Consider the following 67,064-nt stretch of genomic DNA (forward strand, 5'->3'; position numbering starts at 1 on the left):
CAGCTTCTATTCCGTGCCATCTGTTCAAAATACCCCAACCACTCTGTGTCTTTTAGCGTTTCTAGAAAACGTCTCCTCATTTGTAGTGATCCAAATTAATTCTCAGTCAGCAGGTGTAGAGGTAGGGAGCAGACGGGCTGAGGACAGCTCGCAGGCACCCAGGGGGTGAATTACAGAGAGGTGACGAACCACTTCAGCCGTCAGAAGAACCTTAAAGTGGCATCGGAGGAAGGCGAGAGACGGGGAGGGGCTTTAGGGACGGGGTCGGGGGGGATTCCAGAGCTCCGGGTGCAGGCAGCTGAAGGAACAGCCCCCGGGGGTAGTGACGGGAATCAGGGGATGGTCAAGGGGCTGGAATTGGAGGGAGTGACAGATATAGGGAGGAGGTGTAGGGGCTGGAGGGGGTGACAGAGATAGGGAGTGGGTGTAGGGGCTGGAGGGGGTGACACAGATAGGGAGGGGGGTGTAGGGGCTGGAGGGGGTGACAGAGATAGGGAGGGGGTGTAGGAGCTGGAGGGGGTGACAGAGATAGGGAGGGGGTGTAGGGGCTGGAGGGGGTGACAGAGATAGGGAGGGGGTGTAGGGGCTGGGGGGGGTGACAGAGATAGGGAGGGGGTGTAGGGGCTGGAGGGGGTGACAGAGATAGGGAGGTGGTGTAGGGGCTGGAGGGGGTGACAGAGATAGGGAGGGGGTGACAGACGTGGGGAGGGGTATCAAAACTGCATAGTCGGAGGATCGGTAATGATTGAAACCAAGGTGCTGCAGTGACCCTGTGCTGGTGAGTGGCGCCTAGTGAAATGCAGTGCCTAGAGTTACCCATTGGCTGAGTTGTGTAGAATTTGTGCTCGTGAGGATAAAGGAGACTGAAACTGGTCATTGTTCGTGGAGGCTACACTTTATTTCGTGATCTTCATTTGTAATAACACACGCGCACACACGCGCACACTCTCACACACGCACACGCACACACATATATATATAATATATATATTTATAGAAGCAATTGCCAGATTTGCCTGTACAAGGGTTTGACATGGACATATGCCTCTATTGGAACAGTGATCGGAAAGCTTGCTACTAATAACTGCTGATTAATGAGGCCGCATCTAAAAAATACCAAATACATTCAGTAGCAAATAGTATGGACATCTGAGGCTTCATTGGCAAAAGTGCAAGTTACTTTGAATTTTAAACACAATTTTTTTTAGAAAATAGGAAACTAATTTCATTCTATTTCAAGCTATCTGTGCACACATCCCCACACACACACACACAGAGACACACTCACACACACACACACACACACACAGAGACACACACACACTCACACACACACAGAGACACACACTCACACACACACAGAGACACACACACAGTTAGAGAGACAGAGACACACACACACACACACAGACACACACACACAGATACATACACACACAGACACACACACAGTTAGAGAGACAGAGACACACACACCCAGACACACAGATAGACAGACACAGAGAGAGAGAGAGAGAGAGAGAGACACACACGCGCACACACACACACACAAATTCATGGAAGGCTGGAGAATGCTTGGTCTCTGAAGGGGTGCAGATTCACTCTGGTTTCACCCAAATACACACTGCTTTCCAGTCAGCTCCCTGTCTAACAGGGCCTGCTCATTCTAAAGATCAACTTTGCTCAAACACTGCGTCATCGTCTTAAAGCTGTATCAGTGCCAGGAATCCTTCAAAAGGCAGTTTCAGAATATCACAGCAGCTAGCACAGGCCCTTTCAAATATCGCACTATTACATATTAAAAGTGACAATCTTCATACTGCATTTATCACATCACATACCCCAGAATGGGGAAATCCCCGGGAGGGAGTTACAGGCTGGAATCTGATCGAGAGGATTCGGGGGGGGGGGTTTATATACAGAATAACAGATACCCCCGGGAGGGAGTTACAGACTGGAATCTGATCAAGGGGGTTCGGGGGTGTTTATATACAGAATAACAGATACCCCCCGGGGAGGGAATTACAGACTGGAATCTGATCAAGGGGTTCAGGGGGGTTTATATACAGAATAACAGATACCCCCCCGGGAGGGAATTACAGACTGGAATCCCATCGAGGGGGTTCGGGGAGGGTTTATATACAGAATAACAGATACCCCCCCGGGGAGGGAGTTACAGACTGGAATCTGATCGATGGGGGTTCGGGGGGTTTATATACAGAATAACAGATACCCCCCCCCCCCCCCGGGGAGGGAGTTACAGACTGGAATCCATCGAGGGGGTTCGGGGGGGCTTTATATACAGAATAACAGATACCCCCCGGGGAGGGAGTTACTGACTGGAATCTGATCAAGGGGTTCAGGGGGGTTTATATACAGAATAACAGTTACCCCCCCGGGAGGGAGTTACAGACTGGAATCCCATCGAGGGGGTTCGGGGGGGGTTTATATACAGAATAACAGATACCGCCCCGGGGAGGGAGTTACAGACTGGAATCCCATCGAGGGGGTTCGGGGGGGCTTTATATACAGAATAACAGATACTCCCCCAGGGAGGGAGTTACAGACTGGAATCTGATCGAGGGGGTTCGGGGGGGGGTGTTATGTACAGAATAACTGATACCCCCCGGGGAGGCAGTTACAGACTGAAATCTGATCGAGGGGGTTCGGGGGTGGTTTATATACAGAATAACACATACCCGGGAGGGAGTTACAGACTGGAATCTGATCGAGGGGTTCGGGGGGGGTTTATATACAGAATAACAGATACCCCCAGGGAGGGAGTTACAGATTGGAATCTATTCGAGGGGGTTCGGGGTGGTTTATACACAGAATAACAGATACCCCCGGGGAGGGAGTTACAGACTGGAATCTGATCGAGAGGTTTCGGGGGGTGTTTATACACAGAATAACAGATACCCCCGGGGAGGCAGTTACAGACTGGAATCTATTTGAGGGGTTCGGTGTTGTTTATATACAGAATAACAGATACCCCTGCGGGGAGGGAGTTACAGACTGGAATCCCATCGAGGGGGTTCGGGGGGGGTTTATATACAGAATAACAGATACCGCCCCGGGGAGGGAGTTACAGACTGGAATGTGATCAAGGGGGTTCGGGGTGGTTTATATACAGAATAACAGATACCCCCCGGGAGGGAGTTACAGACTGGAATCTGATCGAGAGGATTCGGGGGGGGGGGGTTTATATACAGAATAACAGATACCCCCCGGGAGGGAGTTACAGACTGGAATCTGATCGAGGGGGTTCGGGGGGGGGTGTTATATACAGAATAACAGATACCCCAGGAGGGAGTTACAGACTGGAATCTGATCGAGGGGGTTCGGGGGTGTTTATATACAGAATAACAGATACCCCCAGGGAGGGAGTTACAGATTGGAATCTATTCGAGGGGGTTCGGGGTGGTTTATACACAGAATAACAGATACCCCCGGGGAGGGAGTTACAGACTGGAATCTGATCGAGAGGGTTCGGGGGGTGTTTATACACAGAATAACAGATACCCCCGGGGAGGCAGTTACAGACTGGAATCTATTTGAGGGGTTCGGTGTTGTTTATATACAGAATAACAGATACCCCCGCGGGGAGGGAGTTACAGACTGGAATCTGATCGAGGGGGTTTGGTGGGGGTTTATATACAGAATAACAGATACCCCCGCGGGGAGGGAGTTACAGACTGGAATCTGATCGAGGGGGTTTGGTGGGGGTTTATATACAGAATAACAGATACCCCCCGGGAGGGAGTTACAGACTGGAATGTGATCAAGGGGGTTCGGGGTGGTTTATATACAGAATAACAGATACCCCCCCGGGAGGGAGTTACAGACTGAATCTGATCGAGAGGATTCGGGGGGGGGGGTTATATACAGAATAACAGATACCCCCCGGGAGGGAGTTACAGACTGGAATCTGATCGAGGGGGTTCGGGGGGGGGTGTTATATACAGAATAACAGATACCCCAGGAGGGAGTTACAGACTGGAATCTGATCGAGGGGTTCGGGGGTGTTTATATACAGAATAACAGATACCCCCCGGGGAGGGAGTTACAGACTGGAATCTGATCGAGGGGGTTCGGGGGGGTTTATATACAGAATAACAGATACCCCCCCGGGAGGGAGTTACAGACTGGAATCTGATCTGATTACACTCTATTAGACGTACTCTATGTAAAACACACCCAAACCCATTAATATGTTTCAACATGTAACTGAGAGCCAGAGATATTGTCCGTGAACATCAGGATGGGGACAGGGTGTGGAACTGATGGAATATCATGGCTAGTGAGTGAGTAAAAATGCTGAATCTTAATTTGTACGAACCGCACCAGTATTTCAGTCTTCCCAACATGATATTGGGATGAAAGGTAACGGCGGAGGGGGGGCGGGGTGGGTGCAGGATGGTGTAGGAGCAATTAAAATCTGATCAGCCATGATCTTATAGAAGGAGAGAGCAGGTTGATGGGGCTGAATGGCCTCCTGGGGCTCGCTACGAACTGCGGCCACACTGGGATATGTCCGAAGGAATTCCTCAGTCGGATTTGGAGATGGTCCTGGTCGTTCCCAGTTTTCCAGGCGCGCTTGACAAAGGGCTCGGAGTTGAATCCTTGGCCAATTCCCGCTGACTCTCCAGCACAGTAAGGCCGAGAGGAACCAGGCAGGAACAAACCCTGGCAACAGTGGGATTTCACATCGGAAAGGTTCCTCTTCCTGATGGATTGAGGGGCTGGGTGGGGCCGTTCCCCTCAGTCACAGAGTGGGTTCGATCTGACTGAGGTCTTTAAATGAACATTCCCAACTCCATGGCGACAAAATATTCCGATGGGGAATTCAGGAGAAAGGTCATTCCAGGGAGTCGTGGGGGCAGGGAATGTGGGACTCGCTCCCGTAAGGAGGGGGGGGAATGTGGGACTCGCTCCTGTAAGGAGGGGGGGAATGTGGGACTCGGTCCCATAAGGAGGGGGGGAATGTGGGACTCGCTCCTGTAAGGAGGCGGGGGGAATGTGGGACTCGGTCCCATAAGGAGGGGGGGAATGTGGGACTCGCTCCTGTAAGGAGGCGGGGGAATGTGGGACTCGGTCCCATAAGGAGGGGGGGAATGTGGGACTCGCTCCTTTAAGTAGGGGGGGAATGTGGGACTCGCTCCGAAAGGCGGGGGGGAATGTGGACTTGCTCCCGAAGGAGAGTGGGGGAGTGGGAAATGTGGGACTGGCTCCCATAAGGAGAGGGGGGGTAATGTGGGACTCACTCCCATAAGGAGAGGGTGGGGGCGGGGGGAAATGAGGGACTCGCTCACATTCTGGGAGTGGAGCAGGAACTCTAGCAGGGAGTAGATGGTCTGAACGGCCTGTTTCAGCACTGCCTCTGTTGCAGAGAGGAGTGAGACAGCTTCAGGAAGAGAGGGGCTAACTGACAGCCGTCCTGTAAACAGCTCAATTCCCCACCTCAGCTGGTCTGACCTGGGGCAGGGGGCGCTGGAGAGGACAGACAGAAGTATTCACCCTGAGATACACCCTCAGTGTGCTCCACCTCACTCCCCCTCACAGCGGGCTTTGAGCATTAAACGCAGGAACGGAATGAGGCCATTCAGCACCCCCCCCCTTCAGTCTGCTCCCCCATTCAATTTGATCATGGCTCATCTGATCATCCTCAGTGTCCTGCCTCTCCACCCCCTCAATTACCAGCCCCCACCCCCAGTTCCTGATTAAAAGCCCCTCTCTCTCTCTCTCAGCCTTGCATATACTCGATGCCCCAGACTCGGGAGCCCCCTGCAGTAAAGAAGTCCACAGATTCCCTCCCGCTCGGAGAGAGCTCATTCCTCCTCATCGCTGTCCTGATTTCTCTGAGATGCTGCCCCTCCCCTCTACACTCTGCCATGAGGGCAAGCTAATGTTCTACATCTACCCTAAGGATCTCGGGCATCTCAGCAAGGCCACTGAATCCCTCCAGTGTGGGAAGCAGGCCATTCGGCCCATTGAGGCTTCACCAACCCTCCAGAGAGCATTGCACCCAGACCCAGCTCCCCCGTCCCTGTATCCCAGTGATTCCCGCTGCTCACCCAGCCAGCCTACTCACACCGTGGAAAGCAATCGTCTCAGTCTCTCAGACTCACACCAGGCCCATTTCGCGGCCTCTCCATGGACTGATGCCCTCAGTAATATCCATACGCAGTCGACCTGTCAAACACTCCCGGGACAGGGGACAGCACAGGGTTAGAGAAAGACTGAAGCTCCCTCTACACTGTCCCCCCCCCCCCCATCAAACACTCCCAGGACAGGGACAGCATGGGGTTTGATACAGAGTAAAGCTCCCTCTACACTGTCCCCCCCCCCCATCAAACACTCCCAGGACAGGGACAGCATGGGGTTTGATACAGAGTAAAGCTCCCTCTACACTGTCCCCCATCAAACACCCCAGGGACAGGGACAGCACAGGGTTAGATACAGAGTAAAGCTCTCTCTACACTGTCCCCCCATCAGACACTCCCAGGACAGGGACAGCACGGGATTAGATACAGGGTAGAGCTCCCTCTACACTGCCCAGATCACAGTAACCCAGTGGAAGGAAGCCGGTAACACGCCACAGAGATACGCACTGGGGGAAACGCAAGGGCCCGAGCTCTTACTGCTCGGCGTTGCAAATGTGAAAGAAAAGTTTGACGCCCCACAAAGCATCACCCTGACCACAAGACAGAGACACACAATGACAGCAGATTGTGGGGGGACCCCAGTAACCGGGGGGGGGGGGGGTAGGAGGGTCATCGCAAAAATCCGACGCTGCCGAGCTGGGATGGTCCCCTCTGGCCCTTGGCACTGAGTGGTCACCAGGCCAGGCCATGCCCACTGTTTGCGCTGGTCACTGTTATCGCCGTGGGGTGGGGGCGCCCAGAGATGGCGGGGGTTGGGGGGGGGGGGGGGTTGCGGTGGTGGGGAGGAACCACAGCTCAGCAGGGGCACCGTAATCCACCACCCAACTCCCACAACAGCTGTTACACTGACCAACGTATCAACAAGGGAGCCTTCCCTATCCCGTCAACTTCCTCTCCGCCCAATCACACAGCCACTTCGCAGATCCACTGTCTCACCCCGCAACAGCACCCCCCCCCCCCACCCCCCGCCGACATCAAACACCCCCACGACAGGGACAGCACGGGGTTAGATACAGAGTAAAGCTCCCTCTACACTGTCCCCCATCAAACACTCCCAGGGACAGGGTCAGCACGGGGTTAGATACAGAGTAAAGCTTCCTCTACACTGTTCCCAATCAAATACTCCCAGGGACAGGGGTCAGCACGGGGTTAGATACAGAGTAAAGCTCCCTCTACACTGTCCCCCATCAAATACTCCCAGGGACAGGGTCAGCACGGGGTTAGATACAGAGTAAAGCTCCCTCTACACTGTTTCCCAATCAAATACTCCCACGGACAGGGTCAGCACGGGGTTAGATACAGAGTAAAGCTCCCTCTACACTGTCCCCCATCAAATACTCCCAGGAACAGGGACAGCACGGGGTTAGATACAGAGTAAAGCTCCCTCTACACTGTCCCCCATCAAATACTCCCAGGAACAGGGACAGCACGGGGTTAGATACAGAGTAAAACTCCCTCTACACTGTCCCCCATCAAATACTCCCAGGGACAGGGTCAGCACGGGGTTAGATACAGAGTAAATCTCCCTCTACACTGTCCCGCATCTGACACTCCCAGGACAGGGACAGCATGGGGTTAGACACAGAGTAAAGCTCCCTCTACACTGTCCCGCATCTGACACTCCCAGGACAGGGACAGCATGGGGTTAGACACAGAGTAAAGCTCCCTCTACACTGTCCCGCATCTGACACTCCCAGGACAGGGACAGCATGGGGTTAGACACAGAGTAAAGCTCCCTCTACACTGTCCCGCATCTGACACTCCCAGGACAGGGACAGCATGGGGTTAGACACAGAGTAAAGCTCCCTCTACACTCTCTCTGTCTCAGGGCAGGGTGTGAGGTAAGTGCTCCCCACTCCCTCCCCTCACTACCTCACTCTAAGCTACAAAAATAAACTCTGAAACAACATTTTTATATACACGGTACGTAGAAAAATAACAACAGAGGTGCCTTTGTCCGATTTTCTCGGTCCCCTTGAGGATCCTCCTCTCTATTTTAGCACATCCTGCACATTCTAGGCTTGGCCTTTCTTTTGTCTATTTCATGTTGCTGTCCTTAGAAAAATAAGTCTCATTATTTTCGCTCTGCATTTGTCCAAACACTATTCGAAAGGTTGAAATAAAATGTCTAATTTGCTGTGAACTCCCATCTCTCTCTGTCTCTCGAGCCCAGCCCGGATTCAGTTTGTGTTTGGCTGGGGAGGGGCTCTGGTGCCGGGGTGGGGGGGGGGGGGGGGGCAGGATAGGGTGGGGTTTGGGGTCTCAATCTCATCGGTTCCTGTACAATTGCACGGCGAGGCAAGGGAGGGGCTCGCTTCCTTTTTATATGATATATATATATATATATATCTCCTGCTCGAAGGCGCTACACAAATGCAGGCGTGCTGCTGCCAAACGCCTTCAGCCCCGGCCCCTCGAAATTGTTGGTGGGAACGTTCCCCACCCCGGGCCATACGGAAAGTGCCAGCATTCCACACCACCCCCACCCCACTCAGAAACAACAGAACCCCACTGTGATGCCTCTGGTAGTCAAACTGCCCATCGCTTGAGCCAGATTTCCACGGGACCTCAAACTGGCCGGAAGCAGAGTGGAATGACCGGTATTTCTTGCCCAGGGACTGATGGGGCAGGCAGTGTATATGTATTTTGTTTAAATGCAGTGACCAGTTTGATGCACAGCAAGCTCCCACATTCCCACAAGAGGGAGGGCACGAGGCTGGTGACTGTGAATTAACCCTCAGTAACCTACAGCCTGCAAGAGCAGAGATGGAGGGGGGGAAGGTGGGAGAGAGAGGAAAGACGGAGAGAAAATGAATTTGTGTATTGTCAGCGTGAGTGAGTAAGTGTGTGTGTGTGTGTATGTGTGTGTGAGTGAGTGAGTACGTGTGTGTATGAGTGAGTGTGTGTATGAGTGAGTGAGTGTGTGCATGAGAGTGTGTGCATGAGTGTGTGTGTGTATGAGAGTGTGTGTGTGTGTGTGTATGTGTATGAGAGAATGTGTGTGTGAGCGTGTATGTGTGTGAGTTTGTGTGAGAGAGTGTGCATGTGTGTATGAGAGTTTGTGTGTGTATGAGAGTGTGTGTATGAGTGAGCGTGTATGTGTGGGGGGGTGTGTGTGTGTATGACTGTATGTGTGTGTGTGTGTGTGTGTGTGAGTGAGTGAGTGTGTGCATGTGAGAGTGTGCATGTGTGTGAGAGTGTGTGTTTGCGTATGAGTGAGTGTGTGTGTATGAGAGTGTGAGGGAGGGAGGGTGTGTGTATGAGAGTGTGAGGGAGGGAGGGAGTGTGAGGGAGGGAGGGAGTGTGAGGGAGGGAGGGAGTGTGAGGGAGGGGGAGGGAGGGAGGGAGGGAGTGTGAGGGAGGGGGAGGGAGGGAGGGAGTGTGAGGGAGGGAGGGGGAGGGAGGGAGGGAGTGTGAGGGAGGGGGGGAGAGGGAGGGAGGGAGTGTGAGGGAGGGAGGGGGAGGGAGGGAGAGGGAGGGAGGGAGAGGGAGGGAGGGAGAGGGAGGGAGGGAGAGGGAGGGAGGGAGGGAGAGGGAGGGAGGGAGGGAGTGTGAGGGAGGGAGGGGGAGGGAGGGAGGGGGAGGGAGGGAGAGGGAGTGAGTGTGAGGGAGGGAGAGGGAGGGAGAGGGAGGGAGGGAGGGAGAGGGAGTGAGAGGGAGGGAGTGAGAGAGAGGGAGTGTGAGGGAGGGAGGGAGTGTGAGGGAGGGAGGGAGAGGGAGGGAGGGAGTGTGAGTGAGGGAGGGAGTGTGAGGGAGGGAGTGTGAGGGAGGGAGGGAGTGTGAGGGAGGGAGGGAGGGAGGGAGGGAGTGTGAGGGAGAGAGTGTGAGGGAGGGAGGGAGTGTGAGGGAGGGAGTGTGAGGGAGGGAGTGTGAGGGAGCGAGTGTGAGGGTGTGAGGGAGGGAGGGAGTGTGTGGGAGGGAGTGAGTGTGAGGGAGGGAGTGAGTGTGAGGGAGGGAGTGTGAGGGAGTGAGGGAGGGAGGGAGGGAGGGAGTGAGGGAGGGAGGGAGTGTGAGGGTGGGAGGGAGGGAGGGAGTGGGAGGGAGGGAGTGGGAGGGAGGGAGTGTGAGGGAGGGAGTGTGAGGGAGGGAGGGAGTGTGAGGGAGCGAGTGTGAGGGAGTGTGAGGGAGGGAGGTAGTGTGAGGGAGGGAGTGTGAGGGAGTGTGAGGGAGGGAGGTAGTGTGAGGGAGGGAGTGTGAGGGAGGGAGGTAGTGTGAGGGAGGGAGTGTGAGGGAGGGAGTGTGAGGGAGTGTGAGGGAGGGAGGGAGTGTGAGGGAGGGAGTGTGAGGGAGGGAGGGAGTGTGAGGGAGGGAGTGTGAGGGAGGGAGTGTGAGGGAGGGAGTGTGAGGAAAGGAGGGAGTGTGAGGGAGGGAGGGAGTGTGAGGGAGTGTGAGGGAGGGAGTGTGAGGGAGGGAGGGAGTGTGAGGGAGTGTGAGGGAGGAAGGGAGTGTGAGGGAGGGAGTGTGAGGGAGTGTGAGGGAGTGTGAGGGAGGGAGGGAGTGTGAGGGAGGGAGTGTGAGGAAAGGAGGGAGTGTGAGGGATGGAGGGAGGGAGTGTGAGGAAAGGAGGGAGTGTGAGGGAGAGGGAGGGAGTGTGAGGGAGGGAGTGTGAGGGAGGGAGTGTGAGGGAGGGAGTGTGAGGGAGGGAGGGAGTGTGAGGGAGGGAGGGAGTGTGAGGGAGGGAGGGAGGGAGTGAGTGTGAGGGAGGGAGTGTGAGGGAGGGAGGGAGGGAGTGAGTGTGAGGGAGTGAGTGTGAGGGAGGGAGGGAGTGAGTGTGAGGGAGTGTGAGGGAGGGAGGGAGTGTGAGGGAGGGTGGTAGTGTTAGGGAGGGAGTGTGAGGGAGGGAGTGTGACGGTGTGTGAGGGAGGGAGGGAGTGTGAGGGAGGGAGTGTGAGGGAGTGTGAGGGAGGGAGGGAGTGTGAGGGAGGGAGTGTGAGGGAGGGAGGGAGTGTGAGGGAGGGAGTGTGAGGGAGTGTGAGGAAAGGAGGGAGTGTGAGGCATGGAGGGAGGGAGTGTGAGGGAGGGAGGGAGTGTGAGGGGGAGGGAGAGAGTGTGAGGGAGAGGGAGGGAGTGTGAGGGAGGGAGGGAGTGTGAGGGAGGGAGTGTGAGGGAGTGTGAGGGATGGAGGGAGGGAGTGTGAGGGAGGGAGGGAGGGAGTGACTGTGAGGGAGTGAGTGTGAGGGAGGGAGGGAGTGAGTGTGAGGGAGTGTGAGGGAGGGAGGGAGTGTGAGGGAGCGAGTGTGAGGGAGTGTGAGAGAGTGAGGGAGTGTGAGGGAGGGTGGTAGTGTTAGGGAGGGAGTGTGAGGGAGGGAGGGAGTGTGAGGGAGGGAGTGTGAGGGAGTGTGAGGGAGGGAGGGAGTGTGAGGGAGGGAGTGTGAGGGAGGGAGGGAGTGTGAGGGAGGGAGTGTGAGGGAGTGTGAGGAAAGGAGGGAGTGTGAGGCATGGAGGGAGGGAGTGTGAGGGAGGGAGGGAGTGTGAGGGAGGGAGTGTGAGGGAGAGGGAGGGAGTGTGAGGGAGGGAGGGAGTGTGAGGGAGGGAGTGTGAGGGAGTGTGAGGGATGGAGGGAGGGAGTGTGAGGGAGGGAGGGAGTGTGAGGGAGGGAGGGATTGTGAGGGAGAGGGAGGGAGTGTGAGGGAGGGTGAGGGAGAGAGGGGGTGTGAGGGAGGGAGTGGGTGTGAGGGAGGGAGTGGGTGTGAGGGAGGGAGTGAGTGGGAGTGTGAGGGAGGGAGGGAGTGAGTGGGACTGTGAGGGAGTGTGAGGGAGGGAGGGAGTGTGAGTGAGGGAGTGTGAGGGAGGGAGGGAGTGTGAGGGAGGGAGGGAATGTGAGGGAGTGTGAGGGAGGGAGGGAGTGTGAGGGAGTGTGAGGGAGGGAGGGAGTATGAGGGAGGGAGGGAGTGTGAGGGAGTGTGAGGGAGGGATACTGGGGCCTGCTGATAGCTGATTGTAGCTGACGAAGGAAATTATGAGTCACCCAATGGCAAAGAGGAGATTTGAGTCCAACGGGCTGTATGCACAGACCTGGCCGGACAGAGAGAGAGAGTGTGTCAGCGAGAGAGAGAGAGAGAGAGAGAGAGAGAGTGTGTGTGTGTGTGTGAGAGAGAGAGTGTGTGAGTCAGTGGGAGAGAGAGAGTGTGTGTCAGTGAGAGAGAGAGAGAGTCAGTGAGAGAGAGTGTCAGTGAGAGAGAGAGTGTGTCAGTGAGAGAGAGAGAGAGAGTCAGTGAGAGAGAGTGTCAGTGAGAGAGAGAGTGTGTCAGTGAGAGAGAGAGAGAGAGAGAGTGTGTGTCAGTGAGAGAGCGAGAGAGTGTGTCAGTGAGAGAGAGAGAGTGTGTCAGTGAGAGAGAGAGCGTCAGTGAGAGAGCGAGAGATTGTGTCAGTGAGAGAGTGTGTCAGTGAGAGAGCGAGAGATTGTGTCAGTGAGAGAGTGTGTCAGTGAGAGAGCGAGAGATTGTGTCAGTGAGAGAGAGAGAGTGTGTCAGTGAGAGAGAGAGTGTCAGTGAGAGAGAGTGAGAGTGTGTGTGTCAGTGAGAGTGTGTGTGTCAGTGAGAGTGTGTGTGTCAGTGAGAGAGCAAGAGAGTGTGTCAGTGAGAGAGAGAGAGATTGTGTCAGTGAGAGAGAGAGAGAGTGTGTGTGTCAGTGAGAGAGAGAGAGAGAGAGAGTGTGTGTGTGAGAGAGAGAGAGTGTGTGTGTGAGAGAGAGTGTGTGTGTGTGAGAGAGAGAGAGCATCAGTCAGAGAGAGAGAGCGTGTCAGTGAGAGTGAGAGAGAGAGAGAGAGAGAGTGTCAGTGAGAGAGAGAGAGACAGAGTGTGTAGTGAGAGAGAGAGAGAGAGAGAGAGAGACAGCGTGTCAGTCAGAGAGAGAGAGCGTGTCAGAGAGAGAGCGTGTCAGTGTGTGAGAGAGAGAGAGTGTCAGTGAGAGAGAGAGAGTGTGTGTGTCAGTGAGAGAGCGAGAGAGTGTGTCAGTGAGAGAGCGAGAGAGTGTGTCAGTGAGAGAGAGAGTGTGTGTGTCAGTGAGAGAGAGAGAGAGAGAGAGCGTGTGTCAGTGAGAGAGAGAGCGTGTGTGTGTGAGAGAGAGAGCGTGTCAGTGAGAGAGAGAGAGCGTCAGTGAGAGAGAGAGAGCGTCAGTGAGAGAGAGAGAGTGTGTGTCAGTGAGTGAGAGAGTGTGTGTGTGTGAGAGAGAGAGTGTGTGTGTGTCAGTGAGGGAGTGTGTCAGTGAGAGAGTGTGTCAGTGAGAGAGAGAGAGAGAGAGAGTGTGTGTCAGTGACAGAGAGAGAGAGTGTGTCAGTGAGAGAGTGTGTCAGTGAGAGAGAGAGTGTGTCAGTGAGAGAGTGTCAGTGAGAGAGTGTGTGTCAGTGAGAATGTGTTAGTGAGAGAGAGACAGTGTGTGTGTCAGTGAGAGAGAGTGAGTGTGTCAGTGAGAGAGAGTGAGTGTGTCAGTGAGAGAGAGAGAGCGTGTCAGTGAGAGAGAGAGCGTGTCAGTCAGAGAGAGAGAGCGCGTGTCAGTGAGAGTGAGAGAGAGAGAGCGTGTCAGTGAGAGAGAGCGTGTCAGTGAGAGAGAGTGTGTGGGTGTCAGTGAGAGAGAGTGTGTGTGTCAGTGAGAGAGAGTGTGTCAGTAAGAGAGAGAGTGTCAGTGAGAGAGAGAGTGTGTCAATGAGAGAGTGAGAGAGAGAGACAGAGAGAGACAGCGTGTCAGTCGGAGAGAGAGAGCGTGTCAGAGAGAAAGAGCGTGTCAGAGAGAGAGAGAGCGTGTCAGAGAGAGAGAGAGCGTGTCAGTGAGAGTGAGAGTGTGTGTCACTGAGAGAGAGAGTGTCAGTGAGAGAGAGAGAGTGTCAGTGAGAGAGAGAGAGAGAGAGAGAGTGTCTGTGTGTCAGTGAGAGTGTGTTTGTCAGTGAGAGAGAGTGTGTGTGTCAGTGAGAGAGAGAGAGAGCGCGTGTCAGTGAGAGAGAGCGCGTGTCAGTGAGAGAGAGAGCGTGTCAGTGAGAGTGAGAGAGAGTCAGTGAGAGAGAGCATGTCAGTGAGAGAGAGAGAGAGCGTGTCAGTGAGAGAGAGAGCGTGTCAGTGAGAGAGAGAGGGAGTGTGTCAGTGAGAGAGAGAGTGTCAGTGAGAGAGCGTGTCAGAGAGAGAGAGAGCGTGTCAGAGAGAGAGAGAGAGAGAGCGTGTCAGTGAGAGAGAGAGAGAGCGTGTCAGTGAGAGAGAGCGTGTCAGTGAGAGAGAGAGAGAGCGTGTCAGTGAGAGAGAGAGCGTGTCAGTGAAAGAGAGAGCGTGTCAGTGAGAGAGAGAGAGAGAGAGAGTGTCAGTGAGAGAGAGAGAGAGAGAGAGTGTCAGTGAGAGAGAGAGTGTGTGTCAGTGAGAGGGAGAGAGAGCGTGTCAGTGAGAGAGAGAGCATGTCAGTGAGAGAGAGAGAGTGTCAGAGAGAGAGAGAGAGCGTGTCAGAGAGAGAGAGCGTGTCAGTGAGAGTGAGAGAGAGTCAGTGAGAGAGAGCGTGTCAGTGAGAGAGAGAGAGACAGAGTGTCAGTGAGAGAGAGAGAGAGCGTGTCAGTGAGAGAGAGAGAGTGTGTCAGTGAGAGAGAGAGAGAGTGTGTCAGTGAGAGAGAGAGAAAGAGAGAGAGAGAGCGTGTCAGTGAGAGAGTGAGCGTGTCAGTGAGAGAGAGAGAGTGTGTCAGTGAGAGAGAGAGAGAGAGCGCGTGTCAGTGAGAGAGTGAGCGTGTCAGTGAGAGAGAGAGAGAGAGTGTGTCAGTGAGAGAGAGAGAGAGCGTGTCAGTGAGAGAGTGAGCGTGTCAGTGAGAGAGAGAGCGTGTGTCAGTGAGAGAGAGAGCAGGAGGGGGAAATAATGGACAGAAATAGGGAGGAAGAGGAGGGAGAGAGAGAGAGTGGATGGGGGAATAAAGAAGGGAATGGATGAGGGTCTGCAGGATGTGACAGAGATAGGGAGGGGGTGTAGGGGGTGTAGGGGGTGACAGAGACTGGGAGGGGTGTCGGGGGTGAGAGAGACAGGGAGGGGTGTAGGGGGTGAAGGGGGTGACAGAGACTGGGAGGGGTGTCGGGGGTGAGAGAGACAGGGAGGGGTGTAGGGGGTGAAGGGGGTGACAGAGATAGGGAGGTGGTGTAGGGGGTGACAGAGACTGGGAGGGAGTGTGGGGGGTAACAGAGACTGGGAGAGGGCGTCGGGGGTGAGAGAGACTGGGAGGGGTGTAGGGGGTGAAGGGGGTGACAGAGATAGGGAGGTGGTGTAGGGGGTGACAGAGACAGGGAGGGGGTGTCGGGGTTGACAGGGAGGGGGTGTAGGGGTGACAGAGATTGGGAGGGGGTGATAGAGACAGGCAGGTTGTGTAGGGGTTGACAGAGACTGGGAGGGGGTTTAGGGGGTGACAGAGACTGGGAGGGGGTGTCGGGGGTGAGAGAGACACGGAGGGGTGTAGGGGGTGAAGGGGGTGACAGAGATAGGGAGGTGGTGTAGAGGGTGACAGAGACTGGGAGGGGGTGTAGGCGATGACAGAGACTGGGAGTGGGTGACAGAGACTGGGTGGGGGTGTACGGTGTGACAGAGACTAGGAGGGAGTGTAGGGGGTGACAGAGACAGGGAGGGGGGTGACAGAGACTGGGAGGAGGTATGGGGGTGACAGAGACTGGGAGGGGGTTTAGGGGGTGACAGAGACTGGGAGGGAGTGTCAGGGTTGACAGAGACTGGGAGGGGCTGTGGGGGGTAACAGAGACTGTGAGGGGGTGTTGGTGGTGAGAGAGACTGGGAGGGGTGTAGGGGGTGAGAGAGACAGGGAGGGGGCGTAGGGGGTGCGAGAGACAGGGAGGGGGTGTCGCGGTTGACAGGGAGGGGGTGTAGGGGTGACAGAGACTGGGAGGGGGTTTAGGGGGTGACAGAGACAGGGAGGGGGTGTCAGGGTTGACAGGGAGGGGGTGTAGGGGTGACAGAGATTGGGAGGGGGTGTGGGGTGTGACAGAGACTGGGAGGGGGTGTAGGGGGTGACAGTGACTGGGAGGGAGTGTAGGGGATGACAGAGACTGGGAGGGGGTGTAGGGGGTGACAGAGACTGGGAGTGGGTGACAGAGACTGGGTGGGGGTGTACGGTGTGACAGAGACTAGGAGGGGGTGTAGGGGGTGACAGAGACAGGAAGGGGATGACAGAGATAGGGAGGTGGTGTAGGGGGTGACAGAGACAGGCAGGGGGTGTCGGGGTTGACAGGGAGGGGGTGTAGGGGTGACAGAGATTGGGAGGGGGTGTCAGGGTTGACAGAGACTGGGAGGGGGTGTGGGGTGTGACAGAGACTGGGAGGGGGTGTAGGGGATGACAGAGACTGGGAGTGGGTGACAGAGACTGGGTGGGGGTGTACGGTGTGACAGAGACTAGGAGGTGGTCTAGGGGGTGACAGAGACTGGGAGGGGGTTTAGGGGGTGACAGAGACTGGGAGGGGGTGACAGAGACTGGGTGGGGGTGTACGGTGTGACAGAGACTAGGAGGGGGTGTAGGGGGTGACAGAACAGGGAGGGGGTGACAGAGACTGGGAGGGGGTGTGGGGGGTAACAGAGACTGGGAGTGGGTGTGGGGGGTAACAGAGACTGGGAGTGGGTGACAGAGACTGTGAGGGGCTGTCGGGGGTGAGAGAGACTGGGAGGGGGTGCAGGGGGTGAGAGAGACAGGGAGGGGGTGTAGGGGGTGAGAGAGACAGGGAGGGTGTGTCCGGGTTGACAGGGAGGGGGTGTATGGGGTGACAGAGACTGGGAGGGGGGTGTCAGGGTTGACAGAGACTGGGAGGTGGTGTAGTGGGTGACAGAGACTGGGAGGGGTTGTCGTTGGTGAGAGAGACAGGGAGGGGTGTAGGGGGTGACAGAGATAGGGAGGTGGTGTAGGGAGTGACAGAGACAGGGAGGGGGTGTCGGTGTTGACAGGGAGGGGGTGTCGGGGTTGACAGGGAGGGGGTGTAGGGGTGACAGAGACTGGGAGGGGATGTGGGGGGTGACAGAGACTGGGAGGGGGTGTAGGGGGTGACAGAGACTGGGAGTGGGTGACAGAGACTGCGAGGAGGTGTAGGGAGTGACAGAGACTGGGAGAGGGTGTCGGGGGTGAGAGAGACAGGGAGGGGTGTAGGGGGTGTAGGGGGTGACAGAGACTGGGTGGGGGTGTGGGGAGTGACAGAGACAGGGGTGGTGTAGGGGGTGAGAGAGACTGGGAGGGGATGTAGGGGGTGACAGAGACTGGGAGGGGGTGTAGGGGGTGAGAGAGACAGGGAGGGGGTGTAGGGGGTGACAGAGACTGGGAGGGGGTGTAGGGGGTGACAGAGACAGGGAGGGTGTGACAGAGACTGGGAGGAGGTGTAGGGAGTGACAGAGACTGGGAGGGGGTGTCGGGGGTGAGAGAGACAGGGAGGGGTGTAGGGGGTGACAGAGACTGGGTGGGGGTGTCAGGGTTGACAGAACTGGGAGGGGGTGTAGGGGGTGAGAGAGACTGGGAGGGGGTGTAGTGGGTGACAGAGACTGGGAGGGGGTGTAGGGGGTGACAGAGACAGGGAGGGGCTGACAGAGACTGACAGGAGGTGTAAGGGGTGACAGAGACTGGGAGGGGGTGTCGGGGGTGAGAGAGACAGGGAGGGAGTGTGGGGGGTGAGAGAGACTGGGAGGGGGTGTCGGGGGTGACATAGACTGGGAGAGGTGTAGGGGGTGACAGAGACTGGGAGGGGGTGTCGTTGGTGAGAGAGACGCGGAGGGGTGTAGGGGGTTAAAGGGGTGACAGAGATAGGGAGGTGGTGTAGGGGGTGACAGAGACAGGGAGGGGGTGTCAGGGTTGACAGAGACTGGGAGGCGGTGTGGGGGGTGACAGAGACTGGGAGGGGGTGTGGGGGGTGACAGAGACTGGGAGGGGGTGTAGGGTATGACAGAGACAGGGAGGGGGTGTGCGGGGTGACAGAGACTGGGAGGGGGTGTAGGGTATGACAGAGACAGGGAGGGGGTGTAGGGGGTGACAGAGACTGGGAGAGGGTGTAGGGGGTGACAGAGACAGGGAGGGGGTGTAGGGGGTGACAGAGACAGGGAGAGGGTGTAGGGGGTGAGAGAGACAGGGAGGGGTGTAGGGGGTGAAGGGGGGGACAGATAGGGAGGGGGTGTAGGGGGTGACCGAGACAGGGAGGGGATGTGGGGGGTCACAGAGACTGGGAAGGGGTGTAGGGGGTGACAGAGACTGGGAGGAGGTGTAGGGGGTGACAGAGATTGGGAGGCGGTGTAGTGGGTGACAGAGACTGGGATGGGGTGTCAGTGGTGAGAGAGACAGGGAGGCGTGTAGGGGGTGAAGGGGGTGACAGAGATAGTGAGGTGGTGTAGGGGGTGACAGAGACAGGGAGGGGGTGTCGGGGTTGACAGAGACTGGGAGGCGGTGTGGGTGGTGACAGAGACAGGGACGGGGTGACAGAGACTGGGAGGGGGTGTGGGGGGTGACAGAGACAGGGAGGGGGTGTAGGGGGTGACATAGACTGGGAGAGGTGTAGGGGTTGACATAGACTGGGAGGGGGTGTAGGGGTGACAGAGACTGGGAGGGGGTGTAGGGGGTGACAGAGACAGGGAGGGGTGTAGGGGTTGACATAGACTGGGAGGGGGTGTAGGGGGTGACATAGACTGGGAGGGGGTGTAGGGGTGACAGAGACTGGGAGGGGGTGTAGGGGTGACATAGACTGGGAGGGGGTGTAGGGGTTGACAGAGACTGGGAGGGGGTGTAGGGGTGACAGAGACTGGGAGGGGGTGTAGGGGTTGACAGAGACTGGGAGGGGGTGTAGGGGTTGACAGAGACTGGGAGGAGGTGTAGGGGTTGACAGAGACTGGGAGGGGGTGTAGGGGTTGACAGAGACTGGGAGGAGGTGTAGGGGTTGACAGAGACTGGGAGGGGGTGTAGGGGTTGACAGAGACTGGGAGGGGGTGTAGGGGTTGACAGAGACTGGGAGGAGGTGTAGGGGTTGACAGAGACTGGGAGGGGGTGTAGGGGTTGACAGAGACTGGGAGGGGGTGCAGACTGGAGTGTGTTACAGATTTGTTGTGCTATTTCTTTTGAAATTATTTCCTATCTCTGTTACCCTCCTACCGCCCCCTCCCCCTGTGGGGCCACTGAATCCCAGCACACCCCCCCCGCACAAGTTATGGGAAGCAGGTTCCATCCTCATGGTCCCCTGGTGCGCCCTGTGTGGGCCTGTCACAGTCTCATTCTCCCCCCGATCCAACACCCTCCCACTCTGCTGTTCTCCAATGTGGCCAGCCTGAGGGGTTCGTGCTTTGTTCTCAAACTGTGTGTGTGTGTGGGAGTGTGAGTGTGTGGGAGTGTGAGTGTGTGAGTGTGTGAGTGTGTGAGTGTGTGAGTGTGTGTGTGTGAGTGTGTGAGTGTGTGAGTGTGTGAGTGTGTGTGTGTGTGTGTGGGAGTGTGAGTGTGTGTGTGTGTGTGTGGGTGTGTGTGAATGTGTATGTGTGTGTGTGTGTGTGTATGTATGTGTGTGAGTGTGTGTGAGTGTGTCTGTCTGTGTGTGTGTGTGTGTATGTATGTGTGTGAGTGTGTGTGAGTGTGTCTGTCTGTGTGTGTGTCTGTGTGTGTGTGTGTGTGTGTGTGAATGTGTATGTGTGAATGTGTATGTGTGAATGTGTGAGTGTGTGAGTGTGCATGTGCGTGTGCGAGTGTGTGTGTGCGGTGCAGAAAGGGACTCCTGTCACAGCCGTGTTGCTAGGAAGGGAATGGGATTATCCGGGTTAACAGGGTCCGGTGCCGGGAATTGTCGAAGCCGGCATTCGGCTACAATGTGGCTGCGACAGCAGCGAGTCAGGTCACTGGGGCTGAATGGCCTCCTCCTGTTGGTCCCTGTTGAGTATCCCCAAGAGGCTGAGAGGAGGGAGGCTGTGTGTCCAGTGAGGGCCCACTGCCAGTGCCCACTGCCCTCCCAGTGCCCTGGGCCATCGACACTCCGGAAACATCAAACTTTGTGGAGTTTGGGGGGGCGGTTGAGGGGTGTTGGGGGGGTGGGGGGTGTTGGGGGGTGAGGGCTCAGGGTCATGGGCTCAATCTTTGGCTTCAGTGAGAGTTGCGCTGACTGGGGAGGTGGGACGTCTCATCATTCAACCCCCCACAACTGCCCAGGGCCAAGACTCACATTGACTGAGGCCAGCCAACATTTGGCGGCCATGTTTGTTGTGGCGGGGGGGAGCGTAAGTACGTGATCCTGGACAGAGTAATTGATTGCTATCTTACCCAATGCCCCCAAAGTGAGGCCTGCTGAATCCACCCCGAGGCCTGCTGAATCCACCCCGAGGCCTATTTAATTTACATTGCGGCCTATTGAAACAGAGCATATCTCAGAGGCCCTAACAAACTACTGTCTCCCTCCCTTTCTCTCACTCCCTCCCCCTCTCCCTCCCTGCTTCCCTTCTTCTCTCCCTCTGTCCCCCTTATAACCAGGAGCTTCTCTTGTTTGTTGATATTTGGTGAATGTGACATCTCGACATTGCGGGAATGCGCGGTGGACAGTTACAAATTCCCAGCTCCCCCCTCCTCACCACCTCTTTCCGCCCCAGCTCCCCTTCCCCCCCCCCCCGCACCCCTCACCACCCCCCCCCCCCCCGCCCCCCGCCAACGCGCCCGGGACCAGGGGAAATGGCTATTGGTGTGTCCACTAACCACAGGAATGGGATGATGGGGGAGTCGGCTTTCTGTCGAGCGGGAAAGAGGCCGGATTCATGCTTGGCCGTTCCTGAAATAGTCAACTTGACCCCAGCCCAGTCTTCACCCCCAACTCACAGCGACCCGGCCTGTCTCCAAACCCCCACACTCCGCCCCCTCCCCTGCCATGTCATTGGGTACAGACATTACAGAGGAAGATCCAACTCTTGGGTCACGATGACCCGTGGGGAAGGGGGTTGGGGTTGGAAGGGGTGTTAGTTGCGGGGGCGTTGGGGGGTTTTCCCTCAGTACAAGGAGGAGCCCTTCTGCCCAGCGACCAGCTCCCGCCCCCCTGCCTCATCGCGGCCCCCGCTCTCTGCAGTGCCCAGGGGGGTGGCGTCGCCAAGACAGGGGGTGGGATAAACAAACATCCTCTGGAGGAGGGGCAAATGCTGGGCCTTCTCGTCCCTGATGACCATGTTGAGGGCGAGAGGGAGGGGAGAGACGTGGGCAATAGGGTAGGAGTAGGTGCCGGTCAGCAGCTGGTGGCCGTACATCAGTGGGTAGGGGTCCTGGTAGAACGCCACCTTACTCAGTCCCCCATCGCCCGGCTTCACCCGCTCTGGGCCTGGGGCCTTGCTGTGTGGGCAGCAGTTCCCATTGGTTAGCAGGGGGATGGGGTACTCCTGGACTGGGTACTCCAGGCCGGTGCCGGCTCGTCTGCATTCCTCAGGCTCCAGAGTGTGGAAGTCGTGGCTTGCTTCCTGTGGCAGCAAGGTGTCCGCTCCGCGCCCGCTGGTGCCCGGGGAGCCATCCCCGTCCTCTCGGGGCTGGGTGCCGTTGTAAACCCCCCCAGGGTCAACAGTCTCTGCCGCCCTGGTCTCGTCGACTTGCGGCACCAGGCTGGTGATGGTGTCCCCCTGCGACACGTCGCTCTCCCGCCCCGTCCCCGGGACCCAGGCGGGCTCCCTCTCAGCGGCTCCCCCTTGAGGCTGCGCTGCTCGGTTCCCTTCCCCTTGTGCAGCGTGTGCTACCGTCTCTTCCGTAGGTGGGAGGCAGCCAATGGCAGCGTCGAGATCCACACCGAACGCCGACAGTCTCGCTCCGGGGTCCGGCCTCGACCCTGCTTGCTCCTCGTCCCCCTCCTGTGCCCCCTCCTCCTCCGTGGGCCGCCTCCCAGGGGCAGAAGGGGGCATCTTGGGGAAGCAGCTGCTCGTGGCCGTCTTCCTGCTGTTTCCTCGAGGAGCGGGCTCCCGGCCCTGGGAATGCGGGGTCCGCACCCCCTCACTCAGGGGTCTCTCTCCTCCGTCCCGTGGGTCACTGGGGCCCTGAGGAGGGCGCGGAGCGGGGTGCCCCCCGGGTGGAGGGGGCGAGGAGGGGGGAGGGGGAGGGGCGGGAGGATGTCGGTAACGTAGCCTCCTGTGCCACCCGGCCCTGTGCGACCTGCGGAAGGAGCCAGCAACCCGCTGCTTGGGCTTGTAGGAGTAGTAGGGCCTCCAGAGGTTATCTTCCAGGTCGCTGTCTTCTTCCTCGGAGTCCTGGCCGAGGGAGTAACCGTCGCTCCTCCTCCGCCTCCTCCTCCTCCTCCTCTTCCTCCTCCTCACCCGGGGCTGGTGCTCTCCCTCCGAGGCCTCCTCGCAGCTCGGCCCCCTCTTGCCCCCGGGGGGCGCCCTTTGGCCCGCCTCATCCCGGATCAGGTCGGACTCTGCGATCCGACGCTTGACCAGGGCCTCCTCCCCGATGCGGACCGTGATGCGGCAGAGTGGCGCTGATCGGCCCTCGCTGGCGGCGCCCGGGCAAGCTGGCTTGGCCACGTAGGTCATGGTCCTCCCCTCGGCGGCACCCCCCGGAGGCCGTTTGGCCTTCGGCCCCCGCTGCTCCTTCTGACCCTGGGGGGCACTGGAGGAGGAGGGCAGCGCTTCCCGTTGGCACGGCGCACTCCAGCCACTCACCGGCCTCTCCCTGGTAATGGTGCTGGGCTCCCGGTGCCCAGGGGGTGTGGGTGTGGGTGGGGGTGGGGGTGGGAGTGGGGGGTGCTTGCCATTGTAGGCGATGACGGTGGACTGCCCCCAGCGGGTGGCGTCGGTTCGTGGTGCCACAATCACTGATGAGGAGGAGGGGGGCGGGGGCTGGGGGCCGCCGTACGTGATGACCGAGTGCCCCGGCACCACGCCCTCAGGTCCCAGGAGGGGCTGAGGCCACTGCTGGTGGGGGCGGGGTGGGGGCGGCTCCCCCGGGCCCAGGGCGGTACTGCCCTCAGGGCGGAGGGATGACGGGAGCCCGGGGGTGCTGGCGGCCGGGGCTGCCACGGGGACGGTCGGGGGGGCTGTTCCTGCGGGGGCGGTCGAGGGAGGCAGCTCCCCGGGGACGGTGGGAAGGGCAGTCTCCACGGTGACTGTGGGATGGGGGGCCACCACGGCGGCAGTGGGAGGGAAGGTCTCCACGGCGGCGGTGGGAGGGAAGGTCTCTACAGTGATGGTGGGCTGGGAGGTTTCCACGGCGACAGTAGGATGGGGGGTCTCCACGGGGACAGTAGGATGGGGGGTCTCCACGGCGACAGTAGGATGGGGGGTCTCCACGGCGACAGTAGGATGGGGGGTGCCCACAGCGACAATAGGATGTGGGGTCTCCATGGGGACAGTAGGATGGGGGGTCTCCACGGGGGCAGTAGGATGGGGGGTCTCCACGGGGGCATTGTCCGAGGGGTTGGCGCGGCTGTAGGTCTTATATGGCCTCTTGTGGTTTCTCATGGGCAGGAGGCGGTAGAGCTTGAAGGCGTTGAGTTTGGGTTTGTAGCCACCATTGGCTGTCTTCTGGCTGATGGTCAGGCCTGGGTCAACACCATGGAAGGATTTCTGGTGGGTCTTGAGGTTGTAGTAGGTGACGAAGGCCTCCCAGCAGAAGATGCACTGGTACCTTCTCTCGCCGGTGTGCCACACCTCGTGTTTGGTGCGGTACTCAGCCAGGGCGAAGACCTTGTCACAGAAGTGGCATGGGTACTTGCGGTGCCAGGAATGGACGTTGGCGTGACGCTTGAGGCTGGACAGAGTGACGTAGGAGCGTTCGCACACCGCACAGAAGTACAGGATGTGGCCATCCACCACCTTCACCATGTGGTCCTCCACCTCGCTGCCCAGGGCCACGTCCCGCCGACGGCTCTTCCTGCTGGCCCCCTGGGCCTGAGGGGCGCTCCCGGCCTCCCGCCCCATTCCTGGCCTGCCCCCTCCTTGCCGGCACGCCGTCTGGTGGCTCTGTAGTCTCTTGAGGTGGACAAAGGGCCTGAGGCAGTGTTGGCAACTCAGCTCCGCTCCACCGGGGGCTCGGGGCTCGGTGTCACTGAGGGGCGCGGAGGAGCAGGACGAGGGCGTCGGAGTGATGGCGGCGTTGGGGCCTTCCGGCTGGAGGGGCCTGGGTGAGTCGGCGGTGAGCTGGCGCGAGGCCTCCTGCTCCACGTTGAAGCCTAGGCCTCTGATGGCAACAGTGTTGAGAGTCAGGAGCCTCTGGGCAGTGCCGTCAGCCGGGAACAGGCCGTCCCGAGAGGCCGAGGAGCTGTCCTCTCCCTCACCGGTGGCGGCCTGCCCGCTCTGCCCCGAGGGAGCCTGGGGAGGGAAGGAGGGAGCGGGAGGGATCCTGTCGCTGTCTCCACCCAGTCGGACAGAGGAGTCTGTCAGATCGATGGGGAAGGTAGGCCCAGGCAAGGCCTCGGGGCCTAGGAAAGGCTCCCTCGGGCCTAGCCCCAGTGCGCTGTCACCCTCCTGGTAGGTTGCGGCGTTGCCTCGGTGCTTCCTCACGGTCTGCCACCGAGGGAGGGGGGCGGAAGAGGGCGGCGAGAGCGAGGAAGAGGAAGAGTCCGGTGCGGGCTGGGGTGGGCGCTGCAGGAGGTCTTTCAGGAAGTGGATGCCCAGCCGGTGACCCGCGCTCGCCAGGGCGTCGGCCTCGTCCAGCCTCTCGATGACCACCTGGGAGCTGTAGATGAAGTTGAGGATCTTGGCGAAGACTTCGGCTCTCATTTCCCGCAGCTCGAGGACGGACTCCATGGCCCAGAGGCTGGGGCCGGTCAAGCGCTCGCGGAAGTAGCAGCTGAAGGCGGCCAGGATGTTCTTGTGGGCCTTAAACTTGCTGTCCTGTACCACAATGGTCACGTCGCAGAAGCTGCCCCGCATCCTCTGCTCGTTCAGCTCACGCAGAAGCAGCTTACAGTGAGCTCTGTCGACCACCTCGAAACTGCACGCCATGTTGCCTGCAAAACACGGGGAGAGTGAGAGAGAGAGGGAGCATCAGCGAGAGCACAGCATTCATACAGGGTCCCGGCCTGAAACGTCAACTTTCCTGTTCCCCTCTGATGCTGCCCGGCCTCCTGTCCCCCCCCAGCCCCGCGCCGTGTGTTATCTCTGGCCCCGGCCCCGCGCCGTGTCCCCCCCAGCCCCGCGTCCTGTCCCCCCCCCCCACCCCCGCGCCGTGTCACCCCCCAGCTCCGCGCCGTGTGTTATCTCTGGCCCCGGCCTCGCACCGTGTCCCCCCCAGCCCCGCGCCGTGCCCCCCCCAGCCCCGCGCCGTGCCCCCCCCAGCCCCGCGTCCTTTCCCCCCCAGCCCCGTGCTGTGTGTTATCTCTGGCCCCAGCATTGGCAGCTCTTCCAATCTCTGAGTGAGCACAGACCCTGGAGCTCTGGACTGCCAACACTGGTTGCATTCGGGAGAGCCATGCCGAGGCCAGCATCTTGCGCAGTTCATGGCAGGGCCCCTGGGAGTTACACCATACTGCCAGTACAGAACCATTCTGAGGAAGGGTCACTGGGCCCTGAAACATTAACTCCAATTTCTCTCAGGCCTGCTGAGCTTTCCCACCAACTTCCGCTTTTTGTTCTCATGGCCTTGGGGATCCAAGTTTGAACGCTGCCGGGGAATTAATTAATCTGGAATTCAGAGTCTAATAGTGACCGTGAATCCATCGTCAATTGTCGGAAAACCCACCTGGTTCCCTAATGCCCTTTAGGGAAGGAAACTGCCATCCTGACCTGGTCTGGCCTACATGTGACTCCAGACCCTCAGCAATGTGGTTGAGTGTTTACTGCCCTCTGTGCAATTAGGGATGGACAATAACTGCTGGGCCTAGCCATCCCAAGAATGAATAAAAGAAAAACCCATCCAGATGCCATTTTAAATGCTGTAACTGTACCAGCCTCCACCCCTTCCTCTGGCAGCTCGTTCCATACACGCACCACCCTCTAAGTGAAAAAGTTACCCCTCAGGTCCCTTTTAAATCTTTCCCCTCTCACCTTAAACCTATGCCCCTCTAGTTTTGGACTCCCCCCACCCTGGGGAAAAGACCCTGCCTATCCACCCTATCCATGCCCCTCATGGTTTTATAAACCTCTATAAGGACCACCCCAGCCTCCAGGGAAAATAGCCCCAGCCTGTCCATTTGGACAGGTACATTGATAGGAAAGGTTGAGAGGGATTGGGGCCAAATGGGACCGTTCAGTTAAAGGAACCAGGTCGGCATGGGACGAGTTCAGCCAAAGGGTCAGTTTCTGCGCTGTGCGACTCCATGACTCCATGTCTGAGAGAGGGAGGGAGAGTGTGTGAAAGAGAGTTGGGGGAGAAAGAGAGATTTTTAAGCCTCCATCTCCCTCCCCACAACCCTCAAGTCCCCTTCCTCCAATCACAAAGCAACCGTCATAGGCTCTATCCAAATGCAGGCATGTGACTGGTGCAGGATGAAGGTATTGGGCGTTTTGAGCGTGCTCCCCCCTTCAGTAGGATCCTACCTGATCATCCAACTCCGTCCCTATTCCCACATCCTCCCCCATTCCCTTCTCAGCTCTTTAAGCCCTATAAACAATATCTAACTCCTTCCTGAAAACACTGGATGTGTTTTCCAGGGCTGCTTTCAGGACAGGTCTCACTTCTGTCTGGGTGAGGACCATATCTCCTCACATCAGTTGTAAAGTCTAGCCCATGTCCTCAGAGTCTGGCCCCTAGCGTTGAACGCTACAGTCATCCTTCCTGCATTTCCCTGGTCTGGTCCTGTTCGAATGGCATTCGTTTCTGAGAGACTGTCTCCTCATCCTGCTGGTCTCCAGTCTATACGGCCCTGACTGATCCCAGTTTCACTTTCACACATCCCAGGAATCAGCCTGGTAAACCCTCACTGCACTGCTAACATCACATCACCAGCACATCCTTCCTCAGGGCCCTGCCTGGGCTGGGCGGCAGGTCTAAGGTTGAGGGAGCAAGGGCTTTTCTCATTGAAGCGAAGAAGGATGAGGGGTGACTTGATAGAGGCGTACAATATGCTGAGAGGCATAGATAGAGTGGATAGTCAGAGATTTTTTCCCCAAGTTGGAAATGACTATTACGAGGAGGCATAATTTTAAGGTGATTGGAGGAAGGTATAGGGGAGATGTCAGAGGTAGGTTCTTCACACAGAGAGAGGTGGGCGTGTGGAATGCACGGCCAGCAGTGGGAGTGGAGTCACATACCTTAGAGACTGATAAGCGACTCTTGGATAGGGACATGGAGGATAGTAAAATGTAGGGCATGCAGAGTAGGTTGATCTTAGTCGGATAATAGGTCAGCACAACATTGTGGGCCGAAGGGCCTGGCCTGTGTGGTACTGTTCTATGTTCTATGTAAAAGGAGGCCGAACTTGCATGTGGTATTCTAGGTCTCACCAAGGTCCTGTATAACCGCATCAACACATCCCCGCTCCTGTACCCGAAACCTCTCAGAGTGAAGGCCAACATCCCATGTACCTTCTTAACCGCCTGCCGCACCTTCAGCAACACCCAGGTGCCACCCTTTCACAATCTACCCCCAATTCAGAGAATAGCCTGCTGCCTGCACCATAGAACAGAGAGACCTGAGGGTGAAGCTACACGATTCTTATAGACAAGGGGGTTAGGAAGGCATTCGGCACACTCGCTTTCATTGCTCAGACCCTTTGAGTATCGGAGTTGGGGGCGTCATGTTGAGGCCTCTTCTGGAGCACTACAGAGTGACAGTACTGGTCTCCCCCGTCACAGAAAGGGTATCATTGAGCTGGAGAGGGCTCAGAAGAGGTTTACGAGAATCTCACTGAGAATGGAACGTTGAGTTATAGGGAGAGGCTGGCTAGGCCGGGGATATCTTCCCTGGAGAGTCGGAGGCTAAGGGCAGACCTTACAGAGGTTTATAAAATCAGGAGGGGCATGGGTAGAGCAAATAGCAAAGGACATTTCCCCCAGGGTGGGGGAGTCCAAAACTAGAGGGGCATAGGTTTAAGGTGAGAGGGGAAAGATTTAAAAGGGACCTGAGGGGTAACTTTTTCATATAGGTTGTGAAGTTAGGTAGGGTGAACGTGGGATGGGAGGCAGGAAGTTAGAATTTGGTGTTTGTAAAATGCTTGGGGAAGGAGGGGGGGAAGCGTTGCGTAGTCCCTTTAAAAGATTATGCGCTTTTTCTGTGCTTCAAGGTTTAAAATGAACATCTGCGAGTAGCAGAACTGACAACAGCCAAATGGAAACATATATACTGAAAGGCCGTGCAGTTAGCAGGCCAAGCTACAGCCGTTACCGTGACCACAGGTTTTGGAATTAATTTGAACCAGGCATTTGAATACCAAAAACCTGTCAAGTTGAAGTCTGATGGTTTTGACAACTCAGGACAAATACTGTTGTAAGAAATATTGATGTGTCATCACGGGTATAAAATAAGAGGGGCAGTTGGACAAGGACCCCAGAGCTAACGGCCATCCACCAGAGCTAGCAGCCCTCAGTTCTCAAACAGAATCGCTGGCTCTCACAGCCTCCTCTATATCTTAGAGAAAGCACCATCTAAATAACAACCATACTAAGGGCACGATGAGTTAATATTCCTGACAGAAGAGTTGTCGGAAAAGGCATGGCTAATTCTGGAATACAAACAACCTGGCTGCAATTCCGAGAGACCGAGTGTTTTTTATATCATATATTTATTGCAACAGCACACCGCTAGAATCTTGCTTTATTCAGCAATAGTTAATAGTTGAAAAGGGGTTTGTTTGGTTTTTTAATAGTTAATTTTTCACTGTTAGAGTTAGATAAATAAATAGTTATTTGTTGATGGGAAAGTGAGTGTCAGGGATTTACTTTACTTAATTACCAGATATTGCTGAAAGGCAGGTTTCACCACTTTTCGCCCTCATTTTACAGTTTATAGGGTGAGGTGTTGCTCTTTGAGTGTTTCAGTTTTAATTCTCAGAAAGGGGGTCAATTTCCGCTTTGTAACAGATTTGGAGCTCGTCCTGGGACCTGGACAGATTTGAACTGATTTAGGGTATGACAAGTCCCAGCAGATTTAAACAGGCTTGGGGACTAGAGGGCTGGATCTTTAAATAAAACTTAAGTGAGAAGTGGGAACCCCGCTTAATTTTTGTGTTTTTTTTGCTGGCTTATTCAAAAGCGGGGAAATGGTCCCAAACATTCTGGGGGTCCAAGATGCTTCCTAAATCGGCCAAGAAAGTTTAGAAATAACACGGTGTAGAGCTGGACGAACGCAGCGGGCCAAGCAGCATCAGAGGAGCAGGAAGGCTGACGTTTCAGGTCTGGACCCTTCTTTTTCTGATGCTGCTTGGCCTGCTGTGTTCATCCAGCTCTAAATCTTGTTACCTCAGATTCTCCAGCATCTGCGGTTCCCGCTATCTTAGAAAGAAGTGATCATTGTAGCATTAGCAAACAGGCTAACATTGCGTTTAGCTAGAGACAGTAAGAAAGCTGAAATTGTAACAGAGCTAGCCAAGCATTTAGGGATATATGTAAATGTGTTAAAACATCAAAATTTGATGAAAAAGATGCAGAAGCCATCTTTCATTTCCTTTGAGAAATCGGAGAACCAGGCTAACTGGACCAAAGGTAACAGGGTGTGGGGCTGGAGGGACACAGCAGGCCAGGCAGCAGAGGGGCAGGAAAGCTGATGCTACGGATCAGGACCCTTCTTCAGAAATGGGGAGGGGGAAGGGAGCTCTGAAATAGATAGAGAGGAGGGGTGGGGCTGGGGAAGGTAGGTGGGATGGTGAGAGGTGAGTGCAGGTCAGGAGTGGTGGGGGTGGGTCAGTGAGGTGGGGGGCGCAGATAGGTGGGAGAGAAGATGGGTAGGCTGTGTCAGGTCAAGGAGGCAGGGATGAGAGGGAGGGTTGGTCTTGGGATGAGGCCGGTGGGGGTGGGGAGATTTTGAAACTGGTAAAGTCCACATTGAGACCATTGGGTTGCAGGCTCCCAAGGTGGAATATGAGGTGCTGCTCCTGCAGTTTTCAGGTGGCATCGTCTTGGCACAGGGGGAGACCCAGGATGGACATGTCGTCCAAGGAGTGGGAGGGGGAGTTGAAGTGGTTTGCAGCTGGGAGGTGTAGGTGTTCCACAAAGCGTTCCCCAAGCCTCCGCTTGGTTTCCCCGATGTAGAGGTAGCCACATCGGGAACAGCGGATACAATAGACCACATTCGCAGGTGTACAGGTGAACATCTGCTTGATGTGGAAGGTTTTCTTGGGGCCTAGGATAGGGGTGAGGGGGGTTTACGGGGGGGGGGAGGTGTAGCTCTTCCTGTGGTTGCAGGGCAAAGTGCTGGGTGCGGTGGGGTTCGAGGGGAGTGTGGAGCAGACGAGTGAGTCACAGGGAGAGTGGTCTCTATGAGAGGCAGATAGACCATAAGACATAAGAGCAGAAATTAGGCCATTCCGTCATGGCTGATAAGTTCCTCAACTCCATTCTCCTGCTTTCTCCCCGTAACCCTCGATTCCCTTGATAATCAAGAACCTATCTCTCTCAGCCTTAAGTGTACTCAATGACCCAGCCTCCACAGCCTTCTGTGGCAGTGAATTCCATAGATTCACCGCTCTCTGGCTGAAGACGTTTCTCCTTATCTCCATTCTAAAAGGTCTTCCCTTTACTCTAAGGCGGTGCCCTCAGGTCCTAGTCTCTCCAACCAATGGAAGCATCTTTCCAACTTCCACTTAGTTCAGACCATTCAGTATTCTGAAAGTTTCAATTAGATTTCCCCTCATCCTTCTAAACTCCAATGAGCATAGTCCCAGAGCCCTCAAACATTCCTCATTGGTCCCAGGAATGGAAAGCCTAACCTTTCTCGTGAACCTCCTCTGAACCCACTCCAGAGCCAATACATCCTTCCCAAGATATGGAGCCCAAAACTGCACACAATACTCCAAATGTGGCCTGACCACAGCCTTATAAAGGCTCAGTAGTATATCTCTGCTTTTATACTGAAGTCCTCTCAAAATAAATGCCACATTGCATTTGCCTTCCTGGCTACTGACTCAACCTGCAAGTTTACCTTGACAGAATTCTGCACTAGAACTTCCAAGTCTCTTTGTACTTCAGAGTTCGGAATGTTCTTCCCATTTAGAAACCAGTCCATGCTTTCATTCTCCTTACCAAAGTGCATGACATCACACCTTCCAACATTGTAGTCCATCTGCCTCTTTGTCCACTCTCCTAACCTGTTCAAGTCCTTCTGCAGCCTCACCACCTCCTCAATATTACCTGTTCCTCTACTTATCTTTGTATCACCTGCAAACTTAGCCAGAATTCCCTCAGTTCCGTCATCGAGATCATTAATGTACAAAGTGAAAAGTTGCGGCCCCAGCACTGACCCTTGCAGAACACCACTTGTCACTGGCTGCCATCCTGAGAAAGACCCCTTTATCCCCACTCTCTGCTTTCTGCCAGGCAGCCAATCTTCTATCCACGCTAGCACCTTGCCTCTCACACCGTGGGCCCTTATCTTACTCAGCAGCCTCCTGAGTGGCACCTTATCAAAGGCCTTCTTGAAGTCCAGGTAGATAACATCCATTGGCTCTCCTTGGTCTACCCTGCTTGTTACTTCCTCAAAGAATTCCAGCAGCCTTGTCAGGCATGATCATCCCTTGATCAAACCACACTGGCTTTGCCCTATTTTACTAAACACATCCAAATATTCTGAAGTTTCATCCTTTACAATGGACTCCAAAACCCAACCGTGACTGAGATCAGCCTGTAATTTTCCATTTTTTGCCTTACTTCCTTTTTAAACAGGGACATCACTTTAGCGATTTGCCAGAACCTGTGACCCTTCCTGACTAGCAATTACTGACAGATCACCACTGAGGCTTCCACTATCACTCCAGCTATCTCCTTTAGCACCCTGGGGTGTAGTCCATCTGGTCCAGGTGATTTATCCCCCTTCAGGCCAATCAGTTTTACTCACACCTTTCCCTTGGTGATGGCCACCACACTCAGCTCTGCTCCCTGATGCTCTCAAATTTTTGGGAGATTACTCGGGTCTTCCACCGTGAAGTCTGATGTGAAGTAGCCATTCAGTTTCTCAGCCATTTCCTTGCTCCCCACTACTATCTCCCCACCATCAGTTTGCAGTAGCCCAATGTCCACTTTTGCTTCTCTTTTGTCCTTTAAATATATTTAAAGAAACTCTTGCAGTCTCCATTTGTATTACTGGCCGGCTTACCCTCATATTTAATCTTATCTCTCCTTATTTCTTTTCTTGTTGCTCTCTATTGGTCTCTGTAAGCTTCCCAGTCCTCTGGTTTCCCACTGCCCATCACCACATTATATGTTTTCTCTTTTGCTTTTATGGTATCCCCGACTTCTTTAGTCAGCCTCACCCTCCCTGTACCATGCTTCTTTTTCCTCGGGATGAATTTTTGCTGCATCTCCTGCACTACTCTCAGAAACTCCTGCCATTGCTGTTCCACTGTCTTTCCTGCTAGCTCCTCTCCCAGTCAGTTCCGCCCAGCTCCTCCCTCATACCTCTGTAGCTGCCTTTATTCAGCTGTCCTACCGTTACGTCTGACTCTATCTTCTCCCTCACAAGTTGCAGAGTAAATTCTATCATCTTATGATCACTGCTCCCTAAGGGTTCCTTTACCTTAAGCTCCCTTATCAAGCCTGCCTCACTGCACAACACTAAAGCCAGTATTGCCTGTTCCCGTGTGGAATCCACCACCAGATGCTCCACAAAGCCATCTCATGGACATTCCCCAACCTCCTTTTCTTGCCACCCACCACCAGCCTGGTTTCCTGAGCCCACCTGCATGTTGAAGCCCCCCATGATCACCATGTCTTCACCTTCCTGACACACCTGTTCTACCTCCTGTTGCATCCTGCGCCCCGGCTCCTGACTACTGTTTGGAGGCCTCTATACAACCCCAACTCTGCTTTTTATTTTAACCTTTTGCAGTTCCTCAATCCTAGCCACACAGATTCTACACCATCCGACCCTACTACATTTCTTCCTATTGATTCAATTTCATTTCTCACTAATAAGGCAACCCCACCCCCTCGGCCCACCTGCCTATCTTTTCGATAGGATGTATATCCTTGGACAGTCAGTTCCCAACCCTGGTCCCCTTGCAACTACATCTCTGTGATGCCTATCACATCATACTCTGCCAGTTTTCATATGCGCCATGGGCTCATTTACCCGCTTCCTTATACTGCACGCATTCAGATATAACACCTTCAGTCCTGTATTAACCCTCCTTCTTCTCATTGTCACTTGTTTATCCTGTGTGTTTGAAGTTTGATTCCTCGCTCTTTCTGAACACTGTGTCCTTTTCCTGAGATAATGGGAGCTGCAGAGGCTGGAGAATCTGAGATAACGTGGCGTGGAGCTGGATGAACACGGCAGGCCAAGCAGCATCAGAGGAGCAGGAAAGCTGAGAAGAGTCGAGGCCTGAAACGTCAGGCTTCCTGCTCCTCTGATGCGGCTTGGCCTGCCGTGTTCATCCAGCTCTACACCTTGTCCTATTCCCGTCTGTGCTGGAGATTTTAATAACTTCTCCTGAGTTCTCCTTTCCGTTATGTTTTTCCACACGCTGGGATGTATTCCAGCAGGCGTTAATCTGCTGCTTTGTACTGCACTGGGGTATATGTTACCTTTCCCTTCCCCTCTCCTCTTCCCGTTTCTAGTTCAGAGTCCTGTTGACCAGCCTATTTACCCCTTTTCGCTAGGTGTACAGGTCCCTCCTGTTCCAATACTGATTCCAGTGCCCCGTGAAAAGGAACCCCTCTCTCCCGCACCACTCCCTTAGCCTCCTGTTTACTTCCCTCATTCTTGTGTCCCTGGGCTAATCTGCTCGGGGATGGTGAGGTCCAGTTAGCTGACACCCAGTTTAATGAAATGGTAGAGGAAAAGCCTGAATAGGTTGAGGATCAGGCAGAAGTGTTTAGTTCTGAAAGATTATTGGAGTTACAACGGAAAGATGAGACAATAAAAGGTTTATATCATAAAGTCTATTCGGAAAGGAAATAAAAATGTATTCCTGAATGTTATTACCTTAAGGCGAAAATGGAGACTGCGGTTAGTGCAGAGGAGAAATGGGTGGAAATGAACCAGATAGTGTTGCAAGTAGTACAGTGATTAGCACACACATTACCTGTAGAGATCATCCAGGAGTAAGGAAGACTCAGGCTAAGATACAGAAGCATTTTTATTGGCCAGGACTGCATAAAGATCTGGTGGAATGTTGCCATGCGTGTCACACATGTCAGATGGTAGGAAAGCCACAGGCAGTAATAAAACCAGCACCTTTGATGCCGATTCCTGCATTTGAAGAACGTTTTACATGGGCTATGATTGATTGTGCAGGGTCCCCTCCTTAAAGCCAAAAGTGGGAACCAGTGTTTGCTAACTATAACGGATGTGTCCACCCGGTTTCTGGAGGCAATTCCGTTATGGAATGTCCAGGTCAAAAGGTTGTGGAGGAGTTGCTTGCTTTCTTTACCCATTATGGACCACCCAGGGACAGTCAGACCAGCCAAGGGTCCAAATTTACTGCCAAATTATTCAAGGAGGTCGTGGATAGTTTAGGCATCAAACACTTCAAGTCAAGTGTGTACCATCCTGAATCCCAAGGAACTTTGAAAAGGTGGCATCGACCCTAAAGACCATGCTGAGTTCTTACTGTCGGGATTACCCAAATGATCAGGATAAAGGTAGCCCATTTGTATTGTTTGCCATTAGAAACAGCCCAAATGAATTGGACCCAGTTTACTCCATTTCAGTTGATATTCAGACAAGAAGTAAGGGGGCCTTTTAAATTAATTAAGGAAAAGTTGATAGATCCGGTCAGAGATCTCTATGTATCTGTGGTGAGAGAATGATTAAACAGAGTAGGTGAACTAACTACACAACATCTGAAGGTTGTGCAGCATCTAATGGAGGAAGAAGCAGATAAGAAACTAAAACTCATTGTTTTACCCATAGGGATACAGTATTAGTGCTGTTACCAGCGGTAGTAGATCCCTTCAAAGCAATGTTTCGTGGTCCCTATCAGATTGAGAAGTTGAGCCAGATAAATTATCTGGCAAAGATGCCAGATAGGAAAAACAATTATTGGGTATGTCATGTGATTATGCTGAAACCTTACTATGGCAAGGACAAGAAACCAGAAAAACAGGTTTTAGTCACTGTCCCTCAGAGTGAGGAATCAAATCCAAATTATTTGTGTTTTGATGTGCCTCAAAATAAATTAAATGATGAGAAAGTCCTGAGAGAATAGGATAGGATAGGGAGCTATCCATCCCAGGAACACCCCAAAACTGAACTGAAAGGCTAGTTGCAGTGCTAGGAGGACCTATGTAGACATAGAATGGGGATGACTAATGCCATAGTACAGGGGCTGGACATAGGGAATGCTGTTCTGATAAAACAACACCCCTACAGACTTAATCCTCTCGATGCAGCACAGGTTCAAGATGTGATGCTACAAGAAGACATCACGGAGCCGAGTCAATGCGAGCGGAGTTCATCCTTTGTGTTGGTTCCCAAAACTGATGGTACTCAACGATTGTGTGTGGGTTATCGGAAGGTCAATGTCGTGACCAAATCTGGCTCACACACTAATTCCAAGGCTGGAGGATTGTGTGGAATAAGTAGGGCAGTCACTTACAGCTCGGATGGACTTGCTTGGCGTTACTAGCAAGTACCTTCATCGAAGAAAGCAGAAGTTTCTACGTTTATAACCCCAAATGAGGCGTATCAGTTTCAATGTGCAAACAGCACTGAGAATGTCCGCTGATAACCTGCTGACAAACTGCACCAAAGCTGGGCTTCCCCTTTTTCCACCTCCGGCCACAATCAGGAATACAGGAAGCAATAAATAAAACTGTTCGATCAGCCGGGGCCACAGCAGCTCAATAAGGCAGCTCAGCACCATCATCAACACAGTAAGAGTGTGTAAGTGAGTACGGGAGAGTGTGAGCTGGTGTGTGTGTGTGGAAGAGCGCGGGCGTGTGGCAGAGCACGGTGATGTGGGAGAGCGTGGTGATGTGGGAGAGCGCGGGCGTGTGGCAGAGCGCGGGCGTGTGGCAGAGCGCGGGCGTGTGGCAGAGCGCGGTGATGTGGCAGAGCGCGGGCGTGTGGCAGAGCGCGGGCGTGTGGCAGAGCGCGGGCGTGTGGCAGAGCGCGGGCGTGTGGCAGAGCGCGGTGATGTGGGAGAGCGCGGTGATGTGGGAGAGCGCGGTGATGTGGGAGAGCGCGGTGATGTGGCAGAGCGCGGGCGTGTGGCAGAGCGCGGGCGTGTGGCAGAGCGCGGGCGTGTGGCAGAGTGAGCAGGTGCGTGTGTGAAAGCAGGTGACCAAGCAAATGTGAGTGTGAGCAGGGGTAAGTGTGAGCAGGTGAGTGTGAGAGACAGCGGTGATGTGAGAGACAGCAGTGGTGTGTGAGTATGTGAGCGTCTGTGTGTGTGTGTGTGTGTGTGTGTGTGTGTGTGTGTGTATGTCAGCGGGTGACCAAGCGAATGTGAGTGTGAGCGGGTGACCAAGCGAATGTGAGTGTGAGCGGGGGTGAGTGTAAGCGGGGGCGAGTGAATGTGAGTGTAAGCGGGTGTTTGAGAGAGCGGGTGTGTGAGAGAGCAGCAGTGAGTGTGACTGCATGTGAGCATGTGAGTGTGAGCAGGTGAGAGTGTGAGCGGGTGAGAGCGAGTGAACGTGAGTGTGAGCAGGTGAGAGAGAGAGCGGATGTGAGAGAGAGCTGGTGTGAGAGAGAGCTGGTGTGAGAGAGAGCGGGTGTGAGAGAGAGCGGGTGTGAGAGAGAGCGGGTGTGAGAGAGAGCGGGTGTGAGAGAGAGTGGGAGTGAGAGAGAGCGGGAGTGAGAGAGAGCGGGAGTGTGTGACTGCATGTGAGCAAGAGAGTGTGAGCATGAGCAGGTGAGAGTGTGAGCGGGAGCGGGTGTGTGAGCGGGAGCAGGTGTATAAGAGAGAGTGGTGTTGTGAGAGAGAGCAGTGTTGTGAGAGTGTGAGCAGGCGTGTGAGAGAGCAGGAGTGAGTGTGAGTGCATGTGAGTGAGTGAATGTGAGTGTGAGCAGGTGTAAGTGTGAGCGGGCGAGTGTGAGCGGGGGTGAGTGTGAGTGGGAGCGTCCTCGCTATCCATTCAGGTGGGAATCCTGGGAAAGTACACTCAATCTGTAACGCTTTATCAGAGACACCGAAACAGGATCGCCTCTAACATGGCGTTCAGAACGGCCAGGGCTGTGTGTCCAGGCCACACTGACCAGGCCGGAGCAGGGACATACTGCGCTGACCCTCCCACCCGCACAGCGCCAGCCACAGGGAAGGACCCCACAGGCTCAATGTGGAAGCTGGAGGGGCTGGCAGAGATAGGGAGGGGGTGTAGGGGCTGGAGGGGCTGGCAGAGATAGGGAGGGGGTGTAGGGGCTGGAGGAGGTGACAGAGATAGGGAGGGGGTGTAGGAGCTGGAGGGGGTGACAGAGATAGGGAGGGGGTGTAGGGGCTGGAGGAGGAGACAGAGATAGGGAGGGGGTGTAGGCGCTGGAGGAGGAGACAGAGATAGGGAGGGGGTGTAGGGGCTGGAGGGGGTGACAGAGATAGGGAGGGGGTGTAGGGGCTGGTGGGGGTGACAGAGATAGGGAGGGGGTGTAGGGGCTGGAGGGGGTGACAGAGATAGGGAGGGGGTGTAGGGGCTGGAGGGGGTGACAGAGATAGGGAGGGGGTGTAGGGTCTGGAGGGGGTGACAGAGATAGGGAGAGGGTGTAGGGGCTGGAGGGGGTGACAGATATAGGGAGGGGGTGTAGGGGCTGGAGGGGGTGACAGAGATAGGGAGAGGGTGTAGGGGCAGAGGGGGTGACAGAGATAGGGAGGGGGTGTAGGGGGCTGGAGGGGGTGACAGAGATAGGGAGGGGGTGTAGGGGCTGGAGGGGGTGACAGAGATAGGGAGGGGGTGTAGGGGGCTGGAGGGGGTGACAGAGATAGGGAAGGGGTGTAGGGGCTGGAGGGGGTGACAGAGATAGGGAGGGGGTGTAAGGGCTGGAGGGGGTGACAGAGATAGGGAGGGGCAGCAGGTACATGGGAACATCACCCCCTGCACGTTCCCCTCCGAGCCCCTCCCCATCCTGACCTGGAAATATATTCCTGTTCCCTCAGTGTCGCTGGGTCAGAATCCCTGGAATTCCCACCCTGAGGGACACTGTGGGTCAACCCACAGCACATAGACTGCAGCAGTTCAAGAAGGCAGCTCACCCCCACCTTCCCAAGGGGGGCAACTAGGGACGGGGCAATAAATTACACATATACCAAGATCAAGTAAAAAATTTACGCTGTTAAAACTGCTGAGCAATAATTGAGATATTTTTTCTTAAATCTAATTAATTATTCTCACGTCCCTGAGTCATACAACACAGAAACAGGCCCTTCAGCCCATCCTGTCCCTGCTATCAACAATTGATTAGTTTAATGAATCTAACTGACTGATTGTTTACGTTTTGGTAAATGAACAGTTGGATTTGGCGTAAATTTAAATTATTAATTCAATAATTTCTGATTATTACTGAGGAGACGAGTTAATGTCAGAGGCTGGGCACCAGTCTCAATAACTGCAGCTCTCCCTGTTCCACAGAGAATTCCTCACTTTCCTCAGCTTTTCCTCATCATCATCGCTACCTCTCACATCCCCCCAGCCTCCCCGATAGCCCCCTACACCTTCCATGGCAACGCAGGACCGTGGCAACGCAGGACCATGGCAACGCAGGCTCAGGAATGACAGGCTCTTGGTAACACAGCATCACAATGACTGTAGTGCACCCATTATTACACAAGATCACGCTCACACAGGAGTAGCGGAACACAAGCTCATAACACGCACACCCCGTGATCATCAGGCCCATCACAATGCAGGCTATAAAACACAGGCCCATCGCAACACAGGCTATAAAAACATCGGTCTGCCACAACACAGGCAATAAAATGCAAGCCCGTCACAGAATAGACCTACAATACACAGGCCCATCACAGTATAGACCAAAATACACAGTCCCGTCACAATGCAGGCTATAAAGCACAGGCCCGTCACAGTATGGTTCTTTAAAACACAGGCCCATCACAGTATGAATCTATAAAACAGGCTCTTCACAGTACAGGCTGTAAAACACAGTCCCGTCACAACGTAATCTTATAAAACAGGCCCATCACAACACAGCAATAAAACATAAGCACATCACAATGCAGGCTATCAAACACAGTCCCATCACAATGCAGGCTATCAAACACAGTCCCATCACAATGCACTCTTATAAAATAAAACACAAGCCCATCACAAAACCGGCTATAAAATATAGTCCAATCACAACACAGGCTGTAAACCAGAGTCCCATTATAAAGCGGGCTATAAAACACAGGCCCACCACAACACAATCTTATAAAACACAGGCCCATCATAATGCAGGCTACAAAATACACTCCCTTCACAACGCATGCCCGTCACAACACGAGCCCATGAAACAGAGTCCCTTCGCAACACAGGCTTAAAACACAGACCCATCACAATGCAATCTTATAAAACACAGGCCCATCACAACACCAGCTGTAAAACACAGTTTCTTCACAATGCAGACTATAAAACACAGTCCCATCACAATACAGGCTGTAAAACACAGTCCCATCTCACAAGCCCACAAGACAAGTCCCATCACAACACAGGCTGTAAAACACACACCCATCATGACGCAGGCTATAGAAGAGTCCCTTCACAATGCAGACTATAAAATAGAGTCTCTTCACCATGCAGGCTATAAAACACAGGCACATCACAACACAGCAATAAAAGACAAGCCCAGCACAACACAGGCTATAAAACACAGGCCCATCACAACGCAGGCTATGAAACACAGTCCCTTCACAACACAGGCCCGACACAACACAAGCCCATAAAACAGAGTCCCATCACAAAGCAGGCTATAAAACACAGGCTCATCATAAAACAGGCTGTAAAACACATGCCCGTTACAACACAAGCCCATAAAACACAGTCCTGTCACAATGCAGGCTATAAAACACAGGCCCATCACAGAACAGGCATACAACATCCAGGCCTGTCACAGTGTAGATCTATAATACACGGGCCCATCGCAACGCCGGCTACAAAATGCAGTGCTAATGTCAAGCAGGACTTGCGAACCTGCTGACACTGCAATATCCTGTGCGTGTGGCAGGCCTGGAAACAGCATCCCCATGAAATTCTCCTGGGAATATCCGGGATTATCTCTCTCACACTCACACACACACACACACACACACACACACACACACACACAGTTAGAGAGACAAAGACACACACACACACACACACACACACACACACACACACACACAACAAACGCTGATCAATTGGAGAAGTGAAGGCACTGAGAGAGGAACTGTCAGAACAGATAGATTCTTACAACCAGGGGATGATGTGGAGGGGCTGGTGGGGGACCGAGGTGGACAAGGTCAGGAGTCACACAACGCCAGGTTATAGTCCGAGATAACAAAGTGTGAAGCTGGATGAACACAGCAGGCCAAGCAGCATGTCAGGAGCACAAAAGCTGACATTTCGGGCCTAGACCCTTCATCAGAGAGGGGGATGGGGAGAGGGAACTGGAATAAATAGGGAGAGAGGGGGAGGCGGACCGAAGATGGAGAGAAAAGAAGATAGGTGGAGAGGGTGTAGGTGGGGAGGTAGGGAGGGGATAGGTCAGTCCAGGGAAGACGGACAGGTCAAGGAAGCAGGATGAGGTTAGTAGATAGGAAATGGAGGTGCGGCTTAAGGTGGGAGGAAGGGATGGGCGAGAGGAAGAACAGTTTAGGGAGGCAGAGACAGGCTGGACTGGTTTTGGGATGCAGTGGGTGGAGGGGAAGAGCTGGGCTGGTTGTGTGATGCAGTGGGTGGAGGGGAAGAGCTGGGCTGGTTGTGTGGTGCACTGGGGGGAGGGGAGATTTTGAAACTGGTGAAGTCCACATTGATACCATTGGGCTGCAGGGTTCCCAGGCGGAATATGAGCTGCTGTTCCTGCAACCTTCGGGTGGCATCATTGTGGCACTGCAGGAGGCCCATGATGGACATGTCATCTAAAGAATAGGAGGGGGAGTGGAAATGGTTGGCGACTGGGAGGTGCAGTTGTTTATTGCAAACCAAGCGGAGGTAAGGTTTATTTGAAAGCACCAGCTTTCGCAGCATAGCCCCCCCTCCGACTTTATTGGGCGACAAAGGAGCAGAACTCCAAAAGCTGGTGATTTCAAGTAAGCCCTGGTTGTGGGTTTATTTGTGGGGAACAGCAGGATCGAGGAGTGATCTGACACGGGATGGGATGGGGCAGGTTTGCCTGGACTGAATCGCAATTTCGAGACAATGCCCCCACAGTTTCAGAAACCAGGGGTTTCATTATCCCAAACGACTGGCCATCAACCCCATTGGCTGTGGGTCTTTGTGGGGGGTGTGGGGGTGCGTGTTGGGCACGCACAGGCTGGTGGTTGGTATTTAACCCGCCACCCCCAATAGGCATTCGGGAACCACTTGAACAATCCACAAGGTGAAGGGGCAAAGGCGTAGTGGGGTGAGGGGGTGGGGAATGGTGGCGTGTCACTGCTGGCCAGGAGATGGGGGTTACACCGCTCGCCAGGAGATGGGGGGGTACACTGCTGGCCAGGAGATTGAGGGGGGTGGATACTGCTGGCCAGGGCTTGGGGGGTGTTCTCACTGCTGACAAGGTTGTGTTGAGAGGGGCGTGGTGGTGGTGGGGAGGGGGGATTTCCCTGAGCTCTGGTCTCTGCAGGTAACGGAGGGTTAGGGGCTGACAGGGTTTCTGTCCCTGAGCTCTGGTCTCTGCAGGTAACGGAGGGTTAGGGGCTGACAGGGTTTCTGTCCCTGAGCTCTGGTCTCTGTAGGTAACGGAGGGTTAGGGGCTGACAGGGTTTCTGTCCCTGAGCTCTGGTCTCTGTAGGTAACGGAGGGTTAGGGGCTGACAGGGTTTCTGTCCCTGAGCTCCGGTCTCTGCAGGTAACGGAGGGTTAGGGGCTGACAGGGTTTCTGTCCCTGAGCTCTGGTCTCTGTAGGTAACGGAGGGTTAGGGGCTGACAGGGTTTCTGTCCCTGAGCTCCGGTCTCTGCAGGTAACGGAGGGTTAGGGGCTGACAGGGTTTCTGTCCCTGAGCTGGCTGTTCCACTTGGTGAGTGGGTCGGAGCTCCCAGATCTCGGTCTGTTTCTGTCCCCTGCTCCCACTGTCTGGGTCATTCCAAACACATCGCACACACAGTGTCCATGGGTATCAGGCTTTCATCATCGTTACAGAGAGATGGAGTGTGTGAGGCACAGAGAGGGAGAAACAGAAAGAGACAGAAAGGAGAGAGACAGGCAACACAGTGGAATCCATCAAAATATCAGAGACTGAGCGAGAACTAGGGAAAAATTAAAGAAAAACAGGCAGAGCAAGCAAGAGAGAGAGAATGAGACAGAGAGTGAGAAAGAGATAGAGACAGACAGACAGAGTAGATAAACAGTGAGAAAGAGACTGTATGGCGAGAGAGACAGAGTGAGGGAGTGTGTGACAGAGAGAGAGTGAGAGAGACAGAGAGACGGAGTGTGTGACAGAGAGAGAGTGAGAGGCAGAGTGAGAGTGAGAGACAGTGTGAGAGAGTGTGTGACACAGAGAGAGTGAGAGAGTGTGTGACACAGAGAGAGTGAGAGAGACAGACTGATGGAGTGTGTGACAGAGAGAGAGTGAGAGACAGAGTGAGAGTGTGTGTGACAGAGAGAGTGAGAGAGACAGAGTGAGGGAGTGTGTGACAGAGAGAGAGTGAGAGACAGAGTGAGGGAGTTTGTGACAGAGAGAGAGTAAGAGAGACAGATTGAGGGAGTGTGTGACAGAGAGAGAATGTGTGACAGAGAGAGGGTGAGAGAGACAGTGAGGAAGTGTGTGACAGAGAGAGTGAGAGACAGAGAGAGAGTGATAGTGAGAGACAGTGAGAGTGAGAGACAGAGTGAGAGTGTGTGTGACAGAGAGAGAGTGAGAGACAGAGTGACGGAGTGTGTGACAGAGAGAGAGTGAGAGGGACAGAGTGAGGAAGTGTGTGATAGAGAGAGAGTGAGAGGGACAGAGTGAGAGAGCGTGTGACAGAGAGAGAGTGAGAGAGGCGGAGTGAGGGAGTGTATGACAGAGAGAGAGTGAGAGAGACAGAGTGAGGAAGTGTGTGATAGAGAGAGAGTGAGAGAGAGAGAGAGTGAGAGTGAGAGACAGAGTGAGAGTGTGTGTGACAGAGAGAGTGAGAGACAGAGTGAGGGAGTGTGTGACAGAGAGAGTGAGAGACAGAGTGAGGGAGTGTGTGACAGAGAGAGAGTGAGAGAGACAGAGTGAGGAAGTGTGTGATAGAGAGAGAGTGAGAGAGAGAGAGAGAGAGTGAGAGCGTGTGTGACTGAGAGAGTGAGAGACAGAGTGAGTGAGCGTGAGACAGAGAGAGAGTGAGAGAGACAGAGTGAGGGAATGTGTGACAGAGAGAGAGCGAGAGACAGAGAGAGAGTGAGAATGAGAGACAGTGAGAGTGTGTGTGACAGAGAGAGAGTGAGAGAGACAGAGTGAGGGAGTGTGTGACAGAGAGGGAGTGTGTGACAGAGAGAGAGTGAGAGAGACAGAGTGAGGGAGTGTGTGACAGAGACAGTGAGAGAGAGAGACAGAGTGAGAGTGAGAGACAGTGAGAGTGAGAGACAGAGTGAGAGTGTTTGTGACAGAGAGAGAGTGAGAGACAGAGTGAGGGAGTGTGTGACAGAGAGAGAGTGAAAGGGACAGAGTGAGGAAGTGTGTGATAGAGAGAGAGTGAGAGAGACAGAGTGAGAGAGTGTGTGACAGAGGGAGAGTGAGAGAGACAGAGTGAGAGAGCATGTGACAGAGAGAGAGTGAGAGAGACAGAGTGAGGGAGTGTGTGACAGAGAGACAGTGTGTGACAGAGAGAGAGTGAGAGTGTGTGTGACAGAGAGAGAGTGAGAGAGACAGAGTGAGGGAGTGTGTGACAGAGAGAGAGTGAGAGAGACAGAGTGAGGGAATGTGTGACAGAGAGTGAGAGAGACAGAGTGAGGGAGTGTGTGACAGAGAGGGAGTGAGAGAGACAGAGAGACGGAGTGTGTGACAGAGAGAGTGAGAGACAGAGTGAGAGTGTGTGTGACAGAGAGAGTGAGAGAGACAGAGTGAGGGAGTGTGTGACAGAGAGAGAGTGAGAGACAGAGAGAGTGAGAGACAGAGTGAGAGTGTGTGTGACAGAGAGACAGTGAGAGACAGTGAGGGAGTGTGTGACAGAGAGAGAGAGTGTGTGACAGAGAGAGAGTGAGAGACAGAGTGAGAGAGTTTGTGACAGAGAGAGAGTGAGAGAGACAGAGTGAGAGAGTGTGTGACACAGAGAGAGTGAGAGTGTGTGTGACAGAGAGAGAGTGAGAGAGACAGAGTGAGGGAGTGTGTGAAAGAGAGAGAGTGAGAGAGACAGAGTGAGGGAATGTGTGACAGAGAGAGAGTGAGAGAGACAGAGTGAGGGAGTGTGTGACAGAGAGAGAGTGAGAGAGACAGAGTGAGGGAGTGTGTGACAGAGAGAGAGTGAGAGACAGTGTGAGGGAGTGTGTGATAGAGAGAGAGTGTGTGACAGAGAGAGAGTGAGAGAGACAGAGTGAGAGAGTGTGTGACAGAGAGAGAGTGAGAGACAGAGTGAGGAAGTGTGTGATAGAGAGACAGTGAGAGAGACGGAGCGAGAGAGTGTGTGACAGAGAGAGAGTGAGAGACAGAGAGAGTGTGAGAGTGTGTGTGACAGAGAGAAAGTGAGAGAGACAGAGTGAGGGAATGTGTGACAGAGAGAGAGTGAGAGACAGAGTGAGAGTGAGAGACAGTGTGAGAGAGTGTGTGACAGAGAGAGTGAGAGAGACTGGGTGAGGGAATGTGTGACAGAGAGAGTGAGACACAGAGTGAGGGCGTTTGTGACAGAGAGAGAGTAAGAGAGACAGATTGAGGAAGTGTGTGACAGAGAGAGAATGTGTGATAGAGAGAGGGTGAGAGAGATAGAGTGAGGGAGAGTGTGACAGAGAGAGAGTGAGAGAGACAGAGTGAGGAAGTGTGTGATAGAGAGAGAGTGAGAGGGACAGAGTGAGGAAGTGTGTGATAGAGAGAGTGAGAGAGACAGAGTGAGAGAGTGTGTGACAGAGTAAGAGTGAGAGAGACAGAGTGAGAGAGCGTGTGACAGAGAGAGAGTGAGAAACAGAGAAGAAGTGAGAGACAGAGTGGGAGTATGTGTGACAGAGAGAGTGAGAGGGACAGAGTGAGGGAGTGCGTGACAGAGAGAGAGTGAGAGAGACAGAGTGACGGAGTGTGTGACAGAGAGAGAGTGAGAGGGACAGAGTGAGGAAGTGTGTGATAGAGAGAGAGTGAGAGGGACAGAGTGAGGAAGTGTGTGATAGAGAGAGTGAGAGAGACAGAGTGAGAGAGTGTGTGACAGAGTAAGAGTGAGAGAGACAGAGTGAGAGAGTGTGTGACAGAGGGAGACTGAGAGAGACAGAGTGAGAGAGCGTGTGACAGAGAGAGAGTGAGAGAGACAGAGTGAGGGAGTGTGTGACAGAGAGACAGTGTGTGACAGAGAGAGAGTGAGAGTGTGTGTGACAGAGAGAGAGTGAGAGAGACAGAGTGAGGGAGTGTGTGACAGAGGGAGAGTGAGAGAGACAGAGTGAGGGAATATGTGACAGAGAGAGAGTGACAGAGACAGAGTGAGGGAGTGTGTGACAGAGAGGGAGTGAGAGAGACAGAGAGTCGGAGTGTGTGACAGAGAGAGTGAGAGACAGAGTGAGAGTGTGTGTGACAGAGAGAGTGAGAGAGACAGAGTGAGGGAGTGTGTGAGGGAGAGAGAGAGAATGTGTGATAGAGAGAGGGTGAGAGAGACAGAGTGAGGGAGTGTGTGACAGAGAGAGAGTGAGAGACAGAGAGAGTGAGAGACAGAGTGAGAGTGTGTGTGACAGAGAGACAGTGAGAGACAGTGAGGAAGTGTGTGATAGAGAGAGAGTGAGAGAGAGAGAGAGAGTGAGAGCGTGTGTGACTGAGAGAGTGAGAGACAGAGTGAGTGAGCGTGAGACAGAGAGAGAGTGAGAGAGACAGAGTGAGGGAATGTGTGACAGAGAGAGAGCGAGAGACAGAGAGAGAGTGAGAATGAGAGACAGTGAGAGTGAGAGACAGAGTGAGAGTGTGTGTGACAGAGAGAGAGTGAGAGAGACAGAGTGAGGGAGTGTGTGACAGAGAGAGAGTGTGTGACAGAGAGAGAGTGAGAGAGACAGAGTGAGGGAGTGTGTGACAGAGACAGTGAGAGAGAGAGACAGAGTGAGAGTGAGAGACAGTGAGAGTGAGAGACAGAGTGAGAGTGTTTGTGACAGAGAGAGAGTGAGAGACAGAGTGAGGGAGTGTGTGACAGAGAGAGAGTGAAAGGGACAGAGTGAGGAAGTGTGTGATAGAGAGAGAGTGAGAGAGACAGAGTGAGAGAGTGTGTGACAGAGGGAGAGTGAGAGAGACAGAGTGAGAGAGCATGTGACAGAGAGAGAGTGAGAGAGACAGAGTGAGGGAGTGTGTGACAGAGAGACAGTGTGTGACAGAGAGAGAGTGAGAGTGTGTGTGACAGAGAGAGAGTGAGAGAGACAGAGTGAGGGAGTGTGTGACAGAGAGAGAGTGAGAGAGACAGAGTGAGGGAATGTGTGACAGAGAGTGAGAGAGACAGAGTGAGGGAGTGTGTGACAGAGAGGGAGTGAGAGAGACAGAGAGACGGAGTGTGTGACAGAGAGAGTGAGAGTGTGTGTGACAGAGAGAGTGAGAGAGACAGAGTGAGGGAGTGTGTGACAGAGAGAGAGTGAGAGACAGAGAGATTGAGAGACAGAGTGAGAGTGTGTGTGACAGAGAGACAGTGAGAGACAGTGAGGGAGTGTGTGACAGAGAGAGAGAGTGTGTGACAGAGAGAGAGTGAGAGACAGAGTGAGAGAGTTTGTGACAGAGAGAGAGTGAGAGAGACAGAGTGAGAGAGTGTGTGACACAGAGAGAGTGAGAGTGTGTGTGACAGAGAGAGAGTGAGAGAGACAGAGTGAGGGAGTGTGTGAAAGAGAGAGAGTGAGAGAGACAGAGTGAGGGAATGTGTGACAGAGAGAGAGTGAGAGAGACAGAGTGAGGGAGTGTGTGACAGAGAGAGAGTGAGAGAGACAGAGTGAGGGAGTGTGTGACAGAGAGAGAGTGAGAGACAGTGTGAGGGAGTGTGTGATAGAGAGAGAGTGTGTGACAGAGAGAGAGTGAGAGAGACAGAGTGAGAGAGTGTGTGACAGAGAGAGAGTGAGAGACCGAGTGAGGAAGTGTGTGATAGAGAGACAGTGAGAGAGACGGAGCGAGAGAGTGTGTGACAGAGAGAGAGTGAGAGACAGAGAGAGTGTGAGAGTGTGTGTGACAGAGAGAAAGTGAGAGAGACAGAGTGAGGGAATGTGTGACAGAGAGAGAGTGAGAGACAGAGTGAGAGTGAGAGACAGTGTGAGAGAATGTGTGACAGAGAGAGTGAGAGAGACTGGGTGAGGGAATGTGTGACAGAGAGAGTGAGACACAGAGTGAGGGCGTTTGTGACAGAGAGAGAGTAAGAGAGACAGATTGAGGGAGTGTGTGACAGAGAGAGAATGTGTGATAGAGAGAGGGTGAGAGAGATAGAGTGAGGGAGAGTGTGACAGAGAGAGAGTGAGAGAGACAGAGTGAGGAAGTGTGTGATAGAGAGAGAGTGAGAGGGACAGAGTGAGGAAGTGTGTGATAGAGAGAGTGAGAGAGACAGAGTGAGAGAGTGTGTGACAGAGTAAGAGTGAGAGAGACAGAGTGAGAGAGCGTGTGACAGAGAGAGAGTGAGAAACAGAGAAGAAGTGAGAGACAGAGTGGGAGTATGTGTGACAGAGAGAGTGAGAGGGACAGAGTGAGGGAGTGCGTGACAGAGAGAGAGTGAGAGAGACAGAGTGACGGAGTGTGTGACAGAGAGAGAGTGAGAGGGACAGAGTGAGGAAGTGTGTGATAGAGAGAGAGTGAGAGGGACAGAGTGAGGAAGTGTGTGATAGAGAGAGTGAGAGAGACAGAGTGAGAGAGTGTGTGACAGAGTAAGAGTGAGAGAGACAGAGTGAGAGAGCGTGTGACAGAGAGAGAGTGAGAGAGACAGAGTGAGGGAATGTGTGACAGCGAGAGAGTGAGAGAGACAGAGTGAGGGAGTGTGTGACAGAGAGAGAGTGAGAGACAGAGAGAGAGTGAGAGACAGTGAGAGTGAGAGACAGAGTGAGAGTGTGTGTGACAGAGAGAGAGTGAGAGACAGAGTGAGGGAGTGTGTGACAGAGAGAGAGTGAAAGGGACAGAATGAGGAAGTGTGTGATAGAGAGAGAGTGAGAGAGACAGAGTGAGAGAGTGTGTGACAGAGGGAGACTGAGAGAGACAGAGTGAGAGAGCGTGTGACAGAGAGAGAGTGAGAGAGACAGAGTGAGGGAGTGTGTGACAGAGAGACAGTGTGTGACAGAGAGAGAGTGAGAGTGTGTGTGACAGAGAGAGAGTGAGAGAGACAGAGTGAGGGAGTGTGTGACAGAGGGAGAGTGAGAGAGACAGAGTGAGGGAATATGTGACAGAGAGAGAGTGACAGAGACAGAGTGAGGGAGTGTGTGACAGAGAGGGAGTGAGAGAGACAGAGAGTCGGAGTGTGTGACAGAGAGAGTGAGAGACAGAGTGAGAGTGTGTGTGACAGAGAGAGTGAGAGAGACAGAGTGAGGGAGTGTGTGAGGGAGAGAGAGAGAATGTGTGATAGAGAGAGGGTGAGAGAGACAGAGTGAGGGAGTGTGTGACAGAGAGAGAGTGAGAGACAGAGAGAGTGAGAGACAGAGTGAGAGTGTGTGTGACAGAGAGACAGTGAGAGACAGTGAGGGAGTGTGTGACAGAGAGAGAGAGTGTGTGACAGAGAGAGAGTGAGAGAGACAGAGTGAGAGAGTGTGTGAAAGAGAGAGAGTGAGAGAGACAGAGTGAGGGAATGTGTGACAGAGAGAGAGTGAGAGAGACAGAGTGAGGGAGTGTGTGACAGAGAGAGAGTGAGAGACAGTGTGAGGGAATGTGTGATAGAGAGAGAGTGTGTGACAGAGAGAGAGTGAGAGAGACAGAGTGAGGGAGTGTGTGACAGAGAGAGAGTGAGAGAGACAGAGTGAGGGAGTGTGTGACAGAGAGAGAGTGAGAGACAGAGTGAGGAAGTGTGTGATAGAGAGAGAGTGAGAGAGACAGAGTGAGAGAGTGTGTGACAGAGAGAGAGTGAGAGACAGTGTGAGAGAGACAGAGTGAGAGAGTGTGTGACAGAGAGAGAGTGAGAGACAGAGAAGAAGTGAGAGACAGAGTGATAGTGTGTGTGACAGAGAGAGTGAGTGGGACAGAGTGCGGGAGTGTGTGACAGAGAGAGAGTGTGTGACAGAGAGAGTGTGAGAGTGTGTGTGACAGAGAGAAAGTGAGAGAGACAGAGTGAGGGAATGTGTGACAGAGAGAGAGTGAGAGACAGAGTGAGAGTGAGAGACAGTGTGAGAGAGTGTGTGACAGAGAGAGTGAGAGAGACAGGGTGAGGGAATGTGTGACAGAGAGAGTGAGACACAGAGTGAGGGAGTTTGTGACAGAGAGAGAGTAAGAGAGACAGATTGAGGGAGTGAGTGACAGAGAGAGAGTGTGTGACAGAGAGAGTGTGAGAGTGTGTGTGACAGAGAGACAGAGTGAGGGAATGTGTGACAGAGAGAGAGTGAGAGACAGAGTGAGAGTGAGAGACAGAGTGAGAGTGTGTGTGACAGAGAGAGTGAGAGGGACAGAGTGAGGGAGTGTGTGACAGAGAGAGAGTGAGAGAGACAGAGTGAGGGAGTGTGTGACAGAGAGAGAGTAAGAGAGACAGATTGAGGGAGTGTGTGACAGAGAGAGAGTGAGAGACAGAGAAGAAGTGAGAGACAGTGTGAGAGAGTGTGTGACAGAGAGAGTGAGAGAGACAGGGTGAGGGAATGTGTGACAGAGAGAGTGAGACACAGAGTGAGGGAGTTTGTCACAGAGAGAGAGTAAGAGAGACAGATTGAGGGAGTGTGTGACAGAGAGATAATGTGAGATAGAGAGAGGGTGAGAGAGACAGAGTGAGGGTGAGTGTGAGAGAGACAGAGTGAGGGAGAGTGTGACAGAGAGAGAGTGAAAGAGACAGAGTGAGGGAGTGTATGACAGAGAGAGAGTGAGAAACAGAGAAGAAGTGAGAGACAGAGTGAGAGTGTGTGTGACAGAGAGAGTGAGAGGGACAGAGTGAGGGAGTGTGTGACAGAGAGAGAGTGAGAGAGACAGAGTGAGGGAGGGTGTGACAGAGAGAGAGTGAGAGAGACAGAGTGAGAGAGTGTGTGACACAGAGAGAGTGAGAGTGCATGTGACAGAGAGAGAGTGAGAGAGACAGAGTGAGGGAGTGTGTGAAAGAGAGAGAGAGTGAGAGACAGAGTAAGGGAGTGTGTGATAGAGAGAGAGTGAGAGACAGAGTGAGGGAGTGTGTGATAGAGAGAGAGTGTGTGACAGAGAGAGAGTGTGAGAGACAGAGAGAGGGTGTGTGTGACAGAGAGTGTGTGACAGAGAGAGAGTGAGAGTGAGAGTGTGTGTGATAGAGAGAGAGTGAGAGAGTGTGTGACAGAAAGAGAGTGAGAGAGACGGAGTGAGGGAGTGTGTGACAGAGAGTGTGAGACAGAGAGAGAGTGAGAGAGACAGAGTGAGGGAGTGAGAGACAGTGTGAGAGTGTGTGACAGAGAGAGAGTGATGGAAACAGAGTGAGAGAGTGTGTGACAGAGAGAGTGAGAGACAGAGTGAGAGAGTGTGTGACAGAGAGGGAGTGAGAGACAGAGTGAGGGAGTGTGTGAGAGAGAGAGTGTGTGACAGTGAGAGTGAGAGACAGTGTGAGAGTGACAGAGAGAGTGAGAGAGACAGAGTGAGAGAGACAGAGTGAGAGAGTGTGTGACAGAGAGGGAGTGAGAGACAGAGTGAGAGTGTGTGTGACAGAGAGAGAGTGTGTGACAGAGAGAGAGTGAGAGACAGAGTGAGAGTGTGTGAGACAGAGAGAGAGAGTGAGAGAGTCAGAGTGAGGGAGTGTGTGACAGAGAGAGAGTGAGAGAGACAGAGTGAGGGAATGTGTGACAGAGAGAGAGTGAGAGAGACAGAGTGAGGGAGTGTGTGACAGAGAGAGAGTGAGAGACAGAGTGAGAGAGTGTGTGACAGAGAGGGAGTGAGAGACAGAGTGAGGGAGTGTGAGAGAGAGAGAGTGTGTGACAGAGAGAGTGAGAGACAGTGTGAGAGTGACAGAGAGAGAGTGAGAGAGACAGAGTGAGAGAGTGTGTGACAGAGAGGGAGTGAGAGACAGAGTGAGAGTGTGTGTGACAGAGAGAGAGAGTGTGTGACAGAGAGAGAGTGAGAGACAGAGTGAGAGTGTGTCTGACAGAGAGAGAGAGTGAGAGAAACAGAGTGAGGGAGTGTGTGACAGAGTGAGAGAGACAGAGTGAGGAAGTGCATGATAGAGCGAGAGTGAGAGACAGAGAAAAAGTGAGAGACAGAGTGAGAGTGTGTGTGACAGACAGAGTGAGAGGGACAGAGTGAGAGGGACAGAGTGAGAGGGACAGAGTGAGGGAGTGTGTGACAGAGAGAGAGTGAGAGAGACAGAGTGAGGGAGAGTGTGACAGAGAGAGAGTGAGAGAGACATAGTGAGGGAGTGTGTGACAGAGAGAGAGTGAGAGACAGTGTGAGAGTGTGTGACAGAGAGAGAGTGATGGAAACAGAGTGAGAGAGTGTGTGACAGAGAGAGAGTGAGAGAGACAGCGTGTGTGACAGAGAGACAGTGAGAGACAGAGAAGAAGTGAGAGACAGAGTGAGAGTGTGTGTGACAGAGAGAGTGAGAGGGACAGAGTGAGGGAGCGTGTGACAGAGAGAGAGTGAGAGAGACAGAGTGAGGGAGTGTGTGACAGAGAGAGAGTGAGAGAGACAGGGAGGCTGAGTGTGTGACAGAGAGAGAATGTGTGATAGAGAGATGGTGAGAGAGACAGAGTGAGGGAGTGTGTGACAGAGAGAGAATGTGTGATAGAGAGAGGGTGAGAGAGACAGAGTGAGGGAGTGTGTGACAGAGAGAGAACGTGTGATAGGGAGAGGGTGAGAGAGACAGATTGAGGGAGTGTGTGACAGAGAGAGAATGTGTGACAGAGAGAGGGTGAGAGAGACAGAGTGAGGGAGTGTGTGACAGAGAGAGAGTGAGAGTGAGAGACAGTGAGAGTGAGAGACAGAGTGAGAGTGTGTGTGACAGAGAGAGAGTGAGAGACAGAGTGAGGGAGTGTGTGACAGAGAGAGAGTGAGAGGGACAGAGTGAGGGAGTGTGTGATAGAGAGAGTGAGAGAGTGTGTGACAGAGAGAGAGTGAGAGAGACATAGTGAGGGAGTGTGTGACAGAGAGAGAGTGAGAGACAGAGAAAAAGTGAGAGACAGAGTGAGAGTGTGTGTGACAGAGAGAGTGAGAGGGACAGAGTGAGGGAGTGTGTGACAGAGAGAGAGTGAGAGAGACAGAGTGAGAGAGTGTGTGACAGAGAGAGAGTGAGGGAGTGTGTGAAAGAGAGAGAGTGTGTGACAGAGTGAGAGTGAGAGTGTGTGTGACAGAGAGAGAGTGAGAGAGACGGAGTGAGGGAGTGTGTGACCGAGAGAGAGTGAGAGAGACAGAGTGAGAGAGTGTGTGACAGAGAGAGAGTGAGAGAGACAGAGTGAGGGAGTGTGTGAAAGAGAGAGAGTGAGAGACAGAGAAAAAGTGAGAGACAGAGTGAGAGTGTGTGTGACAGAGAGAGTGAGAGGGACAGAGTGAGGGAGTGTGTGACAGAGAGAGAGTGAGAGAGACAGAGTGAGAGAGTGTGTGACAGAGAGAGAGTGAGGGAGTGTGTGAAAGAGAGAGAGTGTGTGACAGAGTGAGAGTGTGTGTGACAGAGAGAGAGTGAGAGAGACGGAGTGAGGGAGTGTGTGACAGAGTAAGAGTGAGAGAGACAGAGTGAGAGAGCGTGTGACAGAGAGAGAGTGAGAGAGACAGAGTGAGGGTATGTGTGACAGCGAGAGAGTGAGAGAGACAGAGTGAGGGAGTGTGTGACAGAGAGAGAGTGAGAGACAGAGAGAGAGTGAGAGACAGTGAGAGTGAGAGACAGAGTGAGGGAGTGTGTGACAGAGAGAGAGTGAGAGACAGAGTGAGGGAGTGTGTGACAGAGAGAGAGTGAAAGGGACAGAATGAGGAAGTGTGTGATAGAGAGAGAGTGAGAGAGACAGAGTGAGAGAGTGTGTGACAGAGGGAGACTGAGAGAGACAGAGTGAGAGAGCGTGTGACAGAGAGAGAGTGAGAGAGACAGAGTGAGGGAGTGTGTGACAGAGAGACAGTGTGTGACAGAGAGAGAGTGAGAGTGTGTGTGACAGAGAGAGAGTGAGAGAGACAGAGTGAGGGAGTGTGTGACAGAGGGAGAGTGAGAGAGACAGAGTGAGGGAATATGTGACAGAGAGAGAGTGACAGAGACAGAGTGAGGGAGTGTGTGACAGAGAGGGAGTGAGAGAGACAGAGAGTCGGAGTGTGTGACAGAGAGAGTGAGAGACAGAGTGAGAGTGTGTGTGACAGAGAGAGTGAGAGAGACAGAGTGAGGGAGTGTGTGAGGGAGAGAGAGAGAATGTGTGATAGAGAGCGGGTGAGAGAGACAGAGTGAGGGAGTGTGTGACAGAGAGAGAGTGAGAGACAGAGAGAGTGAGAGACAGAGTGAGAGTGTGTGTGACAGAGAGACAGTGAGAGACAGTGAGGGAGTGTGTGACAGAGAGAGAGAGTGTGTGACAGAGAGAGAGTGAGAGAGACAGAGTGAGAGAGTGTGTGAAAGAGAGAGAGTGAGAGAGACAGAGTGAGGGAATGTGTGACAGAGAGAGAGTGAGAGAGACAGAGTGAGGGAGTGTGTGACAGAGAGAGAGTGAGAGACAGTGTGAGGGAATGTGTGATAGAGAGAGAGTGTGTGACAGAGAGAGAGTGAGAGAGACAGAGTGAGGGAGTGTGTGACAGAGAGAGAGTGAGAGACAGAGTGAGGAAGTGTGTGATAGAGAGAGAGTGAGAGAGACAGAGTGAGAGAGTGTGTGACAGAGAGAGAGTGAGAGACAGTGTGAGAGAGACAGAGTGAGAGAGTGTGTGACAGAGAGAGAGTGAGAGACAGAGAAGAAGTGAGAGACAGAGTGATAGTGTGTGTGACAGAGAGAGTGAGTGGGACAGAGTGCGGGAGTGTGTGACAGAGAGAGAGTGTGTGACAGAGAGAGTGTGAGAGTGTGTGTGACAGAGAGAAAGTGAGAGAGACAGAGTGAGGGAATGTGTGACAGAGAGAGAGTGAGAGACAGAGTGAGAGTGAGAGACAGTGTGAGAGAGTGTGTGACAGAGAGAGTGAGAGAGACAGGGTGAGGGAATGTGTGACAGAGAGAGTGAGACACAGAGTGAGGGAGTTTGTGACAGAGAGAGAGTAAGAGAGACAGATTGAGGGAGTGAGTGACAGAGAGAGAGTGTGTGACAGAGAGAGTGTGAGAGTGTGTGTGACAGAGAGACAGAGTGAGGGAATGTGTGACAGAGAGAGAGTGAGAGACAGAGTGAGAGTGAGAGACAGAGTGAGAGTGTGTGTGACAGAGAGAGTGAGAGGGACAGAGTGAGGGAGTGTGTGACAGAGAGAGAGTGAGAGAGACAGAGTGAGGGAGTGTGTGACAGAGAGAGAGTAAGAGAGACAGATTGAGGGAGTGTGTGACAGAGAGAGAGTGAGAGACAGAGAAGAAGTGAGAGACAGAGTGAGAGTGTGTGTGACAGAGAGAGTGAGAGGGACAGAGTGAGGGAGTGTGTGACAGAGAGAGAGTGAGAGAGACAGAGTGAGGGAGTGTGTGACAGAGAGAGAGTAAGAGAGACAGATTGAGGGAGTGTGTGACAGAGAGAGAGTGAGAGACAGAGAAGAAGTGAGAGACAGTGTGAGAGAGTGTGTGACAGAGAGAGTGAGAGAGACAGGGTGAGGGAATGTGTGACAGAGAGAGTGAGACACAGAGTGAGGGAGTTTGTCACAGAGAGAGAGTAAGAGAGACAGATTGAGGGAGTGTGTGACAGAGAGATAATGTGAGATAGAGAGAGGGTGAGAGAGACAGAGTGAGGGTGAGTGTGAGAGAGACAGAGTGAGGGAGAGTGTGACAGAGAGAGAGTGAGAGAGACAGAGTGAGGGAGTGTATGACAGAGAGAGAGTGAGAAACAGAGAAGAAGTGAGAGACAGAGTGAGAGTGTGTGTGACAGAGAGAGTGAGAGGGACAGAGTGAGGGAGTGTGTGACAGAGAGAGAGTGAGAGAGACAGAGTGAGGGAGTGTGTGACAGAGAGAGAGTGAGAGAGACAGAGTGAGGGAGGGTGTGACAGAGAGAGAGTGAGAGAGACAGAGTGAGAGAGTGTGTGACACAGAGAGAGTGAGAGTGCATGTGACAGAGAGAGAGTGAGAGAGACAGAGTGAGGGAGTGTGTGAAAGAGAGAGAGAGTGAGAGACAGAGTAAGGGAGTGTGTGATAGAGAGAGAGTGAGAGACAGAGTGAGGGAGTGTGTGATAGAGAGAGAGTGTGTGACAGAGAGAGAGTGTGAGAGACAGAGAGAGGGTGTGTGTGACAGAGAGTGTGTGACAGAGAGAGAGTGAGAGTGAGAGTGTGTGTGATAGAGAGAGAGTGAGAGAGTGTGTGACAGAAAGAGAGTGAGAGAGACGGAGTGAGGGAGTGTGTGACAGAGAGTGTGAGACAGAGAGAGAGTGAGAGAGACAGAGTGAGGGAGTGAGAGACAGTGTGAGAGTGTGTGACAGAGAGAGAGTGATGGAAACAGAGTGAGAGAGTGTGTGACAGAGAGAGTGAGAGACAGAGTGAGAGAGTGTGTGACAGAGAGGGAGTGAGAGACAGAGTGAGGGAGTGTGTGAGAGAGAGAGTGTGTGACAGTGAGAGTGAGAGACAGTGTGAGAGTGACAGAGAGAGTGAGAGAGACAGAGTGAGAGAGACAGAGTGAGAGAGTGTGTGACAGAGAGGGAGTGAGAGACAGAGTGAGAGTGTGTGTGACAGAGAGAGAGTGTGTGACAGAGAGAGAGTGTGTGACAGAGAGAGAGTGAGAGACAGAGTGAGAGTGTGTGAGACAGAGAGAGTGAGAGTGCATGTGACAGAGAGAGAGTGAGAGAGACAGAGTGAGGGAGTGTGTGACAGAGAGAGAGTGAGAGAGACAGAGTGAGGGAATGTGTGACAGAGAGAGAGTGAGAGAGACAGAGTGAGGGAGTGTGTGACAGAGAGAGAGTGAGAGACAGAGTGAGAGAGTGTGTGACAGAGAGGGAGTGAGAGACAGAGTGAGGGAGTGTGAGAGAGAGAGAGTGTGTGACAGAGAGAGTGAGAGACAGTGTGAGAGTGACAGAGAGAGAGTGAGAGAGACAGAGTGAGAGAGTGTGTGACAGAGAGGGAGTGAGAGACAGAGTGAGAGTGTGTGTGACAGAGAGAGAGAGTGTGTGACAGAGAGAGAGTGAGAGACAGAGTGAGAGTGTGTCTGACAGAGAGAGAGAGTGAGAGAAACAGAGTGAGGGAGTGTGTGACAGAGTGAGAGAGACAGAGTGAGGAAGTGCATGATAGAGCGAGAGTGAGAGACAGAGAAAAAGTGAGAGACAGAGTGAGAGTGTGTGTGACAGACAGAGTGAGAGGGACAGAGTGAGAGGGACAGAGTGAGAGGGACAGAGTGAGAGGGACAGAGTGAGGGAGTGTGTGACAGAGAGAGAGTGAGAGAGACAGAGTGAGGGAGAGTGTGACAGAGAGAGAGTGAGAGAGACATAGTGAGGGAGTGTGTGACAGAGAGAGAGTGAGAGACAGTGTGAGAGTGTGTGACAGAGAGAGAGTGATGGAAACAGAGTGAGAGAGTGTGTGACAGAGAGAGAGTGAGAGAGACAGCGTGTGTGACAGAGAGACAGTGAGAGACAGAGAAGAAGTGAGAGACAGAGTGAGAGTGTGTGTGACAGAGAGAGAGAGAGGGACAGAGTGAGGGAGCGTGTGACAGAGAGAGAGTGAGAGAGACAGAGTGAGGGAGTGTGTGACAGAGAGAGAGTGAGAGAGACAGGGAGGCTGAGTGTGTGACAGAGAGAGAATGTGTGATAGAGAGATGGTGAGAGAGACAGAGTGAGGGAGTGTGTGACAGAGAGAGAATGTGTGATAGAGAGAGGGTGAGAGAGACAGAGTGAGGGAGTGTGTGACAGAGAGAGAACGTGTGATAGGGAGAGGGTGAGAGAGACAGATTGAGGGAGTGTGTGACAGAGAGAGAATGTGTGACAGAGAGAGGGTGAGAGAGACAGAGTGAGGGAGTGTGTGACAGAGAGAGAGTGAGAGTGAGAGACAGTGAGAGTGAGAGACAGAGTGAGAGTGTGTGTGACAGAGAGAGAGTGAGAGACAGAGTGAGGGAGTGTGTGACAGAGAGAGAGTGAGAGGGACAGAGTGAGGGAGTGTGTGATAGAGAGAGTGAGAGAGTGTGTGACAGAGAGAGAGTGAGAGAGACATAGTGAGGGAGTGTGTGACAGAGAGAGAGTGAGAGACAGAGAAAAAGTGAGAGACAGAGTGAGAGTGTGTGTGACAGAGAGAGTGAGAGGGACAGAGTGAGGGAGTGTGTGACAGAGAGAGAGTGAGAGAGACAGAGTGAGAGAGTGTGTGACAGAGAGAGAGTGAGGGAGTGTGTGAAAGAGAGAGAGTGTGTGACAGAGTGAGAGTGAGAGTGTGTGTGACAGAGAGAGAGTGAGAGAGACGGAGTGAGGGAGTGTGTGACCGAGAGAGAGTGAGAGAGACAGGGAGGCTGAGTGTGTGACAGAGAGAGAATGTGTGATAGAGAGATGGTGAGAGAGACAGAGTGAGGGAGTGTGTGACAGAGAGAGAATGTGTGATAGAGAGAGGGTGAGAGAGACAGAGTGAGGGAGTGTGTGACAGAGAGAGAACGTGTGATAGGGAGAGGGTGAGAGAGACAGATTGAGGGAGTGTGTGACAGAGAGAGAATGTGTGACAGAGAGAGGGTGAGAGAGACAGAGTGAGGGAGTTTGTGACAGAGAGAGAGTAAGACAGACAGATTGAGGGAGTGAGTGACAGAGAGAGAGTGTGTGACAGAGAGAGTGTGAGAGTGTGTGTGACAGAGAGACAGAGTGAGGGAATGTGTGATAGAGAGAGAGTGAGAGACAGAGTGAGAGTGAGAGACAGAGTGAGAGTGTGTGTGACAGAGAGAGTGAGAGGGACAGAGTGAGGGAGTGTGTGACAGAGAGAGAGTGAGAGAGACAGAGTGAGGGAGTGTGTGACAGAGAGAGAGTAAGAGAGACAGATTGAGGGAGTGTGTGACAGAGAGAGAGTGAGAGACAGAGAAGAAGTGAGAGACAGAGTGAGAGTGTGTGTGACAGAGAGAGTGAGAGGGACAGAGTGAGGGAGTGTGTGACAGAGAGAGAGTGAGAGAGACAGAGTGAGGGAGTGTGTGACAGAGAGAGAGTAAGAGAGACAGATTGAGGGAGTGTGTGACAGAGAGAGAGTGAGAGACAGAGAAGAAGTGAGAGACAGTGTGAGAGAGTGTGTGACAGAGAGAGTGAGAGAGACAGGGTGAGGGAATGTGTGACAGAGAGAGTGAGACACAGAGTGAGGGAGTTTGTCACAGAGAGAGAGTAAGAGAGACAGATTGAGGGAGTGTGTGACAGAGAGATAATGTGAGATAGAGAGAGGGTGAGAGAGACAGAGTGAGGGTGAGTGTGAGAGAGACAGAGTGAGGGAGAGTGTGACAGAGAGAGAGTGAGAGAGACAGAGTGAGGGAGTGTATGACAGAGAGAGAGTGAGAAACAGAGAAGAAGTGAGAGACAGAGTGAGAGTGTGTGTGACAGAGAGAGTGAGAGGGACAGAGTGAGGGAGTGTGTGACAGAGAGAGAGTGAGAGTGACAGAGTGAGGGAGTGTGTGACAGAGAGAGAGTGAGAGAGACAGAGTGAGGGAGGGTGTGACAGAGAGAGAGTGAGAGAGACAGAGTGAGAGAGTGTGTGACACAGAGAGAGTGAGAGTGCATGTGACAGAGAGAGAGTGAGAGAGACAGAGTGAGGGAGTGTGTGAAAGAGAGAGAGAGTGAGAGACAGAGTAAGGGAGTGTGTGATAGAGAGAGAGTGAGAGACAGAGTGAGGGAGTGTGTGATAGAGAGAGAGTGTGTGACAGAGAGAGAGTGTGAGAGACAGAGAGAGGGTGTGTGTGACAGAGAGCGTGTGACAGAGAGAGAGTGAGAGTGAGAGTGTGTGTGATAGAGAGAGAGTGAGAGAGTGTGTGACAGAAAGAGAGTGAGAGAGACGGAGTGAGGGAGTGTGTGACAGAGAGTGTGAGACAGAGAGAGAGTGAGAGAGACAGAGTGAGGGAGTGAGAGACAGTGTGAGAGTGTGTGACAGAGAGAGAGTGATGGAAACAGAGTGAGAGAGTGTGTGACAGAGAGAGTGAGAGACAGAGTGAGAGAGTGTGTGACAGAGAGGGAGTGAGAGACAGAGTGAGGGAGTGTGTGAGAGAGAGAGTGTGTGACAGTGAGAGTGAGAGACAGTGTGAGAGTGACAGAGAGAGTGAGAGAGACAGAGTGAGAGAGACAGAGTGAGAGAGTGTGTGACAGAGAGGGAGTGAGAGACAGAGTGAGAGTGTGTGTGACAGAGAGAGAGTGTGTGACAGAGAGAGAGTGAGAGACAGAGTGAGAGTGTGTGAGACAGAGAGAGAGAGTGAGAGAGTCAGAGTGAGGGAGTGTGTGACAGAGAGAGAGTGAGAGAGACAGAGTGAGGGAATGTGTGACAGAGAGAGAGTGAGAGAGACAGAGTGAGGGAGTGTGTGACAGAGAGAGAGTGAGAGACAGAGTGAGAGAGTGTGTGACAGAGAGGGAGTGAGAGACAGAGTGAGGGAGTGTGAGAGAGAGAGAGTGTGTGACAGAGAGAGTGAGAGACAGTGTGAGAGTGACAGAGAGAGAGTGAGAGAGACAGAGTGAGAGAGTGTGTGACAGAGAGGGAGTGAGAGACAGAGTGAGAGTGTGTGTGACAGAGAGAGAGAGTGTGTGACAGAGAGAGAGTGAGAGACAGAGTGAGAGTGTGTCTGACAGAGAGAGAGAGTGAGAGAAACAGAGTGAGGGAGTGTGTGACAGAGTGAGAGAGACAGAGTGAGGAAGTGCATGATAGAGCGAGAGTGAGAGACAGAGAAAAAGTGAGAGACAGAGTGAGAGTGTGTGTGACAGACAGAGTGAGAGGGACAGAGTGAGAGGGACAGAGTGAGGGAGTGTGTGACAGAGAGAGAGTGAGAGAGACAGAGTGAGGGAGAGTGTGACAGAGAGAGAGTGAGAGAGACATAGTGAGGGAGTGTGTGACAGAGAGAGAGTGAGAGACAGTGTGAGAGTGTGTGACAGAGAGAGAGTGATGGAAACAGAGTGAGAGAGTGTGTGACAGAGAGAGAGTGAGAGAGACAGCGTGTGTGACAGAGAGACAGTGAGAGACAGAGAAGAAGTGAGAGACAGAGTGAGAGTGTGTGTGACAGAGAGAGTGAGAGGGACAGAGTGAGGGAGCGTGTGACAGAGAGAGAGTGAGAGAGACAGAGTGAGGGAGTGTGTGACAGAGAGAGAATGTGTGATAGAGAGATGGTGAGAGAGACAGAGTGAGGGAGTGTGTGACAGAGAGAGAATGTGTGATAGAGAGAGGGTGAGAGAGACAGAGTGAGGGAGTGTGTGACAGAGAGAGAACGTGTGATAGGGAGAGGGTGAGAGAGACAGATTGAGGGAGTGTGTGACAGAGAGAGAATGTGTGACAGAGAGAGGGTGAGAGAGACAGAGTGAGGGAGTGTGTGACAGAGAGAGAGTGAGAGTGAGAGACAGTGAGAGTGAGAGACAGAGTGAGAGTGTGTGTGACAGAGAGAGAGTGAGAGACAGAGTGAGGGAGTGTGTGACAGAGAGAGAGTGAGAGGGACAGAGTGAGGGAGTGTGTGATAGAGAGAGTGAGAGAGTGTGTGACAGAGAGAGAGTGAGAGAGACATAGTGAGGGAGTGTGTGACAGAGAGAGAGTGAGAGACAGAGAAAAAGTGAGAGACAGAGTGAGAGTGTGTGTGACAGAGAGAGTGAGAGGGACAGAGTGAGGGAGTGTGTGACAGAGAGAGAGTGAGAGAGACAGAGTGAGAGAGTGTGTGACAGAGAGAGAGTGAGGGAGTGTGTGAAAGAGAGAGAGTGTGTGACAGAGTGAGAGTGAGAGTGTGTGTGACAGAGAGAGAGTGAGAGAGACGGAGTGAGGGAGTGTGTGACCGAGAGAGAGTGAGAGAGACAGAGTGAGAGAGTGTGTGACAGAGAGAGAGTGAGAGAGACAGAGTGAGGGAGTGTGTGAAAGAGAGAGAGTGTGTGACAGAGAGAGGGCGAGAGAGACAGAGTGAGGGAGTGTGTGACCGAGAGAGAGTGAGAGACAGAGAGAGAGTGAGAGTGAGAGAGAGTGAGAGTGAGAGACAGTGAGAGTGAGAGACAGAGTGAGAGCGTGGGTGACAGAGAGAGAGTGAGAGACAGAGTGAGGGAGTGTGTGACAGAGAGAGAGTGAGAGACAGAGTGAGGGAGTGTGTGACAGAGAGAGAGTGAGAGAGACAGAGTGAGGGAATGTGTGACAGAGAGAGAGTGAGAGAGACAGTGTGAGAGAGTGTGTGACACAGAGAGAGTGAGAGAGACAGAGTGACGGAGTGTGTGACAGGGAGAAAGCGAGACAGATTGAGGGAGTGTGTGACAGAGAGAGAGTGTGTGACAGAGAGAGGGCGAGAGAGACAGAGTGAGGGAGTGTGTGACCGAGAGAGAGTGAGAGACAGAGAGAGAGTGAGAGTGAGAGAGAGTGAGAGTGAGAGACAGTGAGAGTGAGAGACAGTGAGAGTGAGAGACAGTGAGAGTGAGAGACAGTGAGAGTGAGAGACAGAGTGAGAGCGTGGGTGACAGAGAGAGAGTGAGAGACAGAGTGAGGGAGTGTGTGACAGAGAGAGAGTGAGGGAATGTGTGACAGAGAGAGAGTGAGAGAGACAGTGTGAGAGAGTGTGTGACACAGAGAGAGTGAGAGAGACAGAGTGACGGAGTGTGTGACAGGGAGAAAGCGAGACAGATTGAGGGAGTGTGTGACAGAGAGAGAATGTGTGATAGAGTGAGGGTGAGAGAGACAGAGTGAGTGAGTGTGTGACAGAGAGAGAATGTGTGACAGAGAGAGGGCGAGAGAGACAGAGTGAGGGAGTGTGTGACAGAGAGAGAGTGAGAGACAGAGAGAGAGTGAGAGTGAGAGTGAGAGAGAGTGAGAGTGAGAGACAGTGAGAGTGAGAGACAGTGAGAGTGAGAGACAGTGAGAGTGAGAGACAGAGTGAGAGCGTGGGTGACAGAGAGAGAGTGAGAGAGTGTGTGACAGAGAGAGAGTGAGAGACAGAGTGAGGGAGTTTGTGACAGAGAGAAAGAGAGACAGATTGAGCGAGTGTGTGTCAGAGAGAGAATGTGTGACAGAGAGAGGGCGAGAGAGACAGAGTGAGGGAGTGTGTGACAGAGAGAGAGTGAGAGACAGAGTGAGGGAGTGTGTGACAGAGAGAGACAGTGTGAGGGAGTGTGTGACAGAGAGAGAGTGAGAGACAGAGAGAGAGTGAGAGTGAGAGACAGTGAGAGTGAGAGACAGTGAGAGTGAGAGACAGAGTGAGGGAGTGTGTGACAGAGAGAGAGTGTGACAGAGAGAGACAGTGTGACAGAGAGAGAGTGTGTGACAGAGAGAGAGTGTGTGACGGAGAGAGAGTGAGAGAGACAGAGTGAGGGAGTGTGTGACAGAGAGAGAGTGAGAGACAGAGTGAGAGACAGAGTGAGAGTGTATGTGATAGTGAGAGAGACGGAGTGAGGGAGTGTTTACAGAGAGAGAGAGTGAGAGTGAGAGACAGTGAGAGTGAGAGACAGAGTGAGGGAGTGTGTGACAGAGAGAGTGAGAGACAGAGTGAGAGTGTGTGTGATAGAGAGAGAGTATGTGACAGAGAGAGGGTGAGAGAGACAGAGTGAGAGAGTGTGTGACAGAGAGGGAGTGAGAGAGACAGAGGGAGGGAGTGTGTGACAGAGAGAGGGAGTGTGTGATAGAGAGAGAGTGAGAGAGACAGAAGGAGGGAGTGTGTGATAGAAACAGCGAAAGGGAGAAGATCATAAATCAGAAAGTGGAATAACTAAGAGATGACGTTGGAGAGAGAAAGTGACGGAGGGAGATAGTGAGGGAGTGCAGACCAGCCAAGAAACGCTGCCCTACAATATCAACAGGAGAAAATAGGGCAATAACACGGGAAGCTTGTCAGTACATAAACAACTGGGCACCACTAACAGAGCTGAAGGGGTTAAACACTCCGGGGGGGGGTGGGGTCGGTACTGAAGGGGTTAAACACTCCGAGGGGGCAGGGTCAGTACTGAAAGGGTTAAACACTCCAAGACGGGGGGGGGTGGCGGGGTCAGTACTGAAGGGGTTAAACACTCCAAGAGTGGCAGGGCCGGTACTGAAGGGGTTAAACACTCCGAGGGGGGAGCGGGGTCGGTACTGAAGGGGTTAAACACTCCGAGAGTGGCAGGGCCGGTACTGAAGGGGTTAAACACCCCGAGGGGGTGGGGTCAGTACTGAAGGGGTTAAACACTCCGGGGGGGGGGGGGGGGGGGCGGGGTCGGTACTGAAGGGGTTAAACACTCCGGGGGGGCGGGGTCGGTACTGAATGGTTAAACACTCCGACGGGGGCAGGGTCGGTACTGAAGGGGTTAAACAGTGGGAGAGACAGGGTCAGTACTGAAAGAGTTAACCCCTGTCTAACGCACTGTTTAAACACAGAGACACAGGGTCGGTACTGAAGGGGTTAAACACTGTCTCGGGGGGTGCTGGGGGGGGCTTGGTTTTGAAGCTGTGCAATGGTCAGACATTGGTCCTTTCCTGTTACGGGAGACCACCTGGGCCCAGAGCTTCGGAAATCCTTCCCCAAACTGCGCTATCTCCCACCCCTCCACTCCCCCCTCTTTCCCCCCTCACCTCTCCTCTCTCTCCCTCCACTCCCCCTCTCTTCCTCTCCCTCACCCCTCTCTCTCTCTCCCCCTCCCTCCTCTCTCCCTCTTGCCCCTCTCTCTCTCTCCCCTCCCTCCTCTCTCTCTCTCCCCCCCGTCTCTCTCGCCATCCCTCCCCCCTCTCTCCCCACCCCCCCCCTTTCTCTTCCTCTCCCTCCCGTCTCTCTCTCTCTCTCTCTCTCTCCACGCTCCCTGCCTCCCGTTGTTTATGATCTTGTCTATGTTTTGAGCGCCTGCCTCAGCGTTTTCTCATGTGACTCAAACTGAAAATGTTGCCTGTTTTGTATTTAATCTGTGACACATACACAGGGGCCCTGGCGTGCTCCATTCGCCGACAGGGTGCAGTGCAAACACAGGCTGTTGTTCTATCCCATAGTGGACTTGCTCTCCCTGAGGGAAAGGCTCCCATCGAGCGACACTTTGATGAATCTCCCCAAAAAATATGTTTTTCCCCCACAACTCCCCAATCCAGGAGATTTCACGGGAAAAACTTCACTTCTCTGGCACCTCGAACATGCCCCAAAAGATTTCATAGAACAGTACAGCACAGGAATAGGCCATTCAGCCCATCAAGAATGCACTGACATGATCCCTTTTTAAACTAAAAGGACCTTTGGTCTCTACAGTGTCTGTATCCCCCTATTCCCTGTATCTGTCCAGCTGCCTCTCAAATGTTGCTCTGCCACTCCCAGGCACTTCCAACCCTCCTTGTTAAAAAATAACCCTGTCTCTCACATCTCCTTTAAACTTCCCCCACTTTTTGACTGAAACCTGTGGCCCCGAGTCATTGGCTTTCCTGCCCTGAGAACATAGATCATAGAACAGTACAGGGCAGAACAGGCCTTTCGGCCCTCGATGTTGCACCGACCTGTGAACTAATCTAAGCCCCTTCCCCTACACTATCCCATCATTATCCATATGCTTATCCAAGGACTGTTTAAATGCCCCTAATGTGGCTGAGTTAACTACATTGGCAGGCAGGGCATTCCACACCCTGACCAGTCTCTGAGTAAAGAACCTGCCTCTGACATCTGTCTTAAATCTATCACCCCTCAATTTGTAGCTATGCCCCCTCGTACAAGCTGAAGTCATCATCCTCGGAAAAAGACTCTCACTGTCCACCCTATCTAATCCTCTGATCATCTGGTATGTCTCCATAAAATCCCCTCTTAGCCTCCTTCTCTCCAATGAGAACAGACCCAAGTCCCTCAGCCTTTCTTCATAGGGCCTGCGCTCCAGACCAGGCAACATCCTGGTAAATCTCCTCTGCAGCTGTTCCAATGCTTCCACATCCTTCATGTAATGGGGCAACCAGGACTGTATGCAATATTCCAAATGAGGCTGCACTAGCGTTTTGTACAGTTGCAGCATGACATCACGGCTCCGGAGCTCAATCCCTCTTCCAATAAAACCTAACACACCATAAGCCTTCTTGACAGCACTATCAACCTGGGTGGCAACTTTCAGGGGTCTATGTACATGGACACCAAGATCCCTCTGCACATCCACACTGCCAAGAATCTTTCCACTGACCCGGTATTCTTCCTTCCTATTATTCCTCTCAAAGTGAATCACCTCACATTTATCCGTATTAAACTCCATTTGCCACCGTTCAGCCCAATTCTGCAATTTATTCAAGTCTCCCTGCAGCCTGCAACATTCTTCCACACTGTCCACCACTCCATCGACTTTAGTGTCATCTGCAATCTTACTAACCCATCCACCAATGCCTGCGTCCAAGTCATTTATAAAAATGACAAACAGCAGTGGTCCCAAAACAGATCCTTGAGGCACATGACTAGTGACCTGACTCCAAGCTGAATATTTTCCATCAACCACCACTCGTTCCCTTCTTACAGAAAGCCAGTTTCTAATCCAAACTGCTAAATCCCCCTCAATCCTGTGCCTCTGTATTTTCTCCAATAGCCTACCATGTGGAACCTTATCAAAGGCTTTACTGAAGTCCATGTACACCACGTCAACTGCCCTTCCCTCATCCACCTGCTTGGTCACCTTCTCAAAAAACTCAATGAGGTTTGTGAGACACGACCTGCCCTTGATGAATCCATGCTGACTATCCAATCAAATTGTTGCTTGCTAGATGATTATAAATCCTATCTCTTATAATCCTTTCCAAAACTTTTCCTACACCAGACATAAGGCTCACAGGTCTATAATTACCTGGGTCATCCCTACTGCCCCTCTTGAACAAGGGCACAACATTTGCAATCCTCCAGTCATCTGGTACTAAACCTGTAGACAATGAGGACTCAAAGATCAAGGCCAAAGGCTCCGCCACCTCTCCCTAGCTTCCCAGACAATCCTCGGAAAAATCCCATCTGGCCCAAGGGATTTATCTACCTTCACACCTTCTAGAATTGATAGCACCTCCTCCTTACTAACCTCAATCCTTTCAATTCTAGTAGCCCGTAACTCAGTCATCTCCTCTACAAAAAGACTCCAACTCTCCATACTATCCATGCCTCACCTAATTTTGTAAAAAACTCTCTTAGGTTCCCCCCACCAACAACCCCCCACCTTGTCCTCTGATGCTCAAGTGAGTTTGTCCAATCCCTCCTCATTGATCATACCAACCGCCCCCCCCCACCCCGCAAAAACCAGGAAATGTCCTGGCTGACCCATTTCTGTACCCTGTCCAAAGCCTCGCATCTCGCTGCTAGAGTGATGACCTGTACTGTCTGCAACCCTCCGACCACGGCCAAATTAAGGTTCTATACAGCGACAGTAGGAACTGCCAACGCTAGAATCAGAGATAGCATGCAGCCTGGAGCTGGATGAACACAGCAGGCCAGGCAGCATCAGAGGAGCAAGAAGACTGACGTTT

General features: G+C 53.5%; 2 protein-coding genes across 2 annotated transcripts; one reads left to right on the forward strand and one right to left on the reverse strand.

The window, feature by feature from the left end:
* Positions 1 to 20,775: 20,775 nt before the first annotated feature.
* LOC125460973 (zinc finger and BTB domain-containing protein 4-like) lies at positions 20,776 to 25,028 on the reverse strand. Its single transcript, XM_048549218.2, has one exon. The coding sequence runs from the start codon at positions 25,026 to 25,028 to the stop codon at positions 21,099 to 21,101; it is 3,930 nt and encodes a 1,309-aa protein (XP_048405175.2). The 3' UTR covers positions 20,776 to 21,098.
* An 11,044-nt stretch (positions 25,029 to 36,072) lies between these two features.
* LOC132207325 (LWamide neuropeptides-like) lies at positions 36,073 to 38,819 on the forward strand. Its single transcript, XM_059642568.1, has 2 exons — positions 36,073 to 36,378; positions 38,676 to 38,819. The coding sequence occupies exons 1-2, from the start codon at positions 36,073 to 36,075 to the stop codon at positions 38,817 to 38,819; spliced, it is 450 nt and encodes a 149-aa protein (XP_059498551.1).
* The last annotated feature ends 28,245 nt before the right edge of the window (positions 38,820 to 67,064 follow it).

The sequence above is a fragment of the Stegostoma tigrinum genome, chromosome 45 (assembly GCF_030684315.1).
Source record: "Stegostoma tigrinum isolate sSteTig4 chromosome 45, sSteTig4.hap1, whole genome shotgun sequence".
In the NCBI taxonomy this organism is placed as follows: Eukaryota; Metazoa; Chordata; class Chondrichthyes; order Orectolobiformes; family Stegostomatidae; genus Stegostoma; species Stegostoma tigrinum.

Excerpts from the sequence above, each read along its gene's own strand:
- LOC125460973 (XM_048549218.2), bottom strand. The coding sequence starts at position 25,028 with ATGGCGTGCAGTTTCGAGGTGGTCGACAGAGCTCACTGTAAGCTGCTT.
- LOC132207325 (XM_059642568.1), top strand. The coding sequence starts at position 36,073 with ATGTGGGAGAGCGTGGTGATGTGGGAGAGCGCGGGCGTGTGGCAGAGC. Across the intron at positions 36,379-38,675 it reads GCGTGTGGCAGAGTGAGCAG|AGAATTCCTCACTTTCCTCA; the intron begins GTGCGTGTGTGA and ends CCTGTTCCACAG.